This window comes from Sciurus vulgaris (assembly GCF_902686455.1).
Source record: "Sciurus vulgaris genome assembly, chromosome: 3".
Taxonomy (NCBI): Eukaryota; Metazoa; Chordata; class Mammalia; order Rodentia; family Sciuridae; genus Sciurus; species Sciurus vulgaris.
This window is the reverse complement of record NC_136463.1, coordinates 74,236,428-74,308,516: the sequence shown is the minus strand read 5'-3', so window position 1 is coordinate 74,308,516 and position 72,089 is coordinate 74,236,428. Positions and strand designations below refer to the sequence as shown.

Below are 72,089 nucleotides of genomic sequence, written 5' to 3'. Positions count from 1 at the left end.
TGGAAGATGATGATGATAGATAGATGATAGATATTCTATCTTTTCTAATATTTCCAAAGACTTTGAGGGTAAGAAAAAGAAACTGAAGCTTGGATTACTATTTTGAACTAATTTCTAATGAGACTGTTTAAATGTTAACATCTATGAGCCTGCTATAATTAACACTCTCATTTCACAAATGAGAAAACAAGCTTAAAGAAAAAAACTACATAATGTGTTCAAGATTTCATAGGTGTCAAAGAACAGCATTGGAACCAGAACCTGAATCTATTCAACAGTAAGCCCAGAGCTCTGAACAACCATCCCATGGAGGAAAATTGAATGTAAAGCTCAATTTCATAATTATTTCATGGTATCCAGAAAAGGACCCACAAATTCCAGATCTCCTGCCACTAGAATACTTAAGGATCATTGCTTCATTCCATGTTTCTGAAAACCTCCCACCCTTCACCACATCAAATTTCATTCATTCATCCATCCAGTCATTGTTTGCTAGACACTGAATACATGGTATGTTACAGACTATGCTAGAACAAAATAGAGATGGCCCCAGCCTTTGTGCACCTTCCTGTCTACTATGTAATCCCTTGTGTTACAGATGATGATGTCAAGATCAGAAGGAATGAGATTTGCCCAAGGTCATAGAATCAAGACAGAATGGCACTGAAACACAGAATTTTCTTTTCACCGACCAATACCCACACACCTTTGTCTTTTTAAAATAAATAATACATGGATATTATTGAAAAATTAGAAAGTGCAGAAAAACAATGAAGAAGGAAGTAAAAAATCATTCGTATTCTCACCTTTCAGAGGTTCAGGATTAACATTTTGGCTTTTATCTTTCTAGACATTTTTCTATGCATACGTGTATTTTTTCCTAACAATTTCAATCTTTTGTTTTAACTTTTAAAAATGGAGGGGGCTGGGGAGATAGCTCAGTCGATAGAGTGCTTACCTTGTAAGCATAAGGCCCTGGGTTCGATCCCCAGCACCCAAAAATAAAAATAAAATAAAATAAATAAAAAATAAAATAAAAATGGAGCCAGGCATGATGGTGCATGCATGTAATCCCAGAGGCTCAGGAGGCTGAGGCAGGAGGATCATGAGTTCAAAGCCAGTCTCAGCAACTCAGCAAGGCCCTAAGCAACTCAGTGAGACCATTTCTCTAAATAAAATATAAAAAGGGCTAGAGATGTGGCTCAGTGGTTAAGTGCCCTTGGGAAAATGGAATTACATTATGTATACTATTTCCCTTTATGATGCACTGGGAAATTCATATATTTTAATGAGAATATTTTATTTCATTCATATATGTATTTATGTGTATATATATGTATATACATTATGTACAAAATCTGTGTTCTATAACATCTTCTTGATTAAATGACTCAGAAAGTTTATGAATTTCAAATATATTCATGAAAATGAATGTCACCATTTTCATAAAGAGAAAATAAATGGTATATGAAATGAGATAACTTGGATATTACAGGCAGAACCAGAAGTATTTTCAATAGATGAAAACCAAATAGTCTAGGAAAACTAAATTAATGGAAATTTAGAATATATTCCCACTTTGAATTGAACATCTGTGTCCATACTGTGAATAAATACATATCTTTCTTTCAAAAAAGTGTATACTGTGTAAATATCTCCATGTCAAAAAATACTGCAACTTAATTGTTAATCATTGTCTAATACTGCAATGCCTGGCTGTATTACATGTTATTTAATCAGTACCTTATTGTTGGAAATCAAGGCTGATTTCCAATTTTTTACAATTATGAATCAATTAATATTCATATATCTCATAATATTAATCTTTAACCAAGACAGACTGTGGTTAATATTAGCTTTGCTACCTGTATGATCTTGGACAAATTTTAAGTAACAGTGTCCACATCTTCAAAATGAGATAAGTGATAGACTCTATATTACACACTGGATTTGTCATTATTATACGGAATAGTGTGTCAGTCAGCTTTTTGTTTCTGTAACAAAATACCCAAGATCAATTTAAAAAGAGAAAAGGTTTATTTTGACCCATGGCTTTGGAGGTTTCAGTACTTGGTTAGTTGGCCTCATTGCTTTTGGGCCTGTGGTGAAGCAGCATATCATGGCAGAGAGCTAGCTACTCACCTGATGGCAGCTAGGAAGTCAAAAAGAGAGAAGAGACTGGAATCCCACAGCCCCCTCCCATTAGGTCCTACTTCCTAAGGCTTCCACCACCTCCCAATAGCAACAAGCTGGAGACTAAACCTTTAAAAGATGGGCCAGTGGGAGATATTCCAGATCAAAATTATAGCAGAATGCTAGCAAAGCAATAAAACTTCTTTTTCCTTTTATTAAAAAAAAAAAAAAAAAAAAAAACTATAGCAGACAGGGTACATGAAAGGCCTAAAGTAGCCTCTGGGTCACTGCAGGTGATGATTATGAGTCACCACTTTATCTCTTATGAATCCTGCCAAATATAAAAGAGATAGAAAAAATAGGAGCCCTTAGTCCACCTCAAATGTTCTCCAAAGGAATGAGTTGATCTGTGCCTAGTGCTGGGGGGATGTTACCTAATAAAGCCAGTTCCAGGCCAAGTGGAAGCATGGGTCACTGACTTTCCCCAGTAACCATCTCTCCACCCCGCTCTCTCCCTCCAGCATCCCATCCTCTTACCACTAAGGAGCACCAGAGTGCTGGTAGGATTCCAGGACTAAGAGGTCTGGGGTGCTGGAGGGAAAGGATCGTTCAGAGCCCTTCCCTCTAGAATAAGTAAGAGTAGCCAGGACCAGGATTATAAAAGCTAGTTCCTGCCTTAAGCACTACTGTCCAGGAATTCTACACAAAGTACACAGTAAGTCCCAGTGGTCACCCTTACTGAACCCAAATCTAAGACCATAACAGATTCTCTTGGGAGTTGAGCATCAGAAGACATTCTACGTTAAAGGAAAAATCTTGCCATGGCCGGGGTGTTTGTCCTAAACTCATGTTGAAACTTAATCCCCCAAATCATATGTTAGTGGAATTTGGAGGTCGAACCTGTGGGAGGTGATTGGATTGTAGGGGCTCTGCTCTCATGAATGGTCTATTCACAGGTTAATAAATTAATGGGTTATCATGAGAGCAAGCCTGTTACCAAAGCCAGTTTAGCCATCTCCCATGAGTTCCCTCTCCATGTGATGCCCTGTGCTGCCTTGGGACTTTTTAAAAAGTCCCCACCAGCAAGAAGGTCCTGGCCCCATATGGCCCCTTGACCTTCGACCTTCCCAGCTTTCATAGCTGCAGGAGATCTTTTTTTTTTTTTTTTTTTTTTTTAATAAATCACCTACTCTCAGATACCCTGTTACATAGCAACAGAAAATGGACTAAGACCAGGCACCTTTTTTTTTTTTTTTCTCTCCCTTTATTGCTTTCACTTCCTATTCCTCTTTGGTGTGAAAGCAGGAAGGGCAGGAGAGAACATAAAGAGGGAGGCAGGGACTGGAAGAGAAAAGTCAGAAAGAGACCTGCCATGAGCCTTCCACCTGTGTGAGGCCTGAATGGGCAGGAGGGGCCTGGCTACTGAGCAATAGCAGCGGCCCTGCCCACCCATAGGCCCCATCTCTGATTCTTACTGAGAGTTAGATGATGTAATTTCCATTGCAGAGCCAAGAAAGTAGTTCTAAAAGATTAACCACTAACATTAATAGCTAATATTTATGGAGTGCTAATTATATGCCAGGATGCTGTTGAACTCATTCTCACTATGAGAACAGATACTATTAGCATTCCTGTTTTGCAGATGATTCCACTGAGATAGAAAGGGAGAATCTGAAATTGGGTCTGCGACCCCCTTGACTCCTGGATCCTATATATTCTTTTCCAAACCAGAGTTTGAAAGTAAAGGACTATTTATTTCCTGAACCTGCCCTCTTCACCTCCAACTTCACAGTCATGCAAAGCACCCTGGGCTACCTCAGATGCAGACAAAGCCTCAACTTCAAGGACAGATGCCATCTTCTCTTTGAAGAAAAAGGGGAAAGTACAGAGGCCTAAATATGCATTCCTTTATACACTTGTTCATTCATTCATTTATTCAACACAACCTCTCTAAGCATCCACGCTGAGTCAAACAGAACAGAACCATACATGGACCTTGAGTGAATATTCATCCACATTGCAAATCATCATCCCTTCAAATTGTAAAAGCACCTTCTATCATTCCAGTTGCCAACATTGCTATCTGGTGTCACTCATACATGAAATTTTTGAAATAATTTTTTTTCAAATTACATGTATTATTTTTTCAAGTACTAAGTACTAATGTATTAAATCATTAATACAAAAATATTTAAGATGTTTGAATCTAAATACTTAATAAATGGAATTATTAGGTGCTTCTTTGACCTAAGGAGCAAGATAAAACTTATTTGAGATATTAAAAGCATCAAAAAAGGAGATGCTCTAGAATAAATTCCTATTGTTGAATTTGCTGCATCAAAGGGTAGATGGGCTTGATTTTTCTTATACATATATCCAAATTGCCTTCCAAAGGATTTAAAGTTATAATCTTATCATGAGACTATAAGAAAGACAATTGGAAATGAACGTGAATGTAGAGATTTCAAATGTCGGATTTCTTCCATCCGGGAAACTTCTTGTCACAAAGAAGGCAAGAATGTTCATGGAATTATTTATTTATGGTAAATTATGCATTTTTATGTTTTAAAATCTATGGGACTTTAGGGATTTGTACAGAAGCATTGGGAGGAAATGCATCGAAATGCCAACAAGTATTTCACTCTGGATGAGGGATTCCCAGCAACTATTAGTTTCTTCTGCAGAAGTTTTTGTAATATTAATTTTGTACAGTGATTATATTCAACGTTTTTTTTGTACTGTGCTTTATCACTGGGTGTTACATCCCCAGTCCATTTTAGTTTACTTTGAGACAGAATCTCTCTAAGTTGCTTAAAGTCTCACTAAGTTGCCCTGGCTAACTTGGAATTTTGATTCTTTTGCCTCAGCCTGCAGAGTTGGAATTACAGACATGTGCCACTGTGCCTGACTGATAATATTCAACTTTTTTAATCCGAAAAATAAAAACCCATCTTCAGTGGAAAAAAACTTGAATATTTTGTATTAAATTTGTACCCAAATTCTATTAATAAGAGCTCAGGATATGGTACTAAAATATCTACCTCCTATAATCCTTCTTTTGAGAAATGAAACCCCTAGTCATAAAAATAGCCACTGCTTGCAGTTAGGAAGAAAGAATTTAAAAAAAAAAAAGTTAAAGGAGAAGGAAAACTGCCAGTTAGCAAGTCTAAATTCAGACAAATGTCTGAGAGACTGAAGATGTAGCTGGTCCAGCCCAGTTCCCTACCTCCAAGGTTCCAAGTCCTCTATGGAGAGAGGAGGGGGCTGGTGACTTTATGCACAGTGCTGATTTTAGATGTGACTGTGATTAATTTGAGAAGGCCCTGACACTCTGAGTCATCCTGAGGTGGCCTTATTGAAACTAATTGGGCAAGCCCATTTCAAGTTGGCTATCTTCTCAAGTGTCCCAACCTTCTGGGATTCTACCAACTCCTGGAATTGGAAGGCCTTGTTCTCATCAGTGAGTGCCATCTCACCAGCAGGGCGGGCCAGAGTCATCAAGTGAAAATGGCAGAACTGTCTCAAAATGTGCAGAGGACAGCACCATGTGTGTGGGTTAAACACACCCAGAAAGCCAGCTCTAACCCTTCCCATTACACCAAACATGTCGTGCAAACATGGTCGTGCAAGATTCCAAACCTCATCATCCATATTCCCAAAGAAGCTTACTGAAAATATAAATTCCTGGGATCAGCCCACACATGCTGATTCAGCACATTAGGTGAAGGGCCCCAGGTATTTGTCATCCAGGTCTGAGAACCACAGCTGGCAGGACACAGAGCTGAGGGACACAGCCCTCCGGTGTTGTCAGTCTTCCAGGAACCATGGCTCCGGTTCCTGCAGCTGGGGTAGGCTGTGCTGACCTACTCGTCTGGATCATGTGTTCCATGTCTGAGCCAGCGAAGGGCCCCATCCAAACACCACTACTGAGAGCTGAGTGGGGTGGCTCCTGGGCAAGCCGGGGTTGTTGTTATGGCAGAGGCAATGGCAGGCAGAAGCCAAATGGTGTGATCCTCAGTCTGACAAGCCAGGAATTTATCGTCCCTAACAGCTTCAGGAGCAAAGAGTTCGATAAGCATAGGTTACAGACATCACTGTTTCTCTGTCCAGTTCTACTCCCATTCATCTGAAAAGGTGTCGCCTTCTCTGGAGGATTTGCCCCCTCTCGCCCAGCCAGTGGCTCTGACCTGCCTCCTTGACTCAGTAATTGCCTGAGAGCCAAGCCCCTGACCCAGGACAAATCAGTCAGAGCCTTTCTTGGATATTTTCCTGAACCAGGAGCCAGGAGGAAACTCATTATGTGTCAAATATATGGGGAGGTAAACCCCAAAGTTTCTGCAGCCATTCCCAAACTGTTTGCAGAAAGCCAGAGTGCCACAGAAAAAAAAGCAACATTCTAAGCCAAGTAGAGGCCACAGAGAGGATGTTCTAGGACCACTGAATCCTTAGCTCCATCTGCCAACTGCCTGATTTGGGTTTCAATTTCTGTCACTTGCAACCAAAGAATTATCACTAATACTCATGCTATATGTCAATTTATCCAACAAAAGGATTAATAGGCTTAAAAGAAAATACTCAGGCCAAAGCCCTTCCTCACAGCCCAACAAGACCTATTTCTCAAACCTCACTAATCTACTCATCAACTAGTTCAGAAAGTCATTTGCGAAATTCAATCAGAGCTGTTTGGTTAAATCAACCAAACATTTTCCTGAAATAGGGAAATTTGAGGCTGGATTTTGGAGAAAGAGACTACAGGGTACTCTCAAAGCTGAATTGAAGGCTAAAGCTGTACTGAAGGCTGTAAATACTCATGAGTCCACAGGAAGATCTTCAGAGGCACACATACTGTACTCTCGCTATTCTTAGCAGTGTGCATGGTTCAGGAAGGGTTGAGGATCCCTGTGGCTGCACGTCCTGAGGGAAAGATGAGCTAGTCCCTCAGCTGTGCTGCCCTGCTTAGTTCCTGAGCTTAGCAACCGAGCCCAGCTCACATTGCAGGTGAGGATTAAAGCCCAGGGGCTCCAAACAGCCTTTAAGAGTGGCCAAGTTGGAAGTGTATCCAGCTTACATGCCCCTTAAAGCCCAAAGGATAGAGCGGATCTATTCTGCCAGCTTAGAAGGATTCCCAGCCCACAGGCATACTACATTAGCAAGTTAACCCTTGTCATGGTACCTTTCCCAGGCTCTTGGAAGGACTCTGCAAAAATTCTAAATGTCTCCCCTGAACTGTCCTGGGAATACAGATTAGCAGGGTTATCCACATAACCACATTTTTTAGCTTTTTAAAGATATAATTCCAATGTGCAATTCAATCATTTTTAGTATATTCACAGTTGTGCAAATATCACCACAATTTTAGAACTTCATCACTCTGAAAAGAAAACCCTATCCATTTAGCCATCACCTCCTTCTTTTCCCAGCCCTTGAAGGCCCAGATCTCTTTTCAGTCTATACAGATTCGGCAATTATGTTAGTGAGTTTTTCATCACTGTGACCAAGATTCCTGACAAGAACAACTTAGAGGAGAAGTTTATTTTGAGCTCACAGTTTCAGAAGTCTCGGTCAACAAGCATCATGAAAGAAGGGTATAGCAGAAAAAAGTTGCTCAGCTCATGGCAGGCAGGAAGCGTAGGGCTTAAGAAAAAATAAAAACTTTCAGGGCACACCCCCAGTCACTCATCTCCTCTAGCCACACTCTATCTGCCTACAAGTCACAACCCAGAAGTCTATCAAAATGGATTAATCCACTCAAGAGATTACAGCTTTCTCAATCCAGTCATTTCCTGAAAGTTCCACCTCTGAACCTTGCCACATTGGGGTACCATGCTTTCAACACATAAGCTGTGCAGGGGACATTCCAGATCCAAACCATAACAACTATTCTGGACATTTCATATAAATGAGCTCACATAATATGTGGTCTTTAGTAGCAGACTTCTTTTATTTAGCATAATGTTTTCATCTATGTTGTATGTATCAGTACACTTCCATGACCAAAAAACATGCCTTTGCATGAATATACTACATTTTATTTATCCATTCATCACTTGATAGACAAATGCATTGTTTTTACTGTAAATAATGCTGGGATACTATTCCTATAGAAGCCTGGCTATTTATGAATAATGCTCCCATGAATAAGCTGCTATAATATTCCTTTAAAAGTTTTCATTTGTATATATATTTTCATTTCTTTTGTGTAGGTAAAATAACTCTTAACTTATCAAGGAATTGCTCAAATGTTCCAAAGTGGCTATACCATTATACATTTCACCAATAGCGTAAAAGGGCTCTAATTTCACCATATCCTCACCAACACTTGTTTGTTTGTTTTTGCCATCCTAGTGGGTGGAACTGGGATCTCATTGTGGTTTTGATTCATATTTTTTTGATAACTAATGATATCCAGTATCTTTTCATGTGCTTTTTGACCATCATCTTTGGAGAAATATCTATTCAGATACTCTACCCACTTTAAATTGAATTATTTAACTTTTATCATTAAATGGTAAAAGTCTTCTCTTCTAGATTCACATCCCATATTAGATTTGCAAGTATTTTTTCCCATTCTGTGGGTTGGCTTTTCACTTTCTTGATGGTGTTCTTTAAGGCACAAAAGTATTTAATTTTGATGAAGTTCACTTTATCTATTTTTCAGTTGTTTCTTGTGCTTTTGATGTCACATCTAAGAAACCATTGCCAAAATCCAAGGTCACAAAGGTCTATCTTTGTTTTTCTCCTACAATTTTTATAGCTCTAGCTCTTCTATTTGATCTTTAACCCATTTTGAGTTAATTTTTGCATGTAGTGTGAAGCAGGGTTCCCATATCTTTCTTTTGCCTATAAAAATCCTGTAGTCACAGCCTCATTTGTGGAAAGAACTATTTTCCCATCAAATTGTTTTGACACCTTTGTTGATAATCCATTGACCATAAATGTAATGATGTACTGCAAAATTTTCCCCTATTCCATTAATCTATATTTCTATTCACATGTCAGTACCACATTGTTATTACAGCTTTATAAGAAGTTCTGAAATTGGGAAGTGTGATTCTATTCTTTCGTTGATGAATTTTGGTTCTTCTGAGTTCTTTGGGCTTCCATATGAATTTTAGGATCTGGTCATTAATTTCTGCAAAGAAACCAGCTCAGATTCTAATAAGGATTGTGTCGAATCTGTTGATGTACTTGCGAGTAATACCCTTTTAACAATGTTAAGTGTTCTGATCCATGAGCATGGAACGTTGTTCCATTTATTTAAATTTTCTTTCATTTCTTTCAATGTTTTGTAGTTGTCACTATGCATACCTTGTACTTTTTTGCTAAGTCTATTACAAGTGTTTTATTCTTCCTGATGCTATTATAAGTGGAATTGTTTTCTTAATTTAATTTTTATGTTGTTCATTGCTAATGTACAGAAATACAACAAAGTCTTGTGACTTTGTTAAACTCACTTATTACCTGTAATAATTTTTTTATGTGGCTTCATTAGAATTTTTATCTACATGGTCATGTTACTTGTGAATAGGTAAAGTTTTACTTCTTCCTTTCTAATCTGGATTTCTTTTTTTCCTTTTCCTTATCTAATTGTCATAGCTCAAACTTCTGTATAATGTTGAATAGAAATGGTGAGAGGAGACATTTTCATCTTGTTCCTGATTTTAGAGGTAATGAATCCAATCTTTCATTATTAATAACTATGGGTTTGGTTTGTTTTTATAGATGCTCTGTATTAGATTAAAGAAATTTCCTTCTGCTCCTACTTTATTGAGTGCATTGCTTTTTTTTAAATAATGAAGGCTGTTGAATTTTGTTAAATAGGTTGATTTGTAATTCCTGCTATCTGGTCTTTTAATGGCCCTGTGGTTTTGTTTTGAATCTGTTCATACAGTGTATTACATTAATTGCTTTTTGGATGTTAAAGAAATCTTGCATTCTAGGAATAAATCTCATTTGACCATAGCTTAAAAGCCTTTTCATGTGTTGCTGGGTTTGGTTTGCGAGTGTTTATTTTGCAGAAGAGTTTTATTATTGTTGTTGTTGTAGTTGTTGTTGTTGTTTAGGCTGCTTTTTTCTGTTTTGTTTTTAGTGTCCTTGTCTGGTTGGGTATCAAAGTAATACTGGCTTCACAGAAGATTATGGAGGCAGTTCCATTCTCTATTTTGTGGAAGGGCTTGGGAAGAATTGGTTAGTAGTAATTCTTCTTTAAACACTTGGTAAAATTTTGCCAGTAAAACTATCTGACTTTTCTTTGTAGGTAGTTTTGGGCTTTTTTTTTTTTTATTAGAGCTTTATAATATACATTGTAGTTGGGCTTACTTTTACAAAATAATACATGCAAGGAATTTTATTTCAATCCCTATTTCCCACCCTTTTCCTCCTCTCATCCTTCTCCGAATTCCTCCTCCTCTACTCTATTGATCTTCCTTTCTGTCCTTTATTTTTGATTGGTACTTTCTACATAAACATAAAGGTGAAATTCCCTTTGATACATTTTTATGTGCATATGACATGATTTTGTTAAATTCATTCCATATTCTCCCTCTTTCCCTTCCTTCCACCCTTTTTAATTACCAATTCAGTCTTTTGTTATGAGTCATTCAGATCTCTTATTTCCTTTTGAGTTGGTTATGGTAGTTTGTGTCTCTTGAGGGTTTGTCCATTTCATCTAAGTTATCTGATCTATTGGCTTACAATTGTTCATACTCCTTTATATTTTATTTCTTGAAAGTCAGTAGTAATAGCCCTTCTTTCACTTCTGATTTTTGTTATGAGTTTTTCTCTTTTTTTCTTGGTCAAGTGGACAAAGATTTGTAAATTTTTCTGATAACTTCAAAGAGCTAGCTTTTGCTTGTTTTCCCTATTGTTCTTCTGTTCTGTAATTCATTTCTTTTCCACTCTATTATTTCCTTTCTTCTAACTTCTTTACACAAATTAAATCTTTATTCTTACATGTTTGTATTGTATATCAATCAGCATAGATTTGTAATTGTTGCTTTATGCAGTTGTTTTTTAGATCATTTGGGGGGGAAATCTACTAAAAATGTACATTTATACTATCTTCTACATTTACTTACATAGTTACTTTTATGGTGGTGTTTGTTTCTTCACATAGATTCAAGTTACTGTCTAAAGTTTCTTTTACTTCATCCTGAAGAACTTCTGTTAATATTTAAAGAAATAACTAGGACAAGTTTCCCAGTGATGAATTCTTTATTTATCTGGGAATATTTTAATTTCCTCTTACTTTTGAGGGATAGTTTTGCTGGTTGTAAAATTCTTATTTGACAGGGTGTTTTTTTTCTCTTTCACCATTGAGAATATATTATCCCATTTTCCCTAGTCTCTGTGGTTTCTATTGTGAAATCAAATTTTAATTTTATCGAGGACATCTCAAACATGATGAGTCATTTCTCTCTCATTGCTTTCAAGATTCTTCCTTTGTTTTTTGTTCATTTGGGTTTTTGTTGTTGTTTTGTTTTGTTTTCGTTTTTGATGTCGGGGATTAAAAACAGAGCCCTGCTCATGGTAAGCACACGCTTTACCACTGAGCTACATGCACAACCCCTCAGGATTCTCCCTTTGTCTTTTGGCAGTTGGTTATATTGTGTTTGGTTGTGGATCATTTTGAATTTATTCTATTTTACTTGAACTGAACACTGGGATGTATAGATTAATATTATTTATCAAATTTTAGAAATTTTCATCCAGTGTTTCTCCAAATATTTTTTCTGACCCTTTCACTCTTTTTGCTCCTTCTGAAATTCTCATTCTGCATAAGTTAGTATGCTTGATGGTGTCCATTCTAAAACTCAGTTAATTTTTTTTATTCTTTTTCTGTTTGTTTCTAAGATTGGATAATTTTAATTGACCTACATTTCTTCTGTGTTCATATCTGCTGTTGAGTCCTCTGATTAACTTTCCATCTTAGTTATTATATTTTTTCAGTTCCAGAATTTCTATTTGGATGGATAGATATATAGCTGATAGATGGAATTTCTTTTTATTCATGGTCTCTATTTGTTTTGACATTGTTCTCTTTCTTTTAGTTTGACATTTTTAGTCCTTTAAATATATTTAAAATAACTGATTTAAGGTCTTTCACTAGGCAGTACAACATCTGCACTTCCTCAGGGATGATTTCTATTGATGTTTTTATTTTTCTGCCAATAGGCCATTTTTTCTTGTCTCTTTCCATGCTCAATTTTTGGTTGAAAATTAGACATACCATATAATATAACTTTGGAAATTAAATTCTATCTATCAAATTTTTGTTTTTACTATTTGTTATAGTTGTGGTTTTTTATTGTGTGAGTGTGTGTGTGTGGTGTGTGTGTGCGTGCAGTATCTTTTTTTAACTAATTCTTCATCATCTGAATTTTTGTTGTGTATAGTCCTCTTGAATCTCTTCTCAGCCTACTTGACAGTTAATGGTGGGACAGATATTTCCCTAAACATATGGAATTAATAAGTCTCTCAGTCTTTGCTGAGGGGTCTATGTGTGTGTTGGGCATGACTTCAACACTCAGGAAGACAGTTTAAAACTCTGCCTTAACCCTCAATTCCTGCTTGCACAGAGCCTGAAGATCAGTCAGAGGTGGGCACTTAGGGCTTTCCCGGGTCTTTCCTGAGGATGCATGTATCCTCGAGCATGCTTACAGCCTTACACAAGAGCATGAATTCCCCAAACTCCCAGGATTATTTTATAGATCTTCAATGCTCCTATGGACATCTTATTCTCCAGATTCTCCTTTTAAGATTTCTGATATGTCGACTATTTGTTATCCACTGCATCAAGCATCCATGAAGTTAATTGTCTTAATTATTTTTAATAAATTCCCCCTGGCAAAAAGGTGAAAAACACAATGTAAACTCAGAGTCAGATCAAATATAGAGGGAATTATAAATTAGATGTTTAGAGACCCACCAATGAGACCAAATAATGTCAACTCTCTGGTAGTAAAACTTCGAAAAACCTCCAGACCAGTTTTGTTCCCTTAGGTAGTTGCTAAATTGCTGATTTTCACTGGAAATATGGAATGTGATTTTCAAGGGTACAATATGGGGTGGGACTAGGACAAGAAAAAATGCCACAAAGTTTATTATTTCTATCAAAAGCCTTTCATTTTACATGAATAAACACTCCACATATTGCAATTTGGTTAATTTACAGTTTGAGGAAAGTTGATTCTGACCATTTTTGGCAATTTTCTCATCATTTCTATAGAAAGAATTTTCAGAGGTTCTTTTCTGCCATTTCTACAAATGTCCCATTTGTATTTTGCATTCTATTCCACAGTGTACCCAAGTGTTTTCATAAAACCTAATTTGGTTTTAAATTATTGACCATGTGTAATGGTTAATTTGAAATTGTCAACTTGATTGGATTAAGAGATGCTGATGATTAAGTGACTTCTGGGTGTGTCAATGAGGATGTGTCTAGGAATTAATTGGAATGTGGGATGGTGGACTGAGGTGGAGCCCCTCCCTAAGCCTGGGAAGCCCTGTCCAATAGAATGGTGGCTTGGATGGAATAAATGTTGGAAGAACAAGGAATGCAAATGCAGATGCAAGCTCAACTCTTCTTGAATGGGTTCTTGATTGCTGCTTCAATCATCTAAGGATATTGGACTCTCGCTTCTTCACTCTTCCAAAGTAGAGTCTACCAGTGATTCTCCAGGTAGTTTCAAGAAGCCTTGGTGTCAGACTAGGGTAGCACTGTTGATCCTTCTTGTTATGGGGCTTTCACCTCTTGGACTGTGCAGCTGCTGGTTCTTCCAGCTCTCCAACCCAGAGATAGACACTGTGGACTATACAGCTTCTGGTATAGTCCTGTTGATTCTGTTCCTCTAGAGAACCCTGACTAATACACCATGGAATGAAATCCACTTTCTATCATTCTAGGATAAAATGTATAATCATAAAAATAAAGTTGACCATCGAGAAAAGATGTTAAGAGACAAGGAGCAGAAATTCCAAGAAATATGGGATAACATGAAAAGACCAAATTTAAGATTTATTGAGCTAGATGAATTCTTGGAGATAGAAACCAAAAGAACACACAAACTTTTCAATGAAATAATATCAGAAAATTTCCCAAACCTAGAGAATGAAATGGAAAATCAAATACAAATTCAATATGGAAAATCAATACACAAAATTACAACAGACTCACATCAAGGCACATTACTAAAAAATGCCTAACATACAGAATAAGGATAGAATTTTTAAAGGCTGTCAGAGAAAAACAATAGGTAATATTTAGAGGGAAACCAATCTAGATCGCAGCTGATTTCTCAGCCCAGACTTTAATGCTAGAAGATCTTGAAATAATATATGCCAAGCTCTGAAAGAAAATGGATGCTAGTCAATAATACTATGCCCAGCCAAATTATGATGAAATAAAAACCTTCCAGGATAAACAAAGTTAAAAAGAATTCACAACCAGAAAGCTTGTACACAAAACATACTCAATAAGAATTTCATGAAGAAAAATGAAAAATAAAGTGAAAACCAGCAAAGGGAGGAACTACACTAGAAGAATAGTCAATCAAAGGATAAACTAATTCAAAATAAAAACCAGAAATAAATCCAAATGAATAAAAATAATTTCTCAGTAATAACATTGACTGTCAATGGCCTAAACTCATCAATCAAAAGACATGGACTGGCAGATGAATTAAATAACAAGAGCCAACAATGTGCTATCTACAAGAGACTCACCAAAACATCCATAGACTGAGGTTAAAAGGATGGGGAAAAAATCAGTCACATGGATCTCATTAACAGCAGGGGTTTTCTATTCTCATATCAGATAAAGTGAACTTAAGGTCAAAGTTAATCATAAGGGAAAAAGAAGGATATTTCATACTGTTTAAGGGAATTATACTTCAACAAGACATAATAATCATAATATTTATGCCCCAAACAAGGAGCATCTATGTATTCCAAATAAACCCTTCTTAATTTCAAGAATCAAATAGACCACAACACAATAATACTGGGTGATTTTAACACACCTCTCTCAACACTGTATAGATGGGGAGAAGACTAAATAAAGAAGCTATAGAACCTAAAAAATTATAATGAATCATCTAGACTTAACAGGTCGTATATGGAATATTTTGTTCATCAATGACTGAATACACTTTCCTCTCAGCAGCATATGAATCTTTCTCTAAAACTGACCATATCTTAGACCACAAGCAACTCTTAGCAAATACAAAAAAAGAGAGATAATACCTTGCATTCTATCATACCATAATGGAATGAATTAGAAATCAGTGATAAAATAAAAAACAGAAGCTACTCTAACATCTGGAGACTAAAAAATACAACTACTGAATTACCAAGGATAGCAAAAGAAATCAGAGATGAAATTTAAAAATACTTAAGAGAGATACCACTTTGGGGACCTCACATGCATCAGCATACTCCCAAGAAGAGTTCTTATAATGTTCTCCTCCACCAGCCTACCATTGCCCTAGATTATAGGAACAAGTAGCCTTTATTTCTGCCCACTATTCCTGGCACAGAATTTGAAATAGGGTGATTGTAAATGTGAAACCAAAATGAATGTCCCATATTTCACTTATCTAAATGTTCTAACACTGGAAGTACAACTCAATAACAACCTGAAGAGAATGCCAAGATAACCCTACTGAACTTATTTCCATGTTTTGACATAAATGTTAGTCATTCCCAAACCATGTATTCTCCACCATGGGTTTATAAGAAGTTTCCTTTTGGGAATCACCATCTTGGAAATTCTAGATTGGAAAACTGACACTAAAAGAGATATTTCTTTCAAAAAGGAATAAAATCAAGTCAATCACAGAATGGCTACACTTCTATCACAGCTTCTTTCTCTGAACTCAAATAGCAATTCTCAAAAGAACAATATAAATTAAACATTGAATTTCAGTGACTTACTCCAATCTAGCCACACATGGTTTTTTATAAGATTATAAAATCAGTAAGAAATGTTTATGAACATCTTTGATGCTATTATTGAACATGTGTGTGTGTGCATGTGTATGTGTGTATGCATGCGTGTGTATGTGTGGTCAACCCTCTATATTTGTGGTTTCTGCATCCATAGATTCAACCAATCATGGATGGAAAATATTCAGAAAAAAATGCTTGTGTACTGAACATGCACAAACTTTTTTCTTGTCATTATTCTCTAAATAAAACAGTATAAAATCTATTTACAATGTACTAGGTATTGTAAAGCTTCTAGTCATGATTTGAAGTTTATGAGGGGATATATGTAAGTTATATACAAATGCTATACCATTCTTTATAACAAACTTGAACATATGTAGATTTTGGTACCCCTAAAGAGTCCTAGAATCAATGCTCCAAAGATATCAGGGAATGATGGTGTGTATATATAGAGAGTTCTTTTACCATTCATTTCAAATGGTTAATCATGGTTCAAGTGGTTAATCATGGTTGAATTTCATGGTCACAATTTCTTGACCACTACAATGGATATTTGGCATTTGGAGGTTCCCCAACCAAGGAACTTTCTTCCTATCTGGTGGGAATCTTGCCTTACTTGGTGGAGAGTCAGGTTTTTCCTACCACTATGTGTCTGGAAGAGGCTAGGCACTCTCCCACTTTGCTCCTTAGCAGCCAGGGAGGTCACATGATTCAGTCTTGGCCAACTGGTGCTTCTGCCAAAGTCAAAGAGCGAGTGAGAACATCTTTTCCAGCAGAGGAGCTGAAGATTCCAGCGTGGGAGCCAGTGGGCCAGTCCTCTCCAGATGGCTCCTGGGGCAGGACATGGGTGGTGTTCAGAGCCACAACCCACCCTCAGTTCGTCCACCTGGCTTGCTGCCTCCCTTGCCCATTCCTGGAAGCCTGCAATGCTCTCCACTCAAACTGCTCTGCTTCAGGCAGCCAGGGTCATGGACGACTACATCCTTCTCAGACTTTTGGTCATTCCTTGTTTTTATCATAGACATTTTTTCACATTTACTTAATGATTAAGAACTAAGAACCCACTGATGTATGCTTTGTGATCCTGAGTTTAAGGAGTAGAGGTTTTAAACTTTGGGAAAAAGATTGACTCACAAGTGTCTTTGGTGCACTCCAAGGCACACATGATCCTCTGGACCTCTAAAAGCTTATTCTGTATCCTCAAATGCTGATGTGGCCAGTCCCTGCCACACTCAGACTATCTGACAGACTATCTCCACAACCTAGGTCTGAAGTAGTACTGCCTCAGGGCAGCCTCCATAACCCACCCACCCAATCAATGTGATAATCAATGTATCACTAAGTGACAATCAATGTATCACTAAGGGAGGGTGGTACTTACCTCTGTGGGAGACCTGAGGTAAGCCTGCTTTCCTGGTTGCAGCTCTGAGGGCTGGTCATGGAGCAAGTGAGCTCCTTCTTGGAACTGCCCTGCCCTGCCCACAAGGTTCAGTCCAGGGGGAGGTCAACCAGAGCCAGAACTAAACAGGACACCCTTAATCGTGATTCCCTAGGGTCCCAGAGAAACGCAGGAGGCCTTGATCCCTGGAGCAAGTGGCCTGGAGCCCAGCTGTCAGCAATGTCCCAGGTAAAGGGGAGCATGCCTTTGCATACCTAGTTTCGATATTTCCAAATAAGGGGTTTTCTATTTCATTCTCATTCTTTTGTTTTATAGAAAGTACAAAGGTTCCCCTGCCCCATGCCAAGAAGTTCTGGACCTCTTGTCCAAGTAACTACTGTGACTGATTCCAAATATATAACAAATGCTGCCAAGAAAATCAAGCGCCACAGCACAAACTTCCAGTGCTTGTGAAACTTGAGCTGTTGTGAGCACATTTAGGCAGTGGGGTTAAAGTTGGAGGCCTTGAGGAGGCAGGGGTAGCACAGTCAGCAGGAAAAACTAAAAATATTGTACAAAACACAAAAGCGGAAAAAGAACAGCACAATTCTGCATATTGATGAATTCAATATACATTTTATTTTATAAGTCTAATATATAATATGTACTTATACAATAGACTTCCCGCTGGGGACTCAGTGGGAATTCAGCACTCCTGACTCCAGAAACCATGAGATAAGAAAGATGTGGTGGTGTTCAGTCTTGGCCTAATTTGTTATATCACAATAGATAACTAATACAGAGATATTCTCTATTATGATGTTCACGTAAAAGATATTTTCTGCCAAGCACTATGGTATATATCTGTATTCCCAGCTACTCAGGAGGCTAGGGGGGAAGATCACTTGAGTCCAGAAGTTTGAAACCAGTCTAGATAACACAGCAAGATCCCATCTCAAAAAAAAAAAAAAAGGCTCCAATTTTTTCCATTATCCAACATATGTCCACACATTCTTTGAAAAAAAAATTAGAAGGAAAGAAAAATGAAAGTCACCCAGTTTGTCATGATTCAAATGTCATCATGTTAATAATTTGATCTGTTTCTCTTTTACTTTTTCTTCCACTGAGAGGTTTTTTTGGTCTATTCATAATTAGTCATTCAGTTTAAGTAAATTTTTTTCTGTTGTTTTTAACTTAACATTTTGGGGTTTTATGTTCATTTTTATTAATTTTAATCCCAAATGCACATGTGAATTATTCTGGTTCTGAGGCAGATTTGTAATCAGTGACCTTCAACAAATCATAAGCCTGGGGTCTGTACCCCTCAGTGATGCGGTGAGAGCCAGATGGAAGCTCTCCATGAGCAGCTGATCCTCCTGCTACAAGGGATGAAGAGGAGAGATTGTGGCTGGTTACACGCAGAGGAAGCAGCAGACCCCTCCTGAAGGGAGGGAGACAAATTACTCTTTGGAGGCTGTATAGCAGGGTTCCTAGATACTCACTCTGCTTTTTTGGAACGTAAATACATCTCTCCCAGGGCCAAATAACCCAGAGTTACTGTCCCCCTTGAAATGTAAACACATAGCTGAGGAGTGAGGTAAACCTCTCTAGAGTACTCCACTATCTTAACAGTTGTAACTTGACTTTTAAGGTTTACTCCTAGCCCAGTATTTTATGGACTGAATGTGCATGCTCCCTGCCCTGCCCAACCCCACCCAGTAAAAATTCATTTGTTGAGCCCTAGCCCCCAACTCAATGGCATTTGGGTCCTGAGTTAGTTGAGGTTGGTTGAAGTCATAAAGGTGGGGCCTTCATGACAGGATTAGTGCCCTATAGGAGAGATACCAGTCTCTCCATGACTTGTGAAGACATAGTGGGAGGCAGCCATCTACAGTCAGGGAGAGAGCCCGCCCCAAACACTGAAGCTTCCGGCATCTTAATCTTGAACTTCCAGCTTCCAGAACTGTAAGAAATTCATGTTTATTTGTTAAGTCACCCCATCTGTGGTCTTTTGTTATGGTAGCCTGAGTTAAGACATTCAGGGTTCCAAGTTGTAGCAAAATTTGTTCAGAAAATCTAAAGAAACACAAAAACATTTTCTCCATACCCCCAGTACTATAATTTTTTTTTCTTACAAAGTCACAATGCTGGTGAGAAACTTGATCTTCAAGATTCCTTATACCTCTTCAGAATTAATGACAGAAAGATTAACATGATTAGTCAAAGTATTTTCCAAATTTAAAATACAGTTCTGACTTAGTAATCTGTAACAGCAGGCTGCATAGAAACACATTGCTTTTTTAAAAAATTCATAACAATATGTGGAATATATATTTCTGATTTCCACCTGCTCTCAAAACACCATCTTTGGTTTCCCTACTGCATAGTCAATAGTAAAGAATAAACAGATAAAATACCAAAACCATGTTCTTCACATAGTGAAACATTGGAATCACCTGGGGAGCAGTCCAGGGGTCGTTCTCTGGAGGGAAGGGTACACTTGCAAAAAAAAAAAAAAAAAGAAATCAAAAGTACCTCTGAGACCCAGAACATCCTTGCTCTCCTTGGCACCCAAACTAGCTCCCAGAACTCTGAACCAAAATAAATCTTTCTTTGTGAAGTATCCAGCTTCAGTTATTTTGTTATAGCAACAAAATATGGTCTAAGTCAGAGGGTTCTTGGAGTTTGGATATACCTCTCAGAATGAGAAAGGCAAGAAGACTCCAAAGGAGGGCTAGAAGCCTGCACTAACAGATACTCTGGTCTCCTAACCTTTCCCAGTATGACTCCAGAGCTACAGCACAGCCAGAACATCTACCTAGTAACCTAGTCCCTTCCCAGTTCATCATTCCCCTGTGATTCCAAAGTCACCCAGAGGCACCAGAGCCCCAAGTCTCTTCCAGGACCCCTAAGAATCCACCCTCCTCTTGTTCTTCCCAGACCATTCTGCAAGAGGGCCCTGGAAGCTGCCCAGAATTCTAGCCCAAGGTCTATAATCAAATGTCAAGATTTCCTATATCCATTATTTTAAGCAGAAGCCAGGGAAGAGAAAGCAATGCCTGTGGACTTTGTCCCTTGTAGTTGGGCTGCCTTTCTACTCTTCAGTTGTTCATGTTAGGCAGTTCCCTGGGACACAATTGTTGTATGTGTGGCTGCTGCTTCAAACCACTCAACTTCCATGTTCTTGGCATTCACTCCCAGTAACAAATTGCCTTCATCAGGACTCCATTGCCTAAATTTGCATTGTAGAGATGCCAGCCATTTGGTCAGTGAGTGGTTATTGAACTACTACAGGTGCCCAGCACATGGGGACTTAGGAGCCATGCTAGGAAGAAACTGAAAGAACTTATCAGTCACTGGTTGTGAGATGCTTCATCTACAGATTTCCAAACTATAATTCAGGCAACCTGAAAATCCCCAAAACAGTCGTGGGGTCTTGAGGTCAAAATGATTCCATAATAATATTGAAATTCTATTTGCCTCTTTTTATTGGTAGTTTTCACTTTTGGTGCACAAAACAGTTGTTGAGCAAACCTGCTGGCCTTAGATGTCCAACTTCCTCAATACAGTGTCCACACCTGAGTACAATGGTTGCCTTGAGGAAAGAACCTGTGGAATTGTTGGAGTTACAAACCAACTGGATTGTGTTTTTTCTGTGAAGACTATTTTTATGTGAAAGAATGAAATATCACTTTACCTGAAATAATGACTGATATGCAAACAATGGCTCTTTACTTTCAGAAATTTGACAGATATTTCTCTGTGAATGGGCAAAGGGAACCTCTCATTTGAAGAGAAACAATGATAGTACTTGCTGCCAGTGATAAAATTTGAGCATTGGAGCAAAAATCAGAATTTTGCAAAACTTATACCTGTCATCCTGAGCTTGACAACCTTTGAATAGTTGAAGACTTTTCTGGTAAGATCCATGGCAAGGTTATCAAGCATGATTTTGTGATGTAATATGATGAAAAGTGTCAACACTGGGAAAAACTTCTTAATTCAGTGAGCCAGTGTCTCCCAAATGACACGTGCATGTTGTTATAAAATCATTCATTGGCAAAAATCTGCTCACCGTGCCAGTAGACCAATGGTTTTAAGGATAAACAAAGGATAAATGGCTTCAAGTTTCACAGTGAAATTACAAAATTACTACTTGTCATATTTTCCCACCAGCACAAAGAAGCAAATTTACAACTACATGAAAAATCTATGAAAGAAAATATACCTCCCTGTTTCTGGAATGAATTTCTTTATATACAATATATTGAATGCAGAGACAGAGTTCAGATTCCAGCTGCCCTCTATTATGCCAGATATTAAAAAGACTTGTAGACAACTTAAAACAACGTCACTTTTCTCACTAGACTTATGTTGTGAAACTAATAGTTTTCATTAAAAAATTGTTTACATGCATTGACTTTTTGATGAATTAACAAATATTTGTAGCTTTCTCAGTTTTAAACAAGAAAAAGTATTGATAGATATAACATAAATAAAAGCTCCTCGGGGTCCTCAATCATTTTAAGACTAGAAAGAGATCCTGAGACCAAAAGGATTGAGATCTGCATCTTTAATGAAAACTTGCAATCTGTTAAGCTAGAGGTTAAACCCCCAATTGGACCCTCATGGAAGTCCTGAAGCACAGAGGGCACATTCATTCATTCACTCCATGGCCTCATGATGATGCCAACCTTGTGCCAACCAATCGCACATCCAACCTGACTAGACAGATTTAGGGTCTTTAGGCCCAGGTATGGGCTATAATGATTGATTTTATGTGTTGACTTGACTGGACTATGGGCTGCCCAGATTAAACATTGTTTCTGGGAATGTCTGTAGGGCTATTATGGATGAAATTAGCATCCACATCAGTGAACTCAGTAATGTAGGTGGGCATGGTCCAACCGATTGAGGACCCGAGTAGAATAAAAGGCAGAGAAAGGAGAAAATCCTCCCACCCTTATACTTTTTCTGTCTCACTGCTTGAGCTAGGAGCTCTCATTTCATTCTCTCCTGCCCTTGGACTTCAATTTACACCATTAGTTCCCCAGTCCTCAGGCCTTTGAACTTGGGTTGAATTATATCACTACTTTCCTGGGTCTCCACGTTGCAAATGACTGATCATGGGACTTCCCAACCTCCATGATGCTGAGTCAATTTCTAATAATAGATCTCTGAACACCAATAAATAGATAACAGATCGTATGAATCTGTTTCTCTACAGAATTCTAATACAGGAGCACATATCCATATAAACAGCATTGCTACAGTTTGAGACTCTGAAGACAGACTGTCATCTTTGAATGTCCTATACTATTGGAGACCCCACTGACTCTATGGAGTTGAAGGAATCATTTTAAGGACTTAGAGGTTGTTTCAGTCCATCTTCTACTGCTATAACAGAATGTCTAAGACTGGATAATTTATAAAGAATAGAATGTTATTTTGGTTATGGTTCTGTGGGCTGGAAAGTCCAAGAGCATAGTGAAGAAGTTAGGATGAGGCTGGAAGGGAAGGAAAAACACTTAACTATTCTGCATCCCTGGAATGGTTCTTAAAGAAGGGACCCCAGAAAAAAATCCACTTTTAGAGCACAGGAGACTTTGCTAAAAAAAAGTATAAAAGGAGACACAGACATTGGCCTGCATTCTAAAAGAGGGACTCCTTGTGACTCACACCCTCAACACCTAAAGCAATTCCCATTGTCCCATGAGAATATGAAAGGGTTCACTTTTCCCCTCTCCCTGGAGTGGAGACCACCAAAGGTTAATCAGGTCATCCAAAAGGCTATAGGATAAAGCACCCAGGGCCAGATGTTCCCAGGGTACTAAGAGCCCAGGAAAGCCTTACTGGTGGATAACCAGCACCCTGCCCTCTCAGTGAACTAAGATGAATGAGAACTACTTCCCACCCCAAGGTGCAGGGTCTTTGTCAAAGATCAATGCTCAAATATGAATTCCTAGCCATTTGTGGCAGCTTGACTGTGTCTAGGTATGTTTTTTCTCTACTTATAGAGCAGTTTGAATGTGTGTGCCTTCCTTCCTGTGTGGCAGGGCCAGGTTCAACTGAGTCTGGCACACAAATGTCACAAAGTCTGAAACCAGGCTCCACCTCACGCAGGGCCATGCTGTATCATCAAGAGGGACTGACAGGATGGATGCAAGGGAGCTGGCTGAGGTTCAGAGGATCCCTCCAGGCTGCAACACGGAGGGGGGTCCCCACCTCCCAAGACCCAACCTGTCCTCCTCCAAAGCTTTCACTGTTGTTGTTAACAGTCCTCTTGGCTAGGCAAGGCCCTAGGATCTTCTATCAAGCTGGAGTCCACACAGGCCACATGGAGGCATTTCTCACTGAAAAATGGCAAACCCTTGTGAGCAGCTTCAGCTCTGGAACTGTGGGCCCTCAACCCAAGCCATGTCTCACTGTGCTTCTCACCTTCCCTACCAGTATAATCTGGCTGTAAATATCCTCTCCAGAGCTCCCACTCTGAGTTTCCCCTAAGTGGGGGCAGGGATTAGCACCCCCACGTTGACCACCAGCCCCCGTCCCACTTCTCAGAAAAAGATATTTCCTCAGTGTTCCGTGAAGTGCCACCCCCAGCCACCACTGGCTCTGAGAGTCACCCTCCCTAAGCCCCTTTTCTGGATATCCTGGGCAGCTGATCCTCTTCCTGTTTCAGACAGCTCTTGGGGCCTTGCCCACCACTTTCAAAAATTTCCTGAGTGTTGGGGTCTGACTTAGTGCTGGATCAAGGCAGGCCCACTGACTGGGCCTGAACTGATCATCTCGTACAGAACACCCATCAAGGAGGTGCAGGAAGCACAAATTCGCCTACAGTTGGCTTCACTGTGCAGTGAATGTCCCAGGGTCTGTGTCTTTCTTAAGTGCATACCAGACACCTTCTGACGGGGTGCCAAACACAGGACCGACCGTCCATGAGAATACCTAGTCTGGTCCATCGTGAGGCCGGTAGTCAAAACTACCACCATTTCTCCTTGAAATACAGTCGGCCTTCTATATCCACAGGTTCCACATCCTCAGATTGAACCAACTGTGGATCAAAAACACTCAGAAAAAAAAAACTCCACATCATGTACAACCACAAGAACGGGATCCTAATTAGAATAGTTACACTCCATGTATGTAGAATATGTCAAAATACACTCTACTGTCGTGTATATCTAAAAAGAACAAATAAAAAATTGAACTACACATGTAATTTTGGAAACATCAAAATGAGAATAAATGGGAAATGCTATGCTCAAAAAAAAAATACTCAGAAAAGAATTGCATCTTATCAAATGAACATGTACAGACCTTTTTCTTTAGTCATTATTCTCTAAACAATACAGTGTAGCAACAATTTGCATAACATTTATATTGTATTAGGTATTATAAGTAATGTAGAGATGACTAATTTGTGGAGGTTATGTGCAAATACTATGTCATTTTATATAAGGGATTTGAGTATCTGCAGATTTTAGTATCTGTGAAGATCCTGGAAACAATCACCTGTGGATACCAAGGGATAACTGCACTATTATAACTTATCCCTCTTAGCCACCACTTTACTCAATCCTACCCTGTCTCTGTAGCAGCCGGAGGGTCTTTTGAAAATGCAAATTGGTGACTTGCTTTCTAGTGGCTCTTTTCTGCCTCTTCCATTGCAAAAGACATGACTGGGGTTTTTCTGCTATTCCAGGAGGAAGAGAAGAGGCACAAGTGACAGATCTGAGTACCAGCTACCCCAAGTTACACAAGCAAGTCCAACCAAGACCAGCAGTCACCCAACCCAGGCCAGCAAAAATCAGCCATCCCCCTCTTAACCCCAAGATACATGAGCATGTCAGGCAGAGACCCACAGAGTTACCTTAGAAGAGTTGCCACAGAGCTCATCTGACACCAGAGTACATTCAGCTGACACCAGAGTGAGCCCAGCTAAAATCAACAGAGCCACCAGCTGGGGCCAATCCACCAAAATCAGCCAAGTCTCAGGCCATGCATAGACTCACTGTCAACAATGAACTGCTCATGAACTGGACAAAGCCTGGGTCCTGTATCAGGGTCCATACACCCTCTGACCAACCCCCATGTCACAGAAGAGCTGGTGGCCCTTGGAGCTGGCTCCATCAGCATCTTATAGCCCCAAAAGCATCTCTGAATAGTAGTGTCCTGAAGAACTTCTGTGTTATCAAACCCTTCCCTTCCATTCAGGAAGAACTGATTTAAATCCTGATTTCCTTGCTCATAGTTGAATGGCAAGGAAGACATCAAGGCCACAGAACAGAAAGCTGCTCCATGAGAAGGAACATCAGCTAGTATTGCTTCACAAATCCACCCAGGAACTTTCCAGCTTTTGACGTTTGAGTGGGTTACAAGTGTGACAATACAGGCCAGGTCTCCATCATCTCAGGCTCCAACAGCCTGTCCTTGTCTCTGAGAATGGAGTCGTGTGAAATTTATCAGAGTCTGTGATGTCACAACATGAGCAGGGTAGGGTGGTATCTTTCACTGCACTGTCCCCTCTCTCTACTCCCTGTGAAATCTGGCTTGGTTCAGAATGGAATGTTCCCCATGGTTCTCTACAGTCTCTGTCGGCAGCAGTGTCCTGGCAACCTAAAGCATCTCAGCTGTGAGTTCTGGACCACCAAGGGCCACAGATGGCCAGAGGCTCTCATCACACTGATCCTGCAGAGGCTGTGCCAGACATCAGCAGCTTTACAGGGGATGCTGAGCCAGACTCAGACCCCAGTCGCCTGTGGAGGGAGATAGTGAAAGAAGGAAAGAATAAACAAATCAAGGCATCTCAACAAGACTCCATCTCTTGAAGACAATGGTATTGCTGAGGGGAAGTACTTAAACCCTCTCCAACACTAATTCACCACAAGCATCCTTTCCATAGGCCCCACACTCACCCCTCCAAGACCCTGCCCTGTCCCACCCTCTCCTTCCACAGGTCAAACTCTGAGTTTCAAAAACACTGCTTTATAATATATACTTAGAAATGGAACCTGCCAGATCAGGCGTGGTGACACACACCTGTAATCCCATAACTCGGAAGGCTGAGACAGGAGGACCATGAGTTAGGCCAGCTTCAGCAACTTAGTGAGGTCCTAAGCAACTTAGCAAGACCCTGTCCTTCAAATTTAAAAAGAGGAGAGCTGCGGATGTGGTTCAGGGGTTCAATCCACACTGACCAAAAAAAACAAAAGGAAAAGAAAGAAAGAAAGAAAGAAAGAAAGAAAGAAAGAAGAAGAAAGGAGAAAGAAGAAAGAAGAAAGAAAGAAAGAAAGAAAGAAAGAAAGAAAGAAAGAAAGAGAGAAATGGAACTGCCAGGTTGTAGGATATATTCAATCATTCTGGGTACAGAATGGTCAGGGGTTTTGTATCTGGCATATTCTTAGGTTGAGTATCTCATGTTGATCAACCATTATGAATTGCACATGTATCTCCTGTTTTTCTTTCCTTTTCTTTTTTAATTCTTCTACCTCCTCTGCCTCTGGTGGGACATTATTTTTTAAAAAACTTTTCCATGTGGTCATAGTTGTTTTTCTCAATTTAGATTCTTCAAAAATGTTTCTGTCTACAGAGAAATTGACCTGAGAGTGAAACCAGTTTCTCCACTTCTGCTGACAGATGGGGTCTGCACAAGATGCGGGCCTCTGCATCTGAGAAAGGTGTTACAGCTCTTAATGGTGGTCTGTGGCCTCCAATGTTGGAGCAGACCCCAGAAGCTCACCAACAATTTCTTCTTTCTGCATTCTGGTTTTGCAAATTCAAAGAATGAAATCCACAGATGAGGATAAGTGAGTGTAATAGTAGGATTTATTCAAGTGTGGATAGAAACAAAATTCCCAGAGTGATAGGTGGACTGAAAAGGGTTGCTGCTTCAGTGTGATAGTCCTGAGGTTTATATAGCACTTGGCTGAAATTATGCTAATCTGGGTTTGGAAAGGTACAAATGCTACTTGTTAACTATTGAATCTGAACTTTCATTCAGGTCTGCCCCAACTCGTTTTCTCATTGCCATCCTGCAAAACCAGCTTCCCAGGAGGTTGAGATGCGTGGTTCATGGATGGAGGTCTGGGGATGTTTAGAGCTGCGGCACCCAAAGGGGGCCCATGTGTTGCCACAGGGTGACAGGTCAGCCCACCCTGGCTTGCTTCAGCCCTGGCTCAGCATGCCTCAGGCTAGCTCTGACGTGGTGGGCTCTGCTCACCTGTACTGCTGCTCTGCGGCTCCAGGACAAGGACTTGGCTTCAACAGAGTGATGACATCCATACACCTGTCACCTGGAATCACCCACTGTTAACATCCTGACAGGTGAACTTTACCTTATGTCATACCTACACACACACACACACACACACACACACACACACACAGTTTTTCTGAACCATTTAAAAGAAAGTTTGTTATCATAATGCTTTACCCTTAAATAATTTAGAAAGAGTCTCTTAAAAGTAAGTTCCTGGGCTGGGGTTGTGGCTCAGTGGTAGAGCACTTGCCTACAATGTGTGATGCCCTGGGTTTGAGCCTCAGCACCACATAAAAATAAAAGTATAAAAAAAAGTAAGTTCCTTCTCTACCATAATCACAATACTACTATCACATCTAGAGTGATTTCATAATATATATGACCCAAATTCAAAATTCTCCAATTTTTCCAAAAATGTCTTAGAGGTGACTAATAGTATATGACTGTGAAGAGAAGTAGCAAGAGATTAGGAAGAATAAATAGGCTATAGATCAGTTTCTTAAAGACCTTATAAGTTGGGGAGTTTAGAATTTATCCCAAGTGCAGAGGGGAGTCCATTAAAGGGTTAACATAGATGTCAGATGGGCTAACAGCAAAGGTAAGGACTCTCATTTCAAAATCAGTCTAAATGACTGACTACAGCTCTTCCACACAAGCCATAAGCAGCAGAGGAGCAACAACGCCAGATTAGAAATTCATCCCACAAAAATTTGCAAGTAAAGCCACTGATTTTTCCACTTCCAGAGGTACTAAGAGTATCCCTGTCCAGATTCACTGCCCTTGGGAGGCAGAGATGAGTTTCTAGCCATCCCAGCTGCCCAGGTTCATGAGCTGATGGGGCTGCTCAAGTGGCATCTCTCTCTCCCAGGTCGCAGTGCTGTGGGAGAGACTGCAAGCAGCCGGCTAGAGGTCATAGGTTCATTCTCATATTAACCAAATGCTCTTGCCAGGGGTAAGTGGACTGGGTAGATGACCTGAAAGGTGTCACCCACACGTGCCAGATCAATGCTGTGCTGTGTCTGACTTGTGAAAAGTTTCAGAAAGGATTCTGAACTGTAGGTTTGTGACTTTTGTCCAAAAGCATTAAATCCATTAGGCTAGAATCAATTTATCTCTCACTCTGATATGCAATCAGTCACATCAACTTGATTATGATGTGAGAAAAAGCATTGGGGAAATTCTAAAGTTACTATTAAAATCTTTTCCCTACCCCTTGCTTTTCAAAATATAGCCATATGAAAAGGTGCATAAAGTTTTCAAAAGTTGGAGTGTTGCATTTTACAGAAACACTGTATCCAACAGTGATGATATAAGAGGAAAGAAATGCAATATATAGGAATGAGGGAGTGTACTTTTAATTCTTCAGAAAGAAAATAGTTTTTAAAAGGAGCATATTTGTCAAAGGACATAATTACAATGATTTAGTCTAACAATTTTAATTGATTTTACTTTCAATGCTGGAATAAGGCAATACGTTTTTCCGTAAAATAGGATAAGTATTCCAATGGCCTGAACAGAGAAGTTTGGTTTAATAGACAGAGAAAGACTTGAAAAAAGCGGAAATGAAAACAAAAAGATTGATCTTTTTCAAAGTTTCTTGCAAGGCAAGGACAAGAAGGACAGAAAAATACAAAAATAACTGATCAGTTAACATGGAGTTAACTTCAGATTACCTTTTCTGTGTAAAGATTAGAACAGAGGAAACTTCATTATCATGCCCATTGAAACAGCCATTTTCCTGTTTGGAAAAAGTGACTACTTTCTTCTAACCCTGATTTCTTGGAAGTTCAGATAAACAGCTTAATTTCAGCTTCGTCACGTAGAACTTTAGCGTGAGTGACTCCATATTTTATTTCTGGCCAGTAATTTTTAAGCAACATATCTTCAGTAATCATTTCATAAAGTTTTTGTTGTTTGGGGGTGGAATAAAGACACCTTTACTTCACGAGTTACATTGTGTATTTTTGTAATTCCCAAATACACTGTGGAATTGTCCTCCAAAATTAATAGTACTACATAGATGCACACAGTGCACAATGAATATCTACCTAACTGCCATCACTTTGAAGGGATGAGATGTTACCACTTATTAAATATCAGCGTGTTAGTAAGAACACATAGCCACCTCATCAGTGTGTGAATTTGTATTTCTTTGACAAACATCGAGATGTAACCATATAGGAAGCAGTGCCTAAATGCCTAAATGTTTACAACCATTCAAAAATTAACAGTTGAAGCAAGAAGATTAAAAAAAAAAAAAAAAAAAAAAAAAAAAACCAGAAGGGAGGGCTGGGGAAATACCGCAGAATAAAATTGACCAAATTATGCTATGTCCACGTCTGAACATACTACAATGGATCCCACTTTTATGTAGAATTATAATGTACTAATTTAAAAAATAATAATAATAATAAAAGGAAGAACAATAGAGAAAAAGGGAGAAAAGGGAAAGAGGAGGTACCAAAGAGTAAGATTAATCAAATTATGTGCAAGTATGAATATGCCACAATGAGTCCCACTATTATGTATAATTTTAATGAAATTAATTATTGAAAATAAAGATCATAAAAGAAAAAAAGATTTTAAAAAACAAATCATTGAGTTTCCCACTAGACTTCTAGGAAGAATCAGAGTTCCTGAGAGGTCATCATCTACACCTGGATGAAATCATCTCTCCGAACATGAATCACCTGAAAACATCAAAGTAAAGATAAGAGACAGATGTGTGGGGCTGGGGTTGTGGCTCAGAGGTAGAGCACTTGCCTCACATGTGAGGAACTGGGTTTGATTCTCAGCACCACATATAAATAAACGAATAAAATAAAGTCCATCAACAACTAAAAATATATATTAAAACAAAAAGATACGGATATGATTTAGGCCTGAAAGCTTTCTCAAACCAGGTGGAGGAATGACTCTTAAGTTGGGAAGCAGGCCACACTGGGAATGTTTTCAAGTTCTTAAGCCAAGTACATTTTCCCATCAATTTTTTTTAAGTGTAAAACCACCAAGAAGGGCTTTGTGGTCATGTCAGTGTTCTTGTGTTCAGAGACATGTGCCCAATTCACAATAGCCAAACTATGGAACCAGCCTAAGGGCCCATCAATGGATGAATGGATAAAGAAAATGTGGTGTATATACACAATGGGGTTTTATTCAGCCATAAAGAAAAATGAAATTGTGTCATTTGCAGGAAAATGGATGGAACTTGAGACCATTATGTTAAGCAAAATAAGACAGAGAAGGTCGAGAGTCACGTGTTTTTTCCCTTATACGTGGAAGCTAGAAGGGAAAAAGGAAAAGAAAGGTGGCGGGGTGGGCTCTCATGAAAATCAAAGGGAGCGCAAAAGAGTGGAGCAAAGGGACCAGGCGGTGGGTAGAGGGGAGGGAAAGGGGACATCCTGGAGCATGATATGATCAAACGGTATTGTTATATTGTGTGCATGTACAGAAATGTAACAATAAATCCCACCATGGTGCACAACTGTAAAGCACCAACAAAAAATACGGGAAACAAAAAGAGACGTATGCTGAAGTATTCAGGGGAGATGTGACATGATTCTGCAACTGATCTTTAAGTGTTTCTCACACACATGCGCACACACCCTTTTACACCCATGCCTGTTCACACCTGCACGTGTCACTGTGTGAGAAAGCAGATGTGGCTAAATGTGGACAAGCAGTGGCTGTAGGCGAGGATAGAAACAGGTGCTCCTTGGGCTATCATTTCAGTGTTTCCTTGGCCTGATATTTTTCAAAATTAAATTTACAGGAAAAGGAAAACATGAGTCCCATAAATCCAGAATTTTCTCCATCAGTGAAAGCTGGGCTTGGGGTCCATCTTCTGTGTGTTCTTATGGGCCATCCACCTTCCAGATCCTTCCAAATCCTTCCAAGGTTGAGCAATCAACATGCAGTTCTTGGGACAGGATTTCTTCAAGTCCCCTGGGCTCCAGTCCTCTCCACATCTCAGCAACTTGCCCTCCTCACTGAGCTGGAGCCCTCCTACTCTTGGAAACATCCAGGGCCCTGGTGTGGGACGGCCAGATCAGCAGCCCCATCTAGTGGTGGGACAGGAACAGCCAGCGCTACCTACGCCTGGGGCCTGCCACCACCCTGCCTCTCGCCCTAACCTGTCCTGGATCTTCCCCTCATCCTGAGAGGCAACAGGTGGTGTAGAAAGAGCACAGGCTTTGGAGTTGGCACACAGCAGGTGCTCCTTAAATACCTGTTGAATGCATGCAGTCTGGATTCAAACTGAGACCAGCATTACTATGGTTTTGAGCAAGCTATTTAGTATCCCTGAGCTTCTGTTCTCTTATCTGTAACACTGGGACTAACAGCATCTCAGGGGCTGTAGTGGAGATTGAGAGAGATTTACAATGTGCAAGTTCCCAGAATACAGTAAGGGCACAACTAAAGGCAGGCATTTCTCAGCTGTAGTTGTCCTACACTAAATGAGGGTGGGCAGAAGCAGTTAAAGCCCCCAAGAGAAAGAGAAAGCGTTTAAGGGGGAAGCTTTGTGAGGAGTTCCTGGGAGCAGGCAGGGGAGAAGAGTGAAAAGCCTGTGACCTAATTTCAAAGACTCAGAGTAAGGGAACAAGATGGACTGAGAGTGTCCCTATTTCTATAACAAACTTAACAGCCTGCCATGGAGGCAGAGATGAATCTCGTTGTGTAGGGCAACAATAGCCTGGGCTGTGATAAGCCATGAAGCTAACTAAGCAAGGATTCCAGACAGCATTAGCCCCAGAGAACTGTCTACAGGCAACTAACTGTGAGGCCTGGGAGGCGGAGCAGGGAGGGATAAATCCTTCAGTTAGAGGGACTTTGCGCACCGAAGTGTGTGGATCAACGTCACAGGACAACTCCCTCCAGAGGCCAGGGAGGACTGTAACAATGAGTTACAGAGGATCTGTCAATGGCTTACACAAAGAGCACGGTGGCTGCCAAAACCGATGAGCAACATGAAGCCAGCCAAGTCATTCTACATTTGAACTAACAAAGCCAGGGATACAAAAATGATGCAATGGGGAACAACAGGCATCAAACCAGTGAAGATAAAATTTGGCTGAAACACATAGAAACCCAAGATTCAGATTGTTGAATAGGGGGATATAGCTCAGTTGGTAGAGTGCTGCCTAGCATGCCGAAGGTCTTGGGTTTCAATTCCCAGTACAACCACCAAAAAAAACAAAAAAAAAAGAGCCCACTCAGATTGTTGAGTTACACAAGGGAGGTAAACTGCTGGAAGGACAGCTGCTGGAAAGGAAACAGAGGATTGAATTTTCCTCAAACTCTGGGGTCTTTCAGCTCAAACTCACACTCTAAAACCTGGATGTTTGATCTCATACTTAGCTTGAAAGCTCTGGGATATGAGGCACACGGAGAGATGTTGGTAACATGTACAGCATGTGACTAGAGTTTGTCTTGTATACTTGAAATTTGCCAAAAGAGTATACCTTAAACATTGTCACCAAAAATATTAAAGGTAACTATGTGAGATAAGGATTCATTAATTAACTTGATTGCAGTAATCATCTTACCATATAGATGTGTATCAAGTCACACCCTGTCACACTTTGAACACATTACAATTTTGCAAATCATACCTCAATAAAACGGGAAGAGGAAGTTTCACATTCTTAAGCAATCTCCCACTGTAGTATAAATTATTCTTGTAAATGAAACCCAACAATTCCTGTGTAAGTATCAATATAATCAGTCAATGAAAACGTTGGGTCAAGGCATGTTACATGGGATTCTTAAAGAATTACTATAAATAGTAGGGAGCCTATGAAGGGGTTCCCACCTCTTCTTTAGTCATTCTGTAGAATAGATCAAAAGGTCAAATACATTTGGAAAACTCTGGTCACATCCCACTTTTCTAGATTCCCAAAGGATTTTATCACATTTAAGGCTCTGAAAAGTCCTGCAGGGATGTATTTGGCCATGGATAACTTTCACACATTAATAAGACTGTACTTCCAGCCTGCAGAACTAGTGTGCCATCTACTAACATCGGAAAACCCTGGCCCACACAACAAAACTGGCCTTTGCTGGATGGTTGTGTTTAACTTGCGATTTCTTGACTAGAATTCTCATCAAGATGGGTTCAAAGGCTATTTAGATCAAGATTGATCTATGTCATTTCTTGAAGTCCTTGAGTGTAGTAATAAACTATTAATCATCTGTTCTCTACTATATTCTGTACAAAATCCCATTTAACCCAACAATTCCTGCGTAGGTATCATCATCTCTCTTCTGCAGATAAAGCAGCAGTGGCTCAAGAAGGCTGGCAATTGCCTCCCACCCCATTAGAGTCAGGATATAGACAGGAGTCTCCTGAGGATATTTCTCTGCAATGCCTTTCCTCCAGAGGAGGCTAAATCCCGTAGCTGAGCTACCCAGTCAGAGTCCACAGCAGGCCACGGAGCTCTTGAATTAGGACTGCTCCAAAATGAGATATGTTACAAGCATAGAATACACACCAGATTTTTAAGACTTTGAGAAGAGAATATAAAATATCTCACTAATAATTTTTATATCGATTCATGTTGAAATGATGACATTTGGATATATTGGATTACATAAAACATTATTCAAATTAACTTTGACAGTTTCTTAGTACTTTCATAATATGACTGCTAAAATTTAAAATTGCATATGTGGTTCACATTGTATTTCTTTTAGATGGCATTATCCCTTCTCTCCTGATCTAGCATATAGTAGAGCTTTATAATACAGTTATTTTGAGACAAATATGGATTAATGTCTTGATTTCTGAAAATACACTCAATCACCTAAGTTTTTGCATAATAAGTTGCAAATGGAAAAGGAAAAAAATCCCACATACCAAGCTGTGTGCAATTGTAACTTGATTCTGAGCACACAGGTAAAGAAATATCTAAAGAAAGAGAAAGATCAGCCTTTCCAGGGAGAAGTGTGTGAGGTCGAGGGCTAGAGGAAGCCAAACTAAACCTTCCCCACATGGCCCCTTGTTATGTTTTGGATATAAGGAGTTTCCCAAACAGCTCGTGTGTTAGACAATGCAGGCATGTTGAGAGGTGAGATTAGATTGTGAGGCCTATAACTTCATCGCTGGCCTAATCCATTCAGTGGATTAATAATTTGAAAGAACTACTGGATGGTAACTGCAGACAGGTGGAGTGGCTGGAGGAGGTGGGTCCCTGAGAGTGTGACTTGGATATTTTATTTTGTCCCTGGCTTCCTTCCCACCTACCCCAGCCCTCTCTCCCCTTCCCAGCTGTCATGAACTGAGCGGCTTTCCTTCATCATGTCCTTTGGCCATGACGTTCTGCCTCACCTCAGGTCACATCAATGGAGTCAGCCGACCATGGACTGAGATCTCTGAAACCATGAGACCAAAGTAAAATTGTCCTCCCCTTCTCTAAGTTATTCTTGTCAGGCATTTTGATCCCAGTAACAATGAAGCTGAGTACCACACTCCTCATAGACACTCCTTCCCTCATGCAGCAGACATACCCATTGGGCACTCTATCGGTCGGTTTCCTAAGATAACCAGCTTATAAAGAGAAAAAGGTTGATTTGGCTCATGGTTTCAGAGATTCTAGTCCATAATTACTTGGTCCCTTGCTCTGGGCCTGTAGCTGCATCGTACATCACAGTGACAGCATGTGGCAGAAGAGGTCTGCTCACCTCCTGGCTTCCAGGAAGCAGAGAGAGGAAAGAGCCAGAATCCCAACATCCCCTTCTAGGGCACCCCTTCAATGGCCTTTCTTGCACTAGGTCCCACCTCCCAAACATTCCACCACCCCCCAGTATCACCGCATGCTGGTGATCAAGCCCTTAACACAGACTTTCGGGACACAATTATCCAAACCATAGTAGGCGCCCACTGCTCCTGGAGCCCCCCTGAAGGGAAACTGCCCATATACAACTGAAGATGAAGATGAAGTAGTCACAGTGTTTGTCTTGTGGCCCATTCTATCCTTCTGCTCATTCACCCCCAGTAATTGGACTGGGTGGCACATGACCAGAAGCTGGCTACCAATCTGTGACATTATCTTCTAGGAAAATATAAGTCTGGTCCATCCAGTGCCTGCTCTTGGAAACAGGAATGGGGAAACATGGAAAGGGAGAAGCAGTTGGGGGAAGAAGGGCAGGGGGCACTGTGTAATGATCTGGCTTTCTTTTTCCCTATTTCTGAGGAGGTAGCCTCTACACCCTTGGAATTTCCTTGGTGTTACTCATCCCTTGGGCCACAGTTGATGGTTTATTCTAACAAGGTGGCTCAAGATGAGGCTGGTCACATCAGAAGACCAACCATGTGATCAGAAGGTTGGGGACTTTGAGACATCAACCTGAACTCTTGGGACTTTGAGACATCAACCTGAACTCAGGATAATGGAGAGAAGCTAGAGGTTGAGACACATGAGCCATGATTCAATCACCCATGCCTGCAAGTTCAGACCCCAATAAAACTGAATACCAAAGCTCAGGCAAGCTTCCCTGGTTAATGACACTCTGCATATTGTCACACATTGATGTGCTAGGAAGATGTGTGACTAGAATAACACAAGTTTCATGTTTGGACCCTCCCAGACCTCACACTAAACCACTCTCCTTTTGGATCTTATTTGTATCCTTGTGTTAAACTGTAATCCTGAGAATAGTGCTTCCATAGGTTCTGTGTGTCACTCCAGCAAATGACTGAACCTGAGAAGGTAGGGGGAATCCCTGAATTTGTAGCCAGCTGATCAGAAGTGAAAGTGACTTGGAGATCCCCAAACTGTGACTAGGTCCAAAGCAAGGGACAGTCTAACAGATGACTGCTCCCTTAAACTGTGAAGTTTGGCTCAACTCTGGGTTACTGGTATAAGAAGTTGCCACAATAGTGTTTGCTGATTGCCTCTGTTATGGTTTGGATATGAGGTGTTCCCCAAAAGCTCCTGTGATAATGCAGGAAAGTTTAGAAGTGAAATGATTGGATTGATTTGGATTGGATTGGATTGGATTGGATTGGATTGGATTGGTGAAAGCTGTAACCAAATCAACCCACTCTAGTTTGAGTGGACTTGTGCTAACTGTAGGAAGGTGGGGTGTGGCTAGAGGATGCAAGTCATCTTCCCTGTGCCACCTTCCCCTTCCTCTCTTTGCTTCCTGAATGCCATGTCCTTGAGCAGCTTCTCTCTTTCACGAATGTTCTGCCTCATCTTGGGTCCAGAGCAAGAGTCAGCTGACCAAGGACTAAACCTCTAAGTTGTTCCTGTCAGGCATCTTGGTCGCAGAGATGCAAATCTGACTAACACACCTTCTACATGGACACTCCTGCCATGCTGTTTTCAACAATACCTCAAAACATGATGAACAGCCAAAGCCTTGATTCAAATCCAAGCAGCCAAAAGCCTCATACTGTGTGCTTCCAATGTGATCTGGACTTCATTCCAGTGTTTTTTGTTTTTTGGGGTTTTTTTTTTCTCTCTCTCTCTTTTGCATTTTCACCCATTTGGGCTATGATTCTGTGATGATGTAGCCTTAAAAAAATACATGGTTCCAGTCTTCAGTTCCCTTCCACACTAAACCAGAACTCAGACCTCAGACCATGTTCCCACCTTCATATTTGATCTGCTGCTAATACTATTGGACAGTTATTTCGTAAAACCTGTTTTATTCAACAGAGTAAGGCTAAAACACACACAGGTACACTTTACTAAGGCCCAGTCACATACCACAGACTTTTGTGCATATTTTCTTACATAATTCTGATCAAGCAAAATAGCTACTATGATCTGTGGTTATGGAAAGATCTCAGGGTCCTTGGGTGCCTGCCAAGGGCAAGTGCCAGGCAGTATGTAGGCCTAGATGGATCCAAACCCCCTCTGTCTGCACCCAAAGGTCAGAAGTATCCTTTGAGTCTTGCTACTCATCTCAGAAGCTTCCAAGCAGGACAGCAGTGAGGAAAGTCACCTGGCATTTATGTTCAGTACAGTGAGGGGAGATGGGGAAGAAGCCCCCATGCTCCTATGATTCACACCAATGCTTGAATTATGGTCATGGCTCTCTCTGTACCAACTTCCCTGAGGCAGAATTATGTAGGTGTTGTTTGCTCAGGGAACCCCTGCTCCTCTGAAATTATCTATTTATGGAAATTCCTTCCACACCCTAGGTGAGGGTGTTATTCATCTCTCTAATCTTCACCAAAAGCCAAAACATTTTTTTAATATTGTTTTCTTCTTAAAAATTGAGTTTTACATAAACTATGTTCTGACCATATTTTCTCATAACAGAAGTAATTTCAAACATCCCTGGGAGTCTCTTGAATGGAGGTTGTCTTAATGTCACATGCCAGTAGCAGCCATTTGCTTTTGCCCCCCTAATCTCACTTAAAATTCTAGTGACTAAGGCACAGGGGGGACCCAGGATGGGCTGTGGAAGCGATGTGATAATCCTAGGTTTTCACTAAGGGTGTAATTTTAAAATCCACATATGATGATATTAACACAACCGCCTACCACTTATCTGACATTTTAAAAACCCACACTGGGTCCCCAAGGAGGTCCCCACTGTAGGTCACCACACAGCTCTGATAGCCAACACTTACTCTTACAGCTGTGGGAGCTCTCTCCATGGAGATCCCTGCTGCTAAATGTCCACCTCCACACAATGGCCAAAGTTAATCTGACTCCTCATCAGAGAGTCTGAGATAAAACAAGCCACCAGGGTGCTACAGAAAAGTTATTATTACATGAGCTTAATTATCCAATAGAGCCTTTATGTAAAACAAAGCATTTGGCAGTGACTAAAATACTTCTTCTGCTGCTATTTTCCATCCCAAGAGATGTGCGGCATGGTGCTTTTGGTTAAGTCATCGTGTGTTATACCAGCCCTGGGATCCATCAAGGTCATCGCCATCCAAACTTCACTGCCTAGATCTGTTTGCTTTAAAAAAGACACTTTTTCCTTGTAGGAGGTGGGAGTTGTTTTTTCTCGTCACTCTGTACACTGCCTTGATAGAAAAAATATTGGTGGATTGAGAAGAAGAAACATGAGGGAGAGAGCCAAACAAAAAGGGCCTGAGAATGAATGAAATTGACTTTCTAAAATGAAGGCACAGCTCAGTTGGTACCAGTGTGGACTGGAGCATGAAACCCCTTCCATACAAGACACCTAGAAATGCTGAATAAAAATATGTAGGGGTGTGTGTGTGTGTGTGTGTGTGTGTGTGTGTGTGTGTGTGTCCCCTTTGAAATGCATAGATGATGTCACAGGAAAATAAAATAGAAGGCCAGAAGTTTAGAGAGAGTGTTAGTTTTCTATCACTACCCTAACTAATTATTCCACAATTAGCTGCTTAAGACAACACAAATTTATTTTCTTATAATTTGGAGGACAGAAGTGTAATGCTGGTCTGACTGGGCTGCATTCTCTGACAATCAATTTCCTAGTTTTCTCTCTTCCACAGGCCGCCCACATTCCTAAACTCACGGCCTCTTCCTCCGACTTCTAAGCCAGCAACATTGCATCTCTGACCATTCTTCAGTAGGTGCACCTCCCTCAAATTCTCTTCTGCCCCTCTCTTCCCTTTGTGTGGACCTTTATGATGGCCTGGGGCAGGTCCAGATAATGCAGGGTAATTATTCAATCTTAAAATCCACTGATTAACAACCATAATTTCATCTGCTATCTTAATTCCCTTTCATTATGGAATCTAATGTAGTCACCAGAGACTAGGATATGCACGTGTTAGGGGTGAGGAGCTTGACTCCACGTGGCCACCTCAGACAGGAAACTAAAAACCAAGAATGTAAGTGGGGCTAACACATTGACTGCCTCAGGTGAGGAAGTCAGCAGTTTTCCAAGTCAGCTTACATTCCACCAACCATGAAGGCAAGACATGCAGCCTAGGCTCAGAAAAGGGGAGTTAAAACTGAGATTCCCCCCAAAGCCAGGACCAATAAGTCCTCTACTCTCAGAGAATGAACAGAAGGCTGTCCACTGGTGAGGAAAAGCATGTGTCTTCTTGTCTCAAAATGTTCCCATGAGAACACACAGCCACAGGCTTGCCCAGGAACCCCACTGCTGAGAAATAAGAAAACAGCAGCTCCAAACTGTCAACATCCTTGAGGCAGCTGGAAAATCAAATTCAAAACTCCTTTGGAGGAACACATTCTCAATCTGGGTTACACAAATGAAGCCCCAACAACAGGGATACATAAACCAAACCCCAAAGAAAGCAAGGAAAACATCCATTGTGAGAGAGAGTACAAAAAGACAGCAAGCCAAGGAACTAGACTCCTAAGAACTCCAAATAATAGAATGAAGAAGCAGATTATAAAACAATTACTCTTATAATGATTAAAGAATAAAAAGAAATATTAAAGCATGATATGAGAGAAAGATGTTATGAAGATAAAGACCAGGTAGGTTTGCAAAGTAACTAAATGGTGTTTATAAAATTGAAAACAATTATTGAAATGAAAACCTCAATGGACATATTTGATAGCAAATAAAAGCAGATGAAAAGACTAATAGTGAACTGGAAAACTAAAATTGAAGAAAAGTCCCAGGATGCCACTCAAGAGAGATAAAGAGATGAAAATTGTGATAGCAAAGATAAGATCCATGAAATGCAGAATGATATCAACTTATATTTAGCACATGGAGAGAAGGGCAATATTCAAGAAGATAATGGCTGAGAGTTCTCCAGAATTAATGACGGATATCTGTCTGCCAATGTAGGTAGTATAATAAACTGTAAGATACGTAAAAATGATGAAATTGGAGAACTTTTAAACCAGGGACAGAGATAGCTAAAGAAAAATGATAAATCATCTACAAATAAGAACAAACTGACCGTACACTTCTCAATAGCAGTAATCAAGTATTTTGGCTATTACAACAGAGTAATATCTTCAGAGTGCTAAGAGAAAATAGCGACCATTACAGAAGTTTACAACCAACTAAATTATTCAGGAATGTGACCTCTAGATATAACTACAAATACAGGAAAAAGAGGAGATAGAAGAACATACTAAATGATACTATAGGGATGAGATCAGTAACAGAGTAGAAAATTCCATAGGACAACTCAGTTTCTTCAACAAATGAATTTCAAGGAATTGGGGAAGGGGGAAGAACTCCAAAAGATACGTAGGAGATAAGTCAGTTCGTCCAGGGGAGAAACTAAAAGAATGGGAAAGGAACGTCAGGCAAATAAAAGAAAGCTGGAATTGCCAAATGAAAGTCAGATAAAGATAAATTTTAAGACAAAAGTATCTGGAGGGGTAAAGAGAGTCACTATAGGTCTAGGGATATAGTTCAGTGGTTGATGGTTGCCTAGCATGTGCAAGGTCCTGGGTTCAATCCTCAGTAGAGAGAGAGGCGGGGGGTGGGGGGTGCACAACATAATAAATGGAATATTCACCCAGAAGATAAAACCAGATTTTATTTGAATGCACCTATAATGTGACTTCAAAGTATATTAAGCCCCAAAATTTGACAAATCCACAATTATATTGAGAATTTTTGACATGCCATTCTTCATAATGAATAAGCATGAGACATAAGTTGAGCCCTACCTCCGAAATTTAGAGGGTGTGCATTCTTCACAAGCATGCATAGAACATTTTCAAAAATTAACCCTGTGCAAGGCCACAAAGCAAATCCCACCAAATTTCAAATAATCAGCATCAGATAGACAGACACAATACAATCAAATGAGCAATTTACATCAGAGGAAAGTCATGGTGCTAAGAGACAACAAAGGCAAAGTGAGCAATATACCCCCCTGGCTCTCAGTGGCTCTCAGGAACTCTCACTCCTCACATTGCCTCTTCTAGGGACAGCTCTGACCCTTGTTTAACACAGACCTCCACATCTGCTGCTAGAGTCCAGCTATACCTGTCCTGTCCCTTAGGCCAACTCTGGCCAGCTTCATGTGGCTTCCTGAAGGGCCTTCAAAGAAGAAATGCAAACTGGGAAGGAGTCATGGCTGAGGCAGCAGGACAGTTACATGGACTATCTCATTTTCTGCCAAGAGAACAAAGGCTACAAATGGAAAGGTGGATAGCAAGGACCCCACATTCTCCCTCCCCCATTCTATCCCTGAGAACTGCCTCCCCTTAAGATGAAAGAGGAAGCCAGACTTCTGTGGCTTGGTCTGTGGTGTACAAAGCAGGGTGCCCAACTTACACCTGAAAGAGTAAAATGAGCAGATACAGTCCACAGATAGTGACAGGGTGGCTGGCCACATGGGGAGTCCTTGGGAGGAGAGGACAAGTTCTACCCAAGAAGAGAGCTTAAGAGGGCCTGTTCTCTGGATGCCCCAGGGAAGAGGGGACAATCATAAGGAGCCACCAGAGGAGCAGCACAGCCCGTTTCTTAGGAAGTAGGATTGGAGACTCTGTTTAGGAAAACCCCAAAAGAGAACTCCAAGGAGGGAGAGTTAGCTCTGCATCCATGTCCGCCCAGCTGAAGAGACTCAAGCCAGATATCCATTGGATCAGTTGAGGGGAGTCTTCTCACCTCCACTGTCCTCCCCAGCTCCAAACTAGATGGTCTAAACATCCTGTGACAGACATCAGCTCAGGAAGGGAAGAGGGGAGTGACAGGAAAGAGAAGATGCCAACCATGCCTGCAGCCCTCTACGGCCTTCTAACCTCAGGCCACACTGAGCAGAGGGAAGTGAGATGCTCAGCTTCAAGTGAAGTACTGAGACATTTATTTACACTAAGCAGGATGTTTTCCTCATTAAATAAGAGTGTGATGGTAGCTCAAAGCCACTGGAGAACTTTTTCTTTTCGAGTGACATAAGATGTTTTGGAAACTGCCCAAACTTTCATGCAAGGTTGAGGAAAGACTGCATAGCCTAGAAATGACAGGTTATATTATTTTCACTCTGCTCAGAGACTGGTGATGCTGACTCAGTAGACATTTGTGGTTGGCCAACTCATAGGCCATCACCCTCCTTTTTGGTCAGAGTGCCTGTCAATCACAGGCACAGCTAATAGAATGCCTAGTGGAAGTGAGAACTGGAGCCTGGTAAGGTGGTTGCCCAAAAATCCTGCAGTGGAGGTCCAGGGATCTGCTTTCTTGATGACTGGCTATTTGGCTATTCCTTCAGTTCAATCTATGACCCAATATCTCTCTGGTAAATTCCTTTTTACTTAGCATTTGAGTTAGTAAGCTTTTCATTCCTGTGACCAAACCTGAAAAGAATTAGAGGAGGGAAGTTCATTTTAGGCTCATGACTTCAGAGGTCTCTGTCCATGGACAGCCAACTCCACTGTCCTGGGCATGAGGTGAGGTAGAACATCATTCCAGAATGGTGGAATGATGAAGGAAAGCTTTTCAGTTTATGGCAGCCAGGAGGCAGAGAGAGCAGAGCCAGGGAGGAGCCAAGGACAAAAAAAAATCCCCAAGGGCAAACCCTGAGTGACCTATTGCCTCCAGCCATGACCCCCCCACACACACAGTGACCACCCACTTAGTTCATTCAAATGATTAATCCATTGATGAGGTCATAATTCTCACAGTCTAATCATTTTACCTCTGAACATTCCTACCTTGTACAATACATGAGCAACACCTTATATTCAAACTATAACACCATTAAGCCCAAGTTTTCAATTCTGTGAATATTTCAATAAAATTGACACAGGTACTGGTGATGCATACCTGAAATCCCAGCAGCTCGGGAGGCTGAGGCAGGAGGATTGCAGGTTCGAAGCCAGCCTCAGCAATTTAGCAAGGCTGTAAGCAACCTTGTGAGACCCTGTTGGGACTAATGACACGTTAACTAACTCAGGCTGACTCCTTACTCCCTGGCAAGTGAGCATGATCAAGGCTCAAAGGCGGTTTCAAAGGTTAATGATGATAAACCGGCCCGCCATTAGGGATTGGTTAACAACAGTTCCACGAACGTGATCAGCTCGTGCTTGCCATATAGTCCTATGGGACTCTCGCCTGTGTGAACCCCCCTGCCTTGCTAAGTTAAGCTGATTGGTTCCCGCCTAGCCCCCACCCTACATAAAAGCTGTGTGACTTCCTCAATAAACGAGTTCCTGCTGTGACGGGTCTCCCTGACACGTCTGATTGTCCTCTGCCCGGAGTGCTGGGAGCAGGCGGTCAGCCGGCCCTACCTATCCTGTTCTGACCTTGTTGGGGAGTGTCCCCTTCCTTTGTCACTGGTCGAGAAGAGCAAGGGGGCTTAAGACCCCGACAAGACCCTGTCTAAAAAAACATATATATAAAGGGCTGGGGATGTAGCTCAGTGGGTAAGCACCCTTGTGTTCAATCTCCAGTACAAAAATGAAAATAGTTTGGAAATCAGAATCTCAAGTTTATATATCCTTTATATATTTTTTCACATGAAAATGTATATTTTATGTACTTTTTTCAAAAGCTCTAATTATTTGCCTATTACTTTTCTCAAAAGAACAGACCTCTTAAATAACATATTAATTATTTCAACATTACCATATCAACTTTGCTGACCAAATTAAATTTGTATAGGTGTTCCACATCTGGGATGATGGAACAAAATGGGTTACATAGACTTGTCTGTTGCCTGTCCCCCACCATCCTGATGGGTGTGCCTCCCTTGGCCATGAAACAGACTACAGCAAGTCATGGTGAGCATTTCCATGCTCTGGTCCCAGTCTTGCACCTCTGTCCTGTGCCTCACTGATGACCCATGGCCAGTAACTAAGCCCTTTCTTTAACCAGCACATTTTTAAAGTGGAATTTGCCCCTAAGCAAGGCATGCCCTCTGCAAGCCCCACCACACCCTATCATCTCACACCTAGTGGTCTGACCCACTTAAGTGGTTCACAGGTCCTTGTCCTGACCCTCCCTTTCCTTACTTCTTTCTCTGGATTTGTCCTCTGCTTTGCCTTCTCAGCTGCAGAGGCTAACTAAGCCCTGGCAGGTCACCCAACCCTAGCACAGTACTTGTGTTTTAGAGCATTGAAACAGTCATTCCTAACAACTATTCAAAGGTAGAGCTTCCTGCAGAACCTAATTGACAATCAGGTTTGTTGATTTGCAAACAATAGTGAAAAAAATGAACCATGAGATTATTGATCAATCAAGGCTTTTGTTTCTGCAGACAATTTGATTATGGAAATGTTCACGCCTATGCAAAGTACAGAGAATAACATCATGAACCCTCGTGTACCCATCACCAGCTCCGACAACTAGCAACATTTGCCCCATTTGGTTCGTTCTTCCTCCCTGGGCCTCCACACCTTCCCACACACACATCATCCATGCCCACAGCAAGCTAGGTTATTTTTAAGCAAATTCAACATGCTATAACATTTCATCCATAAACATTTGCATCTTTAAAGATAGTTCCAAGAGATAAGATCAGTTTTTTTTAAAACACAGCTTCCATTATCAAAACCCAAAATGACAATAATTCCTTAATATCATCAAATACAAACAGTGTTCAGATTTCCCAATTCACCCCCCTCCCTTCTCTCTCCATGGATTTGTTTGGTTCTTTTTTTTTTTTTTTTATAATTCTTTTGTTTAAATCTCTTTATAAGTTGTTTACTTGAATCTGATTCAAGCTAACACCAGTATTGCTCTTGGTTGATAAATCTCATAAATTTCTTTTTCTCTAACAGTTCTCCCTTTATTTCTTTCTTTCTTTTTTTTTTTTCTTAACACTTGTTGAAAAACCCAAGTTTTTACAGCTCACCTACCCCCCACATCCTATCTCAGCACCACAGCCCATGAGGAAGGGTTGGTTTTTTTCTCTTCATGGGTTTGGGGTCAACTGAGCCATGGCTGCTGCTGCTGCCCAGTATCAAAAAAAGAGGATCTTACCTCTTATCACTAGCCCAGGGAAAGATCCAGATTCAAAGCTGGAAGTACAGTTTCTAGTGAATGCCTATCACTTTCCCATCATCCTAAAGTCAAAGAATCTTTAAGTCAAACCATCGTAAATCAGGAACTGTCTCTATTCTGGATTTCGTTGGTTGCATTCCTTATAGTTTTGTCATGTCCCTCTCTACCCTGTATACACATAAACTGGTAGTAGATTTAGAGATTTATCCAATTCAGTTTCAATTTCTTTGGCTAGAATGCTTCATGAGGTACCCTGACACCAGAGGCTCCTAATGTCTGTTTTCGTCTATTTTTATACTTTGATTTTGGTGGAGGATGGACTTCACCCTCTGACCTGCACTTCACCATTCACTCTTCTTAACTCCAGGTAGGGCTATGCTTCCTTAGAAGGTCGCACTGTGTGCACAGCCAATAAGAGGTCACTTCGAGTTGATTAGTAATTCTCAATACCTTTTAAATTTCAGTCTTAAACAGAATATAATTTCATCTCATCTATAAAAGTCAATATATATGCTGCTACCTTAAAGTAATTCCACACTTGGCTGATTTTAGGACATGATTTCATATTTAACTGTATATATTTTTACAGCATTTATGTTTAAGCTAGTCTATCATCGCACAGAGATTTCGACATTATCATATGCCTTATAAAAATAGCATATGAAAGGATATTATTTCCATTTTGTTGAAGAGTTATTTTGTAGAATGGAGGAAAAATGTATGGTATATATTAGATAAATTTTTGATAAAGATTATGTAACAAGAATCATGGAATTGGGAATAGGACATTTCAGGCATGAAGGCAAGGAGAGAACATTATAAAATCACATATTTTTTCCCCTTTAGCACCAGGAAATAGCATGAAAGGCAACAGAACTTAGCATAACAAATATTCCTGAGAGCCAAGGCTTCCCATTAGAGCTTCAAATAAGCACCAACAGCTGGATCTCATTTCCAGTATGAATATTTAAAATGACATACATACGAACACGCTATTATATACTTATTTTTCCTTGAAATAAAAATATTCTAATGTTACACTGGTTCCCATGATGACTGATTTATTTCTCTCAACTTAGGTGTTATAGTTTGGATCTGGAATGTTCAAATGTCCCCCAAAGGCCCATGTGTTAAAGTCTTGGTCCCTAGCTTGGTGCTATCTGGAGTGGGTAAACCTTTAAGAGGTGGGGGCCTGGTGAGAGGTCCTTAGGTCATTGGGAGAACACCCTCAAAGAGGATTGTAGGACACCAATCTCTTCATCTTTCATGTTCCAGCCATGAAGTGAACGGTTGGCTGGGCCACACACTCCTGCCATGATGTGCTGTCCTCCCCTACTAAAAGTCTAAAAGCAAAAGATCTATCTGATGATGAACTGAAATCTCCATCATGGTGAGCCAAAAATCAACCTTTTCTCTTTTGAAGTTTATGTATCTCAGTTATTTGTTACAGTAACAGAAAGCTGAGTAACACATCAGGCAACAAAATTTTACATTGTCATAGTCTCATTACATTCCTTAGCATGATTTCCAAGTCTTCAACAGCCTGGAAGGCCAACTGATCAGAAGACAGCCTCTAGAGTCCCTCCTCCACTGCTGCGATCAGCAATACATGCACACCCAGTGCATGCTGGCAAGCTGGCTCTGCTCCATCAGCCCAGGTTCCAAACCCAGGCTTACTTTCTGTTAACAAAACGCACATGGATGGGCTCCGCTGGCGTCAGAAGCCCGTGGGTTTTTGCATGAACGGCTTTAGTCCAAGAAGATATTTTGATCTCAAAATGCTGAAGCAACTAAGAAGAAAAAGAAGGATTCAACATTGGGACAGGGCTGGGGTGTAACTCAGTAGTATAGCACTTGCCTAGTATGTGTGAGGCCTAGGTTCCATCCCAAACACCATACACACACACACACGCATGCATGCACACACATGTGTACACACACACACACTTAATACATTGGGATAGCAGCAAATTCTCAATGCTCCTTAAATGCTTTTACTCCTCCTATTGTGGCAACAGGTTTTGGGAGGTAAGGCAATGAGAAGATGCCTGTTCAACATGGAGGCCAGTGACATGCTGGCCTTTTGGAAATAGTATTACATCCTGTACAAGAGCTTGCATGTCCACTGAGCAACTATAGAGTAATAAGGAGGTACATGCAGAACGCTCTCATGACTTAGGTTTTATTCTCCATTTCAAAATCCTAACTGCATTCTTTCCATTTTAGATTTACATAAAGGAGGTATGGAAAGATCAAAGAGAATTAACAAAGTGAAATTCCAGGTTTCCCGCTGGATCACAATTTGCAGCTGCATCAGTTACAACATAGCAGCAGGGAGAGCTGTTGGCAGGCAGGAGATCATCCAACAGACGCTGAGTGTTGATGGCCTGAATTTAAACATTCCTGATGTGTTCCTTTCATTTTATTGCTCATGCCTACCATTCAAAAGTAGAACTAGGGCTGGGGAGATAGCTCAGTTGGTAGAGTGCTTGCCTTGCAAGCACAGGGCCCTGGGTTCAATCCCCAGCACCACAAAAAAAAAAAAAAAAAAAAGTAGAACCAACCCTGTTTCCTATGGTGAAACTGGAAAGTGCCTGAGTGATGGGTTTTAAAGGACTCCAAAGCAATAATCTGCCCCACCAGTTGGCAAAGCCACCCTAGGGCTTAGGGAATGAAAGACGACTTGCTCTAAAGACTTATGTCAAATACAGATTCCTAATAGGGATGAGGGACCTGGCTCCACCCATTCAGACAATGCAGGTGGCAGATGAGTTGTTGACACTACATGTCAGGCTGTCCTCACCCTATCCTGCCTCTTTCTCTAGCCTTGTGTCCCAGGAAAAGATGAGAAAGGCCCACTGATAGGTTCTCAGGGTAAGTTGCAGATCCAGGACAGAGTCAAGCAGGGATCAGGGTCAGGACTTCAATAAGGACATTCATTCTTTTGTCATCATTAAAGAAATGAGCAGAATGGTGTGTCTTTGGGCAGCTCCATATGTATCAGCATCCACATGGTCTTTTCTAAACATCTAACCTCTGACCTCTCACTCTGACCTTGCACATTTGCTCCTCATGTGATGAGGTTTGAGGACCACTCATTTGCCAGTGACCATTGGTCTCTCTTGAGAACTCTCCATGACTATTGAGCTCTGGGTCCCTGGAGCCCCCCAATGACATACACATACCACCCAGGCTTTCAGGCCTCAGCAGCTTCACCTTCTGCCAAAACAGAATCCCAAGGAGGAAATAAATAGGCAGTGGCTGTGGGGCCGAAATAGTTCCTGCCCAGGTGGTGGTTATATGAGGGATTTCATACAAATCCCTTGATTTTTTTTAAGTTTTCAAAACTGAGTCCTCTTTTTTAACCTGAAAGTCTTGACCCAGTCCAGCCCAAGAAGAGAGACCACATCCAATGGCCAGAGTTTGCCTTCCATGCCTCACCTGGATCATGACCAGGTGAATCTCCAGTTCTGCAATTCTTCGCCCAATGCAGCTGCGAACCCCATAACCAAAGGGGATGGACCCAAAATTGTCAACTCTGTCCAGGCTTCCTTTTCGCAGCCAGCGCTCCGGCCTAAACTCCTTGGCCCGAGGGAAGTTCTCGTCCTCATAGGAGGTGGCATAGTGGCAGAGGGCCAGCTGGGTCTAAAAGAATGAAAAAGAGGATCACCTGAAGGCAGAGCAGAGGCCAGCAGAGCCCTAGCCAGACCATCCCTTCAGAAATGCCCCTGGCCTGGGGGAGCCACATAAGGTCCACGCAGACCCAAGTGGATCATGCTCTTCCTTCACTTCATACTTCCTGGCCTACCCCCATGTCAACGTGGCCTCTGAGAAAGCTCGTTCCAGTCCATGGGAAACTGGCAGAGCAGAGCTGCTGCTTTTACAGGGCAGAGCCTGGGGGCTAGAGGGAGTGGCCCTGTGTGATACAGATTCATCTGCTTTGCTTTTGAGGAGTAAGTTTCCAGAGCAGTCAGACCACACAAGTCATCTCCTTACTGCTAAAGCCCTGTCTTCATAAGCACAAGCATAAGAAAAGGGACAAAGACCTCCTGAATGTAGAAGCAGATTTCCAATGCAACCCCCACACCTCTGCCATGGCCACCAAACTCACGCCTTTGGGAATCAGATACCCGCCAATAACCAGGTCTTCTTGGGTGACCCGGCCATTCCCTGGTAGCACCGGAAACAGCCTGGAAAGGAGCCAATGGGAACAGGAATGGAACAGTGACTCTTAAACTATTTTATTAAACATTTAGGAATCTGAATATATTGCCACTTCCATTAACAATTCTAAAAACCAGCCCATGTGGTAGCTTACACCTGTAATCCCAGCAACTGGGGAGGGCTGAAGATCCCAAGTTCAAGTCCTCAACAATTTAGCAAGACCCTCTCTCAAAATAAAATTAAAAAGAGGACTGGGGATATAGCTCACGAATAAAGCACTCCTGAGTTCAATCCCCAATACCAAAAAAAAAAAAAAAAAAAAAAAAAAAATCTAAATTGTAACAGTACAGTTTCAACTACACCTTTGTTGCCCCTAAGAAGGCTTCTAGATTAAGTATTCTGGGGACTAGGAAAAGGTTTCAAGGTCAAAAAAGTTTGCAAAACACAAAGAAAATCTTTGAACATGCTCTTATGTTCTCCAGGGAAAAAAAATTCCAAGTTTCTGAAATTTTACATGTACAAGGATCACTATATCAAAGAATGGTTCATAGGACTTAGAATCCTAAGTATAGCTTAGGAAATGATACTTCAGTTCTCAAATTGTCCTGGACAGAGACTCCTAAAAAAAAATTGGATTTTTTTTTTTTTTTTTTTAAGGTTCTGGGGAACTCAGGGTCTTGCACTTGCTAAACACACATTTTTCCACTGAGCTGTACCCCGTCCCAGTCCATTTACTTTTTTCTTTTTTAAAAGATTAGTCAGCATGCTTAGATTAAGGATTCAGTGCAAATTAAAGTGTTGTTATCAAATCAGGTTTGGAAGAATTCTTTCACGTTTACTATAGAAAATAATCTTTGTTCTTTATCATAGCATTTCCCCATAGAGGATGCTGGTTAAGGGGCACTGCAGAGGGGGAAGGAATTTCACTGATCAGGAATGCCCACCTCCCCGCAAAACCATCCCCCTCCACCTAACACAACCCGTACATCTCCAGCTCCAGTTTTTCCAGTGTCACTGAAGCCCTGTTCCAGGAGCAAATCAGCCTCACTAAATGGCTTCTCCAACTCACACTAGGGTGTTCACAGAAGAACCACAGGATTCTGTGAACAGGTTTGGTAATTAGCCAAACAACCCAGTGTATTTTCCTGAAAAATCAATCTTGTTCTGCTTTCTCTTCAGAGGAACAGATTCAAAAGTATCGATCCAAGAGTGTTTCCATTGGAAACACTGAATGGGCCGATTGTATAAAGCAGGAAAAGCATTCAGTGGCTGCTTCAAAGATCTTTATGAAGGACAATGGATATTCGTAAAACAGTAACTCTTCTCTTAATCAGACAAGAGGAAAGATAGATAGTTACAAACATCCTTTTCCTACCCACTTCAGTGCATGAGGGTAGACAGACTGAGGATTTGCTGAGACAAAGAATCAGGAGAAGAATGAACAGGGAAAGGTCACCAGGCACCAAGTTTCAGGGGAGTAAGAGAAGTAAGTTCTGGCATTCTAGTGCACAGCTAGAGAACTACACTTCACAATATCGTATTGCATGTTTCAAAACAGCTGAAAGCGTGGATTGTAAATGGTCTCACCACACAGAAATGATCAATGTTTGAGGTGATAGAAATGCTAATTACCTCGATTTGATCATTCCACAATGTATGCTCATGTTGAAACATCACATTACACCCCATAAAGATATGCAACTATTATTTGTCAATTAAAATAAAAACTTTAAAAAAAAAAATCAGAGATCATAAAGGAGATAATTTGTTGACTTGACTTTTACCCCTGACTTGTACCTCAGGGTTTCCTTCAGAAGAGCTCTGACCAGTGGGACTTTGGGAACATCTGCTGCAGTTGGAACATGCCTTTCCCCCAAATTCTTGACTATCTCCTGGTACACCATCTGCTGCACTTCTGGGTGCCTTGCCAGGAGATACACTGCCCAGGATAAAGTGAAGGATGTCTAATAAGAGAAACCAGCAGACACAGGCATGTCATGAGTTTTACACAGCAGTAAGTGTCAGAAGTGATGTCCCTTTGGAATAAGGGTAGAAGGAAAACCATATTCATAAAATCCTATCTTTGCACTTGAGGTCTTACCCAAACAAAGATTCTTCTCCTTATTTCATGGCAGAAAAATCAAACAACTATTTTTGGAACATCAATTCTATGACTCTAGTGCCCTTTTTTGTTTGTTCATTTGGACCAAGGGATTGAATCCAGGGGTGCTTAACCACTGAGCCATATCCCCAGCCCTTTTTGTATTTTATTTAGAGACAGGGTCTCACTGAGTTGCTTAGCACCTCACTAAGTTTCTGAGGATGGCTTTGAACTCGAATCCTCCTCCCTCAGACTCCCAGTTCTCTGGGATTACAGGCATGCACTATTGTACCCAGCTTTGTCTTGCTTTTTAATGTGGTACTGGGAATTGAATCCAGGGCTTCTCATCAGCCAGGCAAGCACTCTACCACTGAACTACACCCCCCAGCTCTGCAGTATCATTTTTTAATGTCACTTCTTGGTCTAATTACACTTCCAGTTATTTAGAATAATTCTATTTTATTATACTAAGTCCCAAGAGTTCCACTAAAATCAATACCACTATCTATGTGACTGTACTTCACTTGCTTGTAAGGAAATTCCACAGTCTAAATGCCTTTTCTTTAAATATAATTTAATTATACCATATGAATATCATTTCCCCTACAAATCAATTGGCTGTTTCATTCTGATATTGAACACCTCTTGGTCATAGTATATTATTCAATAGCTACCCTAATGGATTCTACTCACTAGGATCTCATTTAAATGAGAGCTCTATAAACATTTATTACATGCTTACAGAAAGCAGGCTGTCCCATAATCTACAACATATAGTATAATGTTCAGGCTTTTCCTTATAAATAAGAAGGAAATTATTTAGATGCTTTCTATTAAGAAAACAAAAAATTATATTAGAATCATATCCTTAGGGGAAAATGAAATATGGCATACAATGAAACACTATTCAGTGATTTAAAAAAAAAAAAGTGAATTACTGTTAAATGCCACCACATGGGTGAATCTTAAAATCACTTATCTGAATGAAGGAAGCCAGATGCAGTGTAATATGTATTATATGATTTCACTGACATAAACTTTAGAAAAAACATTTATGGTAGTAGTTTCACAAACACTTGCTGTAAACAATCTGTATCAAATTTATACAGTTTAAATGGATGCAGTATATTATACACAAATCACACCGCACTAAAGTTGATTCTTTAAAAAATGCATTTGAGGGCTGGGGAGATAGCTCAGCTGGTAGAGTGCTTGCCTTGCAAGCACAAGGCCCTGAGTTCGATCCCCAGTAACACACACACACACACACACACACAAAAAAAAAAATTAAAAAATGCATTTGAAATTTTAAGAATCCTTCCTGGCTTCCACTCCAGGAAGTAGAAATGGACCCAGTCCCATCTCATCTCCACCTCATTGTGATACTCTAAATTACCACCAGGGGGCAAGAGTTACAAGTTTCCAGAAGAAATTTACATTGTTTTTCACTTTTACATATTTAAGTGACATTATCATAAAAATGATATAGTCTAGCCAGGCATGGTGATGCACATCTGTAATCCCAGCAATTTAAGAGGCTGAGGCAGGAGGATTGCAAGTTCCAGGCCAGCTTCAGCAACTTAGCAAGGTCCTAATAAACTCAGTGAGACCATGTCTCAAAATAAAAAATAAAAAGGGCTGGGGATGTGGCTCAGTGGTAAAACGCCACTGGATTAAATCTCCAGTACCAAAAAAAAAGATATAGTCAACCTCGGTTTGGGGGGTTCTTTTTCCTCCTTTTAAAATGGAGCTCTGTGCCTTAATCAAGGTCAGGAAACACTTGCATAAAGGAAAAGCATGATGTGACAAGCTCAATTGCTGAGGTTTCTGCTTGTTCAAAGCAGGCAGTGACCCCTGCCTTAGTAGATACTGCTAGACAAGAAGGGTGCTCAGTTAGTGCTTTGGAAACCGCAGGGCATGGGGCAATCTTAATTCTTACTTTCCACACCATCCAGCACAGAGCTTCCCTACTTTTCTGCTAAAAATTTCATTCAGCTGACTTGTCTTCCACCAAAAAGTACAGCCTGTTGCTTTTTTTTGTTTTGTTTTGTTTTTTCCTGTTTCACCACTTCCTTTCAGCAAATTTATACATGTATACGCACATAGACAGGGAGTGGGTGGTGCCACAGTGCCACAGTGCCACAGTGTCTTACTAATGGGAACAGAGCATACACACTCATTTGCATCTTCGTTTCTGGTAACAGCATGTAGGATCGCCTCTAAGTCCACTGGCAGTGCTGTTTCAGGCTGATAATGAGCCCTTCTTGGTCAGGATTCTATTCTCTAGGCTCTCATTTCATATTGATATGTTTACACACATGCGTGCACACAGACACATATTTACAAGCCAAACTGTTTAAGGTTTCTTTCTTTACACTCTCAAGGATTGTGGTTTTAAAGTTAACCTGGCTTTATAAAATGAATTCCATGGCTTGGCAAATTTTAAAGGGTAAATAATAAGGTGTTTAATGTCTGTGCCCTCTTCATGTCTGATATTATGAAACAGTGAACAAAATGTTCACAAACGGGGAATGATTTTTAAACTTGAACACTTACTGCTATTTTACATGTGTGATAATGGAATTATGGTTATGCTGTTCACATAATTTACTGTGTACCTTGTTTTACATTTTACAGAGAGAAAGCTTTCTCCTGGAGCCCTTCTGCTAGTACAGGTGGCCCTCAGTATCCACAGGGGATTGGTTCCAGGACTCTCCATGGATATCAAAGTCTGCAGATGCTCGCATCATAAAACAATGGTATAGTATTTGCATATAATTTACATACATCCTTCCCTGTACTTTCAACCATCTCTAGGAGATTTATAACACTAATAAAATGTAAATACTAGGCAAATAGTTGTCATACTGTATTATCTAAGAAATGATTATGTTCATGTACATGTTTAGTACAGATGTAATTGTTTTCCTGAATATTTTCAATCTACAGGTGGTTTAATCTACAGGTTTGGAACTTGCAGATATGGAAGGCCAACTATACAAACATGTACAGTGCACTTAAAGTATCTTCCCTACAAGGAAACACTCCACCAGAGCATGAGGAAAGCAGTGCTGTGCTCTATTTATTGAGAAAACAAGTCCCCAGAACTTACCGTATCGACACCGGCCAGCAGCATCTCAGTCATGTTGGCATAGATCTCCTCCAGCGTCAGGGTCTGGCTAAGGAAGAGGTATGTGAGAAGTCCCCCTCTCACCCTTTCACCCGGGTCCATTTGACACTGTATGTCCCTCAACTTGTTGTCAACATGAATTTGACCTGTTGGAAAACAGTATTTCTTTTAAAAGAAGTTTGGGTTGAGAATCATCACTTCAGTCTCGATCCCCTCTTGGTCCTCCCAGTAGTTTAACTAACACAGTTAAGTTTGCATAGCAGATGACGGAGGCTAAAGAAATTGATCTCGTCAGTCTTGGGGCCTCATTCACACATTTGCTTGCGTAAATGAATGAAAAACTAAAAACAATGTAAACATTTCTTCCTTCCTGAAAGTACTCTATATCTGCAAATGTTCTAATCCAATGATCAAGGAATTACTATTATCATGTAGAGTCACAGGAACGCAAATTCTTTTTTCCCACTCTGCTCCAGAAAAAAACAAAATGAACTGAGCAGGGAAAGGCCATGCATTATTAACTGAGATGTCAACACAAAACGACAGCAAGCACATATAATCTACACCACGGAGGTGCATCCGATCATTCATTTGTATATCCAAATGAATGCTGACCTTCAAAAGGCACCAAGGGACACATCTTTTAATATTAGCATTGTTCTAAAACATTGGTCTAAGTGTTTTGGAAATCACTTTTTTCTTTTTGGAAACACCTTTATGGTAAAAATTTTGATGCTGGGCTTGGTGGCACACACCTGAAATGAGATACTTAAGAGGCTGAGGCAAGAGGATCTCAGGTTTGAGGCCAGCCTGAGCAATTTAGCAAGGCCCTTTGCAACTTGGAGAGACCTTGTCTCAAAATAAAAAATATAAAGAACTGGGGATGTAGCTCAGTGGTTAAGCACCACTGGGTCAAGCCTCAATGTTGTCTTTTCAAATTTTTTGAGTTACATAAGAAAGCAAATCTTTATAGTGTCACTTTGAGAATGAATATTCATTTTCCTAGCTTGTTTTCACCAGGTTAAAAAACAAACAAATTTGTCCCTTCCCAAAAAGCTGCAATTGAGAATGTTCAAATAAATGTCCATGGGCCTGAAATTCCTTCAACAGTTTAAGTACTGCCACATTTATTGGACTAAAAATATCGTCTTCCAGCAAGATTTGCATGTGTCACTGCTAGCATGTTTGTTAAAATAAAAATAATTATAAAATGAAAATTAGCTCATGTTACTAATAGTCACATTCCCACGATGTTTTGCTTATTTGAGAAACAAATATGAAAGTTATGAATGCAAATAACACCACGGAGGTGCATCTGATCATCCTCAGCCATAATCACCCACGGCCTGGATACATTAGATATCCAAAAAGCTGCAAGTCCCATCACTCTACATAGGCCACAGGAGCCCTTCCTCCATTCTTCTCTTACTGAATTTGAAGAGTCCATCCCAGGACCTGCAGAATTCTCGCCAGGGCTTTGGGATGAAGGGGCGGAGCCATCTGGGGATGGCGCCTGCGTACATGGAGGTCTTGAACATGCTAAACATGAGCTCCAGGGCTTCAATGTATTCCACTGTCGTCTGAGGGACGTGGTTTTCCAGGCAGCCTAAGCGACTCTCGTAAAGGATGGTGGCCACACCTAGGTGGGGAAGACAGTTTAAAAGTTCTCTTCTTCTAGATCATTTGCCATATCCATATGCAATATGTGGCCATGAAAGTAACTTGCAAAAGCGATCTAAGGGGTCTGGGAGTGTGGTTGAGTGGGAAAGTGCACGGCTTTCCCACTCAACCCAAGGCCCTGGGTTCAGTCCTCAACACCACACACACACACACAAAAAAAAGCATGCTGTAGGAGCCTTTCATGAGTGAGGTGCCGTCCCTCGTATCATCCAATCTCGTCCTGAACTACAGGATGCAGTGCACAGTCAACATTGCTTCGTTTAAATAGCTCCCTGTACAGCCCTGAAACACTTATTAGCAAACCCACCCAAGCCAGGCAATGTGGTGCACTTGTTTATTCCAGTGACTTGGGAAGCTGAGGCAGGAGGATCCGAAACTTGAGCAACTTAGCAAGAGCCTGTCTCAAAATAAAAAAGGATAGGGATGTATCTCAGTAATAAAGCACCCCTGGGTTCAATCTCCAGTGGTAGAGGATGGGTAGAGGGGAAGCCCAACAGAAAAACGAAATGAAAGGACTCCCAGAGTTTACGTAGCTGGACTAAGGTTGCAGAAGACTGGAACTCAGGTCTGAGATGATAAACCTTTCATAAGATCTCCAAGCCTGGCGCTGCTCAGTCCCAGCACATTCTCCTCTCTAGTTTGTCCTAGTTCTCAGGAGAGAGGAACCAAAACCCAACCAGGGACGCTTCTTGCCCCACTGGGCAACTATGGATCAACTTTAGGTCTCCGACCCAATGGGGGTAATTGAAAAGTGGCTCCTCCTGGGGATCCCAGACCCAGAGTAAGAGACCCCATGGATCAGTGAAGAGCGGTATAGTTCACTATGTTTACACTACAGTTCTTTGTTGGTGTCGTTGCTATTTTTAGAAAACATTATTATCATAACTTTAAAGTTAAGATTTAAAGGTACACTCATACATTGCTAGTGGGTGCAACCACTCTGGAAAGCTGTAGGGAGATTCCTGAAAAAACTAGGAATGGAACCACCATTTGACCAGCTGTCCCACTTCTTGACATATATCCAAAAGATTTGAAATCAGCATACTACACAATCAATGTTTATAGAAGCATAAACACAATAGCCAAGCTGTGGAATAAACCTGGTGCCCTTCAACAGATGAATGGATAAAGAAAATGTGGTGCATATACACTGCGGAGTATTACTCAGCCATAAAGAATAATGACATTATGGCATTTGCCTATAAATGGATGGAACTGGAGACTATCATGCTAAGTGAAATAAACCAGTCCCAAAAAGTCAAAGGGAGAATATTTTCTCTGATAAGCAGAAGCTAATCAAAAATTAGGAGGGGGCAATTAAAAAATAAAAGAAAGACCAATGGAATAAATGTAGGGGCTTGAAAGGGAGGGTGGAGGGATGGGATAAGGAAAGAACTGTGGGATGAATCTGACTTAACTTTCCTATGTACATATATGAAAATATCACAGTGAATCTTACCATCGTGTATATCCACAAGACTCTAATTAAAAAAAAAAAAAAGTTAATAGGAAGATCAGAGTAGAAGGAAGGGAACAGAGGGAGGAAAGAAGGAGTGGAAAGGGGAAGTACTGGGGACTGAATTAGAACAAATTATATTCCATGTTTTTATAATTATGTCAAAATAAATCCTATGTTACATATAACTAAAAAGAACCAATTTAAAAGGGAAAAAAAAGACAGATTATATAAAAATATTTTTTAAAGTTTCAAAAAAGAGTTAAATTTGAAGAAATGTAAACACTATTAAAAACAAAAAGATCCAGTTCCACAAACCTAATAGAAGGGTGTTCCAGACATATTTTTAAGTAAAGATAAAAGCAATATGTTTTATATGCTATCATTTATTTTGTAAAAGTAAAAAGAATACTCATGTGTATTTCCTTCTATGTACATAAAATAGATCTTGATGGACACATGAGAAACTGATGGCCCTTAGCTGTAATAAGGAAACAGGAAGAATGTGTTTGATGACTACCTTTTGGTTGTAATAATTGAACTATCCAACAAGATAGAATGAACTATCCAACAAGATAGAATAGTTTGTAATAAAATACATATATGCACACATATATAGTCAACCCTTCATAACCAAGGGTTCCTTTATTTTTAATTATGCTTTAAAAATGTGTAGTAATTAGGAACATGGATTCTTGAGCTAAAAAGACCTGGATTTGAAACAGATTTTAGCCTCTAAGAAAAGGAATTGGGGTATAACCTTGAGCAAGTTCTTTGTGAGGTCTCAGTTTCCCTCTTTTTCAAACAGCAGCGACACACCCGGTTCATGCCAGCTCTGTGGGGATCACGTGTGTGTGCACTGGGCTTACACTGCCTGGGGCTCAGGAAATGCTCAAGGAAAGAAAACTACTTTTTTGGCAATTTTCCCACCTTCCGACTCCACCTCACCTTCCATGGAATATTTGAAGAAAAGGTCATTGACATTAGTCACTGTTTCTCCATCTTCTGCCTGGCTCCTGAGGATGTAGATTTTTTTAATCAAATCAGCAATAACTTGGTTGACTTCTCCAGAGAAAATGGCCACATCTTTTGGCTTCAGAATTCTTTGTCTCAATACACTTCTCATCTTGAGCCACTGTTCACCCTCCCTAGAAGAACAACACGAGTTTTAGATAACCTTACTTACATTGACATTCTGAGAAAGAATTCTCAGAGAACTTCTGAAAAATTTCCCATCCACACAGAATCATAAGAGCTGCCAATCAAAATGAGAATCAACAAGAACTGCCAGTCAAAATTAGATAAACAAGGGATATGGATCAAAATGAGATCAGCAAGAGCTGCCAATCAAAGTGAGATCAACAAGAGCTGCTGGGAAAGAGAGCAGAAATAATTTAATCCCTGTTAGAGCTTAGGTTGCTACCCTGAAACAAACTTTTTTTTTTTTTTTGGTACCAGGGATTGAACTCAGGAACACTTAATCACTGAGCCGTATTCCCAGTTCATTTTTCCTTTTCTTTTGAGACAGACCAGGGTCTCTCTAAATTGCTAAGGGCCTTGCTAAATTGCTGAAACTGGTTTTGAACTTGCGATACTCCTGCCTCAGCCTCCCAAGACACTGGGATTAAAGGCATTGCACCACAGTGACCACAGTGACCTTGAAGCAAACTTTAAGGAAAAATTACCACTGAGAATCATATGTGATATGATTTCCTTTGAAAAACTTATTATGATAATATTATAACAATATTTATAATAATATAATAAAGATATGAAACTGATTACAAGAGAAAAAGTTGTATATACACAAAATCTTTTATATATATATATACACACAAAGTATATGTGTATAGATACATATAAAGTTTGTATATACTAATGTGTATACATATACACAGGGATATATACAGTCAACCCTTCAAAACTGTGGGTTCATTATCCATGGATTCAACTAGTTAATCATCAAAAATATTTTTCTTAAATTCTGATTTGGAGATGATTTAAAGCATACTGAAGGACTGTGTTGGTTATGTGCAAATACTACATCATTTTATATAAAGGAATTAAACATCTGCAGATTTTGGTATCTGTGGGTATCCTTGAACCAATCTTGTAAGGATATCATGGGGTTATTATTGATATTTAAAAAGAAAAAGGGAGCCAGACACAGTAGTGCACACCTGTAATCCTAGCTACTTGAAAGGCTGAGGCAGTAGGATCACACATTCAAAGCCAGCTTCAGCAACTTAATGAGACACTGTCTTAAATTTGAAAAATTAAAAGGGCAAAGGATATAGCTCAGTGGTAAAGCATCCCTGGGTTCCATCCCCAGTACCAACAAAACAATAAAATAAATCTAAAAAGAACACCAAAAAGGGTGACTGCAGCTTTTAACCAGGGGGTTGGGGCTCCTGGATGTACACTGAGGATGACCAGTTCCCAGTCTGGAGTACCATGAAGGCGGGATGCTCAGTACACAGTCTGGAGCAGGTCTGAGGACTGCTGGCTCTGTCTCTCTGATGGTTCCGATGAGACTGAGCTCCACCCACTTGCCCACAGAGCAGCGCCCATCCACACACACCCTCCGTGTTTCCTTCCCATTCCTTCCTTGCTTCCCCACTCCCAAATGAACCACTGCACTCAAAGCCTTGCCTTAGGATCTGTTTTGGGTGACCGTCAGTCTCCTGGGCCAGGCACTCCCCCACCTGTTCTCCCCACCTGTGCTGAAGCCACCAGCACCACTTTGCCCAATCTCAGGATAAAAAGGTATCCAGGTTCCCAAGCATGATCCCGACCCATGGCTGATGGAGCAGGAGTTTTTACATCAGCCTCCCTCTAGTCACTCCCCTCCAGAGATGGACATCAGGAAGAGCTGCTTAAACTATTTCCCAAAGGATAGAAATCAAGGGACCCTGGTGACATCTGATCTGATGCACACACATACACACACACATACACACAAATCACACAAATAAGGAGCGAATATGTGTGTGTGGGTATATACACATACATACATATATATGCAAATATAGACATACGTATTTATACATTTATATATATAGAAAGAGCTACCAACTGAATCTCTAGCCCGCAGGAATTGGGGCCGAGGATTATATGGACACTCTGGTCTCCTCCCTCCTTGGAACTGTGCCAATTATTTCTTCAAAGGTACCAAGGTATCAGAGAACCTCGTTCAAAACTATCAGTCTGGGCTGGGGCTGTAGCTTACTGGTAGAGTGATTCCCTCGCACATGTGAGGCACTGGGTTCAATCCTCAGCACCACATGAAAATAAACAAATAAACGAAGATACTGTGTCCATCTACAACTAAAAAAATTTTTTTTTTTAAATTATCACAGTCTGCTGTGAGACACGAAAATCATCCATGGGTGCTGGAGATTCTTAGTCCCCTACTAGGAGATTTGCCTTTGGGTCTCCTGAATTAGCTGCTTACCCGCTTCTATAGTTTGGGTAAGTGTCCCCTAGAGGCCCACGTATTAAATAAAAGTTTGGTCCCCAGCCTGTGGCACTATTGGGAGATGATGGAAACTTAAGAAGGTAGGACCTATGGGAAGGAAGTTAGGTCATAAGAGGATGTGCCCTTGAGGGGGATATTGGGCCCTGCCCTTTGCCTCTGTCTCCTTCACTTCCCAGCGGCTGTGCGGTGAGCAACTTCCTCCATCACTTGCTTCTCCCATAATGTGCTCCTTCACCACAGACCCAAAAGTAATGGGGCCAACTGACCATGGAATGAAACTTCCAAAAGTATGAGCCAAATTAAATGTTTTCTCTTTTAAAGTTGGTTATCTCAGGTATTTTGTCACAGTGCTAAAAGGTTAACAACCCTCCTTCTGCTGTCCTTCAGTTCCCTCGTTGTCACTGAGTGGACACCCAAAGTGGAAAAGCATTGCTTGAGAAGAGCACTAGCCCATCATTCAGTCCGTGTGGCCCCCACCTTATCCCAGCCATCAAACCTCTTCACAGAGGGAGAGGAGAGCCCCTGCCACTCCTGGTGTTTAGGAGATCATGCAAAGTGGCTATGTGATATTATACCACTGAAACTTCTGTGCTTTTTTTAATAGCTGGGTTTTAGGAAATCAGCAGTTTGGGCATTCCTCCCTGAGCTCCCTCTGACGTTTGGCACAGCCTGTCCTGCATACTCACGCTGAGATGAGCCCGGTGGCTCTCCCTCGTAAATCTCGATACTCCTGCCAGGACTCCATGTTGGCTCTCTGGGGTGCAGCCCCCTCCGCCCGGAGCACCTGAGCCACCATGTCGCAGTCTGCAATAGATACTACAAACTGAGGACCAAAGTGAGACTTGAAGATTTTTCCATATTCCTGTGTGTGCTTCTGCTGCAATACCATGGAGAAATCAAAAAGGAAAAAACACACAAATATGATATACCTTGAACATAAACATTCTTTTGTGTTAGAGAAGCAGAAAATTGGGGCAGAGGGAAGCTATATTCTATGGGACTGAATCAGAGTAGAAACTCTAAATAACCCTGAGGTAAGCATATTGTTACACAATTATATTCATAGAGGTTTGTTTATTCGTTAGTAGTGTGGTTTTAAAAACGTCATACAGCAATAAAAGAGAAATGTCTTCATGGACAGAGATGAATTGAGAAGACAAACATCCTAAGCCAAATGAGCCACTATCTGCCAGCCACTTTCCCTCAGCCCAGCATACAGCAGCCTGCTCTGTGGAGTTAGTCGAAATACAGTGAGCCTCTAAAAATGGCCTCCAGGGGTTCAGGGATGAAGCACAGGCCTAGCATCATGTGCAAGTTCCTAGATTCAATCTCCAACATCAAAGGGAATAAAAACATGAAAAAAAAAAAAAAAAAAAGCTGAAATGGTCTCAACAAAACAATGGAGGGAAAGGCCTCTAGACTGGAAAAGGAGAAGTAAAACCATCCCTGTTCACAAATGATAAGATTCTCCATAAAGAAAATGTTAAAGAATTCATGGGAAAAAAAATAACTCCTGATTCAATTTGGGTAGGTCATATGTCTCTAGAAATTTGTTAACGTCTTCAAGATTTTCTATTTTATTAGAGTATAAATTTTCAAAATAGGTTCTGATTATCATCTGTAAGTAGTGCCCATCGTGATAGTTCCTTTTTCATCATGAAATTTAGTAATTTGAGTTTTCTCTCTCTCTTCATTAGTGTAGCTAAGGATTTATCAATTTTATTGGTGCTTTTGTCAATTTTTTTGGATTGTTCCTTTTGTTTCAATTTCATTGATTTCAGCTATGATTTTTAATTATTTCCCATCTTCTACTGCTTTTGGTGTTGATTTGTTCTTCTTTTTCTACAGCCCTGAGATGTAATATTAGCTTATTTATTTGTTGACTTTCTATTCTTTTAATGAATGAGCTCAGTGCAGTGAACTTTCCTCTTAGCACTGCCTTCATAGTGTCCCAGAGATCTTGATATGTTATATAGCTATTCTCGTTTACCTCTAAGTATTTTTTATTTCATCCCTGATTTCTTCTGCTATCCATTCATCATTCAGTAGTGTATTATTTAGTCTCCAGGTGTTACAGTAGTTTCTATTTTTTATTTTATCATTGATTTCTAATTTCATTCCATTATGATCTGACAGAACGCAGGATATTATCTCTATTTTTTTATTTGCTAAGAGTTGCTTTGTGGCATAAGATATGACCTATTTTAGAGAAGGATCCATATGCTGCTGAGAATAAAGTGTAATCAGTCATTGATGAATGAAATATTCTATATATGTCTCTTAAGTCTAAATTACTAATTGTACTTTTTTAGTTCTGTAGTTCCTTTATTTAGTTTTTCTTTGGAGGATACATCCAGTGGTGAGAGAGATGTGTTAAAGTCACCTAGTATTATTATATTGCAGTCTATTTGCTTCTTGAAATGGAGAAGGGTTTGTTTGAATCAGGACATAGAAAATTTAAGCAGATCAATTTCAAGCAATGAAATTGAAGACATCATCAAAAGTCTACCAATCAAGAAAATCTAAGGATCAGAGTGATTCTCAGCTGAGTTCTACCAGATCTTCAAAGAAGAACTAACATCAATCCTCCTCAAATTATTCCATGAAATAGAAAAGGAGGGAACTTTCCAAACTCATTCTATGAGGTTAGTATCACGCTGATACCAAAACCAGATAAACTCACATCAAGGAAAGAAAACTTCAGACCAATATCCCTAATGAATATAGACGCAAAAATTCTCAATAAAATTCAGGCAAATTGCATACAAAAAAAATAGTGCACCACAATCAAATTGGGTTCATCCCAGAGATGCAAGGTTGGTTCAACATATGAAAATCAATAAACATAATACATCACATCAATAGACTTAAAGACAAGAATCATATGATTATCTCAATAGATGCAGAAAAAGCATTTGACAAAATACAGCATCTCTTCATGTTCAAAATACTAGAAAAAACAGGGACAGTAGGAACATACCTCAACATTGTAAAGGTTATCTATGCTAAGCCCAAGGCCAACATCATTCTAAACAGAGAAAAACTGGAACAAGACAGGGATGCCCTCTTTCACCACTTCTATTCAACATCATCCTTGAAACTCTAGCCAGAGCAATCAGACAGATGAAAGAGATTAAAGGGATATGAATAGGAAAAGAAGAACTCAAACTATCACTATTTGTGGACAACATGATTCTATATTTAGAAGATCCAAAAAATTCCACAAGAAAACTTCTAGAACTCATAAATGAATTCAACAAAGTAGCAGAATATAAAATCAACACTCGTAAATCAAATGCATTTCTATACATAAGTGATGAATCCACTGCAGGAGAAATTAGGAAAACTACCCCATTCACAATAACCTCAAATAAAATAAAATAAAATACTTGGGAATCAATCTAACAAAAAAGTTGGAAGACCTCCACAATGAAAACTACAGAACACTAAAGAAAGAAATGAAAGAAGACCTTAGAATGGGCTGCGGTTGTGGCTCAGTGGTACAGCGCTTGCCTTGCATGTGTGGGGCACTGGGATCCTCAGCACCACATAAATAAATAAAGGTGTTGTGTCCAGCTACAGCTAAAAAAAATTTTTTTAAAGGAGACCTTAGAAGATGAAAAGTTCTCCCTTGTTCTTGAATAGGCAGAATTAATATTATCAAAATGGCCATACTACTAAAAGTGTTATACAGATTCAATGCAATTCCAATTAAAACCCCAAAGACATTTTTCACAGAACTAGAAAAAGCAATCATGAAATTCATTTGGAAAAATAAGAGATCCAGAACAACCAAAGCAATCCGTAGCAAGAAGAGTGAAGCAGGAGGCATCACACTTCAAGAACTTAAACTATACTACAGAGCAATAGTAATAAAAACAGCATGGTATTGGCACCAAAATAGACAGGTAGACCAATGATACAGAACAGAAGACACAGAGACAAACCCATGTAAATACAGTTATCTCATATTAGACAAAGGTGCCAAAAACATACATTGAAGAAGAGATGGCCTATTCAACAAATGGTGCTGAGAAAACTGGAAATCCACATGTAACAAAATAAAGTTAAACTTCTACCCCTCACCCTGCACAAAACTCAACTCAAAGTGGATCAAAGACTTAGGCACTAGAACAGAGACCCTGTGCCTAATAGAAGAAAAGGACCGAATCTTCATCATATCATCTTAGGACCTGACTTCCTTAACAAGATTCCCAAAGCACAAGAAGTAAAATTAAGAATCAATAAATGGGATGGATTCAAACTAAAAAGCTTCTTCTCAGCAGAGGAAACAATCAATAACATGAAGAGAGAGCCTACGGAATGGGAAAAAATCTTTACCACATGCACCTAGGTTAGAATATTAATCTCCATCATCAAAAAGACAAATAACCAAATCAGTAAATGAGCTAAGGAACCGAACAGAAGGATACAATCAACCAACAAATATATGAAAAAAATCATCATCTCTTGCAATTAGAGAAATGCAAATCAAAACTAAGATTTCATCTCACTGTAGTCAGAATGGCAATTACCAAAAATACAAGCAATAATAAGTGTTGGCGAGGATGTGCGGAAAAAGGTACATTCATACATTGCTGGTGGGACTGCAGATTGGTGCAACTACTACAGAAAGCAGTATGGAGACTCCTCAGAAAACTTGGACCATTTGACCCAGTTATCCCACATCTCAGCATATATCCAAAGGACTAAAAACCAGCATGATAATAACAAGGCCACATCAATGTTCATAGCAGCTCAAATCACAATAGCTAAGCTATAAACCAACCTAGATGCCCTTCAACAGATGAATGGATAAAGAAACATGGTACATGTACACAATGGAATATTACTCAGCCATAAAGAAGATTGAAATTATGGCATTTGCTGGTAATCTGATGAAACTGGAGACTATCATGCTAAGTGAAATAAGCTAATCCCAAAAAACCAAAGGCTGAATGTTCTCTCTGATATGTGGATGCTGACTCACAATAGGCAGGATGGGGAGGGGATGGGAATGGGAAAGACATTAGAATGAATTGAACATAACTTTCCCATGTTCATGTATGAATACACAGTGTAACTCCACATCACGTACAACCACAAGAATGGGAAATTATACTCCATGTATGTATGATATGTCAAAATACATTCTACTGTCATGTATAACTACAAAGAACAAATTTTTTTTCTTTTTTTTATTTATTTTAATTAAAAATCATAAATTTACATAGGGCAATATTGTTTGATTCATTCTGTTATTTTTTTCCCTTCCCCCCACCCCTCCCACCCCTCTTTTTCCTCTATACAGTCCTTCCTTCCTCCATTCTTACCACCCTCCTTATCCCTAACTCTAAACCTAACCCTAACCCTAACGCTAACCCCTCATACCCCCCCTTATATGTCCTCATCCGCTTATCAGCGAGATCATTCGTCCTTTAGTTTTTTGAGATTGGCTTATCTCACTTAGCATGATATCAAGAACAAATTTTTAAAAAGGAAAAAATATAACAAATAAGTTCAACAAGTTTGCAGGATAAATGATCAATATACAAAAATCAATAGTATTCCTGTACACTACCAATGAACAATCTGGAAATGAGATTAAGAAAACAATTTCATTTATAATACCATCAAGAAGAAAAATACTTAGGAATGAATTTAACAAAAGTTGTGCAAAACTTGTACTGTGAAAGCTACAAAACACTATTGAAAGAAATTAAAGAAGACCTAAATACATGGCAAGAGATCCCATGTTCATACATTGTAAGACTTAATATTGGTAAAATGGAAATACTCCCCAAGTAATCTATGGATTCAGTACAATCTCTGTCAGAATTCCACTTGGTTTCTTTGTAGAAATTGATAAAATGATTCTGAAATTCCAAAGAAAATGGAAGGGACCCGAATAGCCAAAACAATTCTGAATAAGAACAAGTTGGAAGACTGTTTCCTATCTCAAAACTCACTACAAATCTACAGTCATCTAGGCAGAAAGGTACCAGCAGGACATATATAGATCAGTGGAATAGAATTGGAGTCCAAAAATAAATCAACATCTGTGGTCAACTGACTTTCAACAAGAGTACCAACACCATTCAATGGGAGAAGAACAGTCTCTTAAATGTTGCTGGGACAACTGTATAGCCACAGATAAAGAATGAATTTGTAACCTTATCTCACACATATATAAAATTATCTCACAGTGGATCAAAGACCTAACATTAAAAACCAAAACTATAAAACTCTTAGAAAAAAACAGGGTTTGACTTTGACTGTGGCATGGTATCTTTAAATATGACACCAAAAGCACAAATAACAACAAAAAAATAGATAACTGAAATTCATCAAAATTTAAAACTTTTGTGCTTCAAAGGACACTATCAAGAAAGTTAAAAGACAACCTCCAGAATGGAGAAAATACTTGCAAAGCAGACATCTGATATGGGACTTGCATCTATACATTCTTAAAAGCCTTTTGCAACTCAATAGTACAAAAAGAATAATAGTAACTGAATTAAAAACTGGGCAAAGGATTTGAATGAACACTTCTCCAAAGATATACAAGTGGCTTACAAGCATATGAAAAAAATGCTTAAGATCATTAGTCACAAGAATATGCAAATCAAACATATGAGATTTCACTTCAAATAGGACAACCATAATCAAAAGGACAGACAAAGTGTTAGCAAGGATGTAGAAAAATCAGAACCTCTTATGTTGTAGGGAGGATGTAAAATGTCTGTTGTAGACACTCTGGAAAACAGCTGGCAGCTGGTCAAAAGGTTTAACCCAGCAAAACCACTCTTAAGACAAATATCCAAGAGAAAAGAACATAATACTCAAATGCTCACAGCAGCATTATTCATAGTAAATGGTGGAAACAATTCACACATCTATCAACTGATGAATGGATAAGCAAAATGTAGGTACTGATACCTGCTACAACATGGATAAACATTGAAACCAGTCATAAAAGACCACATACTACACGGTTTCATTTATATGACATGTCCCGAATAATCTATAGAAAAGTAGTTTGCGGTTGCTTAAGTGAGGGGGAGAGCTGGGGTGACAGCTAAAGGATACAATTTCCTTTCTCTCTCTCTCTCTCTCTCTCTCTCTCTCTCTCTCTCTCTCTCTCTCTCTCTCTCTCTCTCTCTCTCTCTCTCCTTTGTAGGAGGGCTCTACTGTGGATTTAACCCAGGAGTATTCTACAACTGAGTTATATCCTCAGCCCTTTTTATTTTTTACTTCCAGACAGGGTCTCACTAAGTTATCCAGGTTGACCTTAAATTTGTGATCCTTCTGCCTGGACCTCCTGAGTAGCTGGAATTACAGGCGTGCACCACCATGCTCTGCCTCACATACAGGAGTTAGAACTTCACCTGTACATGAAGAGTTCTGGAAATGTTCATTGCTATTATTTATTTGTTATTATCAGTTTCACAGCCCTAATCTCATTTGACCTCACAATAACCAGTGGGATGGGTGGAGATTGTTAGTCTCCTTCACAGACAAGGCAACTATAGTCCACAGAGATAAGCGCCCAAGACAGGTGGTTGCAAAGGGCTAGCACCAAAGAAAGATTCTGGTACCCATGGTCTTGCCGCTCTGTCACACCTCAAACAGCATTTGGTGGCCCAGATGATGGCACATGCATTCTCTGCCGCTGAGCTTGGGCCTAACAGCTAACACTGTGGACTTTTTCCTTCTATAAAAGGAAAATTGACTTGTACAGCTGAATGCTAGGATCCCTTGCTGAACTAACATTCTGTAATTACAAGGTGAGTGCAAGTAAACTGGATGGGATGGGTCACAGAATAACGCTCTTCCCCAGAAATGTTGCTTTACTGCAACCTAGAGAGCAGGAAGAAGGGCTTCACTAGAACCAATCTAGAGCCACACTTCAGTGTGGCTAACTGCAGGCTGTAAAGTACTCCCTAGCGGTCCTCAGAGGAACTGCAGGAAGAGAGTTCCTTCAAGCGCCATACCTGAGGATTCTGGTGATGCTCTCTGAAGAGTGAAGAAAAAGGTGAAGCTAGAGAAAGAAGTTCTAGCTGGAAGCACTGAGTGAGGTCCTGCCTGCTGTGTTGTGAGAAAGCACCAAGTGAGTCAGTTTCGTGACTCTGTGCTCTGGCACGTCTGCCCCCCAGGGGGAAGGGTGTGGTGAAGGATGTGTCTGAGCAGTGAGCAAAAAGGTCTGGCGGGGTTCAGGATGGTAGCTGGAGGCTCAGCAGATGAAAGAAAAACATCAGTGGAAACTGAGGCATGTCCTGATTGGGGATTCAGGTTTTAACAGTGGCCAGCTTCTCAAAGAAACTCTGGACTGATGGTGTAAGGTTAAACGCAGATGAAAGTAGAAGTGGATACAAGAAGAATTAAACTTAAAATTTTAGAAATCAGTCTGTATTGAATTTAAAAAAAAAAAAAAAAGTTTTCACCCTATTTGGAAACTATCATCCTAAAATCTGAAGTTCTGAAGTTGGTAGAAAAGAGAAGAAACCCTTCTTGACTCCTAAAATCATGATGGGATGTTAGTACAGTTGATGTGAGGGTTGGAAAGGAGGGAGCCAGTTGTGATTTCTGTAGAATTAAAATTCCTCCTCGTGCTCTGTTGCTTTTTTCTCAGCAAGATTTCTACTCTTCTGACTTTAGGCAGAGCGCCTGCGCCTTCTGGGGCATTGAATGGTTGACGGAACCAAGGAATGAATGAAGCCCAGGTGGGAGGTTGGAGAAGTGCCTTGTAGGACCAACACACAACAAAAGGAAGTGGGTGCCTGTGAGAAGAGGGTGTTTCTGGAGCCCAAAAGGCCCACATCCCAGAAATAACTGGATGTGTTCTGGGATGCAAGCTCCAGAAGGCGAGCAGATGAAGACACATGAGAGAAGGCGACAGCTGCCACCATAAGTTGAAGAGAGGGAAAATTGACGCTTCAAGGTGGAAGGCCACCTCTGGATGGAAGACGCAATTCGAAGTGGGCTTTGGAGGGGCAAGGGTCGGGGTCAAGATGAGAACGTGGGATCCCCACATCGTCCCGCCAAGGGTTACTGGGACAACTGGGAGCTTACCAAGTCCCTGGCCCAACCCTCACGGGTCTACCCCACAGCTACGCAACTCTGAGCCTCTGAATTTCGCTTTTTCCAATTAAAAAAAAAAAAAAAAACTACTAGACCCGAACACAAAGATATCGGCCACGTAGAGACACGCGGGGCTCCCAAGAGCCCTGCGTTACTGGCTGTGCTCTTGGGCCGGGTCCCCGCGCCCACCGCGTGGACACTGCGCTCCGCTCGGGCCTCCCTAGAGCGCGATCCTCAGGACCCCGCAGCTCTGACCACCGCCGGCTGCTCCTTCCCAGCTACCCCTCCCGGAGGTCAAGTCCCTGCCCCGCCCGTAACACCCCCATCCCCAGGAAATCCTCCCAGTTCCCTCGCCGGGCTCCCTCTCGGTCTCCCCTCCGAGGACGCCCCTTCCCGGCGCCTCTTCCACAGCTTTCCTTACCCCGGCCCCCTGCCCGCCGCCACTCACCGTCATCCAGTCCGAGTCCCCTCCCTGGAGTCCTCTCCTAGGAGATCCCTAACCGGCGCCCTGTTCCCGCCACCTCCTCCCAGAGTCGCCTTCCCAGCGCCCCTTTCCGGGGATCCCCTCCCCACCGCTCCTAACCCGACAAACCCTGAGCGAATCCCCTCCCCCGGCTTCGCGTCGGCACGTGGAGGAGCAGCCCCGGGCGGCTCCCCCTCCGGGCACCGCGTGCGCGGCTACCTGGATCTCGTGGATGCGGCTAAAACCGTCCTTGAAGAAAAACTCCACCAGGTTGGCGAGGGTTCGCGGCCCCGGCATGGCTGCGAGACTCCGGGGCCCCTCGGCCCTGTCCCCGGCCCGCGGCGCCCTGGGTCGCCCGGATCCTTTGTCCTGGGCCCGCGCCTCCAACGGGAGCCGAGCGCCCAGAAGCTCCCCCGGCCCGGGTGCCTGGCGGCGAGTGGCTTTCAGGATCCGTGCCAGCAGAGCCATTGCGGTTCTTTGCATTGCTGTGCTTCTTTAAGCAGTTTTTCAGTTTCAGGGGTTGCCTTTTGGGGTTGCTCTTTCCCGGGTTTTAACTTGTTGGAGCAAAGCTTCTTCGAACTCATGCCGTCTGGGCATCAGTTTACACAGATCATTATTAAAGGCTCCCTCCCTTAGGACTGGGGCGGAAAAAAAAAGTGTGTGATTAGACTGAAAGAGAATGAGCTATTATTATTTCTTCTTCACATCAGATTAATTCAGCATTTAAGCATTCTTCGAAACCACAGTCTTAAGGTCCAGCCCACTTCCAGCCATGGCCAAAAAAAAGAGAGAGAAATCTGGGGTTTTAAAAAACGATTTCCTTCTTTTAAAATTACTATAGAAGGCATAAGAAAGAAATCTCGTTCATCTTTTTTTGTATTTTAGAAAGTATGTTATGGTTTCAAGTTATAAGGTTGTAATTCCACGTTCAAAAATGAGAACGTGTTAGGCGAATTTGTACGTAGTTCACAATATTGTA

At 40.5% G+C, this 72,089-nt stretch overlaps 1 protein-coding gene across 8 annotated transcripts; it reads right to left on the bottom strand.

The window, feature by feature from the left end:
* Positions 1–44,086: 44,086 nt before the first annotated feature.
* CYP27C1 (cytochrome P450 family 27 subfamily C member 1) lies at positions 44,087–71,676 on the bottom strand. Of its 8 annotated transcripts, none has more exons than XM_079134152.1 (10): positions 71,330–71,676; positions 62,253–62,443; positions 59,037–59,236; positions 56,382–56,591; positions 54,935–55,098; positions 51,519–51,685; positions 50,708–50,821; positions 49,604–49,747; positions 48,999–49,202; positions 44,087–47,347 (listed from the first exon to the last, which is right to left on the bottom strand). In XM_079134152.1, exons 1-9 carry the CDS (start codon positions 71,591–71,593, stop codon positions 49,004–49,006), a joined length of 1,653 nt encoding a protein of 550 aa, XP_078990278.1. In that variant the 5' UTR covers positions 71,594–71,676; the 3' UTR covers positions 44,087–47,347; positions 48,999–49,003. The 8 variants fall into 8 exon arrangements, with proteins under 8 accessions (XP_078990278.1, XP_078990277.1, XP_078990282.1 ...); XM_079134151.1 differs by having other exon boundaries at positions 49,669–49,747; XM_079134156.1 differs by having other exon boundaries at positions 49,669–49,747; positions 62,253–62,370; positions 71,330–71,451.
* Between the last annotated feature and the right edge of the window lie 413 nt (positions 71,677–72,089).

What these genes read in the sequence shown, in the direction of transcription:
- CYP27C1 (XM_079134151.1), bottom strand. Translation starts at nt 71,593, where the DNA reads ATGCAAAGAACCGCAATGGCTCTGCTGGCACGGATCCTGAAAGCCACT. An exon ending in GCCACCGGGCTCATCTCAGC is followed by an intron (nt 59,237 to 62,252) that starts GTGAGTATGCAG and finishes TTGTTCTTCTAG; the next exon opens with GGAGGGTGAACAGTGGCTCA. An exon ending in GGATGGACTCTTCAAATTCA is followed by an intron (nt 55,099 to 56,381) that starts GTAAGAGAAGAA and finishes GTTTTCCAACAG; the next exon opens with GTCAAATTCATGTTGACAAC.